Source organism: Eptesicus fuscus, chromosome 24 (genome assembly GCF_027574615.1).
Source record: "Eptesicus fuscus isolate TK198812 chromosome 24, DD_ASM_mEF_20220401, whole genome shotgun sequence".
Classification (NCBI taxonomy): Eukaryota; Metazoa; Chordata; class Mammalia; order Chiroptera; family Vespertilionidae; genus Eptesicus; species Eptesicus fuscus.
Window position 1 is genome coordinate 7,587,125 of NC_072496.1, and position 71,170 is coordinate 7,658,294.

The 71,170-nt window shown below is 49.0% G+C and overlaps 1 protein-coding gene and 1 long non-coding RNA gene across 2 annotated transcripts; one reads left to right on the top strand and one right to left on the bottom strand.

Moving 5' to 3' along the window:
* Window positions 1-10,330: 10,330 nt before the first annotated feature.
* Window positions 10,331-50,565, top strand: DUSP10 (dual specificity phosphatase 10). The gene is made up of 4 exons (XM_008149810.3): window positions 10,331-10,497; window positions 12,771-13,624; window positions 45,848-46,216; window positions 49,262-50,565. The coding sequence occupies exons 2-4, from the start codon at window positions 12,814-12,816 to the stop codon at window positions 49,525-49,527; spliced, it is 1,446 nt and encodes a 481-aa protein (XP_008148032.2). The 5' UTR covers window positions 10,331-10,497; window positions 12,771-12,813; the 3' UTR covers window positions 49,528-50,565.
* LOC129148285 (uncharacterized) lies at window positions 40,665-44,808 on the bottom strand. Its single transcript, XR_008555360.1, has 3 exons — window positions 44,725-44,808; window positions 44,436-44,555; window positions 40,665-41,220 (listed from the first exon to the last, which is right to left on the bottom strand). It is a non-coding gene; the product is annotated as an uncharacterized LOC129148285 (long non-coding RNA).
* Window positions 50,566-71,170: the final 20,605 nt, after the last annotated feature.

Sequence of the window (71,170 nt, forward strand, 5' to 3'; positions counted from 1 at the left end):
TATGTCGATGAACTTGGAGCAGCAAAAGTAGCCGGAAATAAATAACGGCCACGTGATGTCCACATTAATTCTGGGGCCTAAATACCTAAACGGCGTTCCTAGTTCACGATAGGAAATTGGAAATGCACATCTGTACTTACTGGAAGCTCCGGATGGGCTCAACATTCAGGATGTTGAGATAAAGATTAAATGTGCCTGGATGGAAAGCAAACATCTTCATCTCTTTCCTCCTGCAGGCTGAATGGACACAAATCAGAGGCTCGCAAACAGACTGGAGGTTTATTTTTGTCTTTCCAATCTCTAGATTGCTTTAGAATCTCCAAGCCAGAAGCCTCATTTGCAATTTTCTATTATTTTTTTTTTCTTGATAAATTGGGAGGGGTGGGGGGAGGATTTTTTCCCTTCTGTATCAATAATCCTATCTTAGATGTTTTAAATTAAATTTTTTTTCTAGCTTAGATTGACTATCACCTTTGCAGAGGAGTTTTAAACTCTTGGACATGAAGACACTCAAAGATGGAGACACTCATTCAGTATCTTTAGTACCACAGGACAGGAAGGAAGACACGTTGTCATTGGATACAATGCTCATCTCCCAGGCTTAGCTCTGCTCTGTCCGCAAATGGAAACAAAGATGTATTAGTCCGCGTTCCCCAGAGAAACAGAACCAATATGATGTATGCATAGATAGAAACTTGCTTGAGGAATTGGCTGATGGGATTATGGCGGCTGGCAAGTCCCCAATCTGCAGGATGGGCCAGCAGGCTAGAGGACGAGGAAGAGCCGGTGTTGCAATGGAAGACTGGAGGCCATGTGCCAGGAAGATTCTTTCTTGCTTGGGGGAGAGCAGTCTTTGTTCTATTAAGGCCTTCAGCTGATTGGACGAGGCCCACCCACATGAAGGAGGGCAATCTGCTCTACTCCAAGTCCATGACTTTAACCATCAGTCTCATCCAAAAACAACCCTCACAGGAACATCCAGAAGAGCATTTGACCAACTGTCCAGGCACCATGGCCAGCTAAGTGGACACATGAAATTAGTCATCACTGATGCAGATCCTAGTAGTTTAAAAGGGAAATCTCTGTATCTTCCCAGGAGGGAGGCACAATCTGCTCCTCTTGCTATGGGATCAGAGAATACAGCGACTCTGGTCATGCCCTAGGGCATCCCCAAATGTCCTTCCTCTCAGAGGAACAGCGACTGACTTCTTTCATCTTTGAGGCCCCCTGGGCTAGTGCAGGAGCGGCTGGTCACTGTCAGTCTTGGCGCAACTCTGCGAGGGGCAGTTGTGACTCAGACATCTCAGGAGTGGGGCCCAGTGGCCGCGGGGGACAGCCACACGGAGCTTCAGTGCCCTCACATTTTTTTGGTTACAAAGCATTCGACAACCCCTTTCTGTGGCCAGATGCTGCCCTGGTCCACTTAGCTTGTAAAACCAAAAAAATGTCTAGAATTGTCAGCATTTCCTCTCCTTGTCCACTCCTTGTCCTCTCTCTGCCCAACCATACACTTCCCAACCCTGTAGTCAAAAATACAAGCAAGAGGGGAAGGGGGTCAGGGGACGTGGAAGAGGGTCAAGGGGGGATAAATGGTGACAGGAATAGACTTGACTTTGGATGGTGAACGCACAATACAATCCATGGGTGATGTGTTATAAAATTGTACACGTGAAGCCTATATAATTTTATTAACCAACTAGAGGCCCAATGCACAAAGATATGTGCAAGAATGGGCCTTCCTTCCCCTGGCTGCCAGCACCACTTTCGCTCGGGCCCAGAGCCACCTTTCCACCTTTCCACGCTGCCCAGAAGCCCAGAGCAGCTGATGCCATAAGCTTCCAGCTCACAAAAAAAAAAAAAAAAAAAAATTAGAATTTAAAGAGGATAAACAGGTTGGATCAAAAAGTGGGGCGCCTGCACATGCAAATTAACCTGCCATATTTGTTGGGTTAATTTGCATACTCACTCCGGATTGGCTGGTGGGCATTGCAAAGGTACGGTCAATTTGCACCTTACTCTTTTATTAGTGTAGATGTCACCTCAATAAATTCAATAAAAATTAAAAAGAAAAATATATAAAAAAGAAGACATGCTTTGCAACAAATTCAACAAAGAGTTAATACCATTAAAACATAAAAAATACAAGCAAAAAATTATAAAGTAAAAAAAAAAAATTCATCCATCTCTGTCTCCCTTTTGCCTGCCTTCTTTCTTTTGATTCATCCTTCTTCCATCCACAAATAATTTTGATGATTGGAGGATGGAAAGTGGGAAAGAAATTTGACCTTTAGAAAAAGCAGTCACAGATGCTAAATGGAAGCCACCATTGAGAGAATATGCTAGAATCTTGTTAGAGAGTTCAAGGTCATCTGGCAGCTAGATGACCTTGAAGTCTCTAACTTTTCTAGTCTATATTCTGGAGAACCCTTGTATGACATGAGGATTAAAAAGGAAACCGGGATCAGTTGGCCTTTCTGTTCCGCAAAGAATATACTAGAAAAAAACACTTCCTTGAACTGGTGGTGGCCACTAATCCGATTTAAAGTTCAGAATAGCAGTGTATCAGGTACCATCAGTTTTCCTAGCACGAAAGTGGCTAAGCATTTCCTGTGAATTATCCATCTTTGTGTGTTAATGTAGAAAGGTGACACACTTCCTCAGTCACCCACACCTGCTATGTCGCAGGCCCTGGGCATCGACAGATGAACGAATCACGCTCCAGCACTTCGCTTGGACACTTTTTGATCCAACCTGTTTATCCTCTTTAAATTCTAATTATTTTTTTGTGTGTGAGCTGGAAGCTTATGGCATCAGCAACATCTCCTTCTCCAAGATTCCTACTTGAACTAAAAATGCAGTCAATTGCCATAGTTGAATGACTTTACTTGACCTGACCTGACTTGAATTCATTTGAACACCTACTGTGGACTCAGTGCTCAGCACACAGTGGACATTTAAATTCCCTTGGAAAGGGACCACAGTTGTACATTCGTGGCCCTTGCAGTCTAAGACTATACTTCTAAAGTGGTGGCTATATTCACCCCATAAATCAGGGCCAACACTGCACAGTCCCCCTGGGTGGCATGTCTAGGGGGACGTGGGTCACCTTCACAGAACCCTAGAAATAGGACTTCTCAGGTCGCTGCTCCCCACCCAGCCCAGAACTGGACCAGCATTTCCTCTCAGAGCACATCACCCAGCGCCCGGGAACGTGAACTTGACTTCCAGGCACAGGTCCTTAATGAAATGCCTCTTTCAGAAAAAAACACACACACAGAAAAACCTATTTATGGGCATCAATCACGTGCTGGATAATAAACATTGGCCCAGCCATCTGTCAGAGAGATGAGCTCAAAGAAATGGGTGCCCCGAGTGTCATAAAAGGGGGGATGCCTTTATACAACTGAAACTCAGTGAGCAAGAAGGGGGCACATTTCCTCAGCTCGGAAGATGATCCTCATTCAAAGGGGGATGCCAGATGCAAAGATACGAGCATGGTGTGGCTCATGATGAGGTGGGTTCCAGGGGGAGAGATGCTGATGTTTCCATGGGTGCCAGGGGCCAAGGGAATTGGAGTTAAACTATAAACAAGGGAATGCAGTAAAAACAAACAGCCTAAGTGATGGGTAAACAATGGGGTTCCCCAGAGACGGACCTTGACTAATATCTGCCTTTAGAATTCAGATGGGGATTGAATTTAGCAGCGTCAGAGGTCCCTAAACCTTTAGCTATTGCAGATGGCCCTAATCAATAGCGACAAAGGTATCAGATGAGCCAGGCTAGGCACCGAGGAGGAAACAATTCAAGGATGCATATGTAAAAGTGCTGTTTGTTTATTTATATTTATTCATGGATTCATGGATCATTCATTCATTCATTCATTCATTCAATAAACTGAGCTATGTGCAGGGTCCTATGCCAGGAGCTAGGGATGGGATGGCAAACGAGACAAGATCTGGGCAATAGAGGAGTCTTAGACTCTTCCTTGAATTGGCCAGTCCAGCCCGCAGCAGCCACGGAAACACTGACAAAGTGTAGAGCATTGACTGGGAGGATTCTGGAAATGAAGTGGAGGTTTGATCAAACCCCAAACAGGGAGGATGCAGTAGTGGGAGTGAGACCACGTGGGGGACGTGAGGACTCGGAGACACTGGGGAGAAAGCAGAGGAGAAAACTGCGAAGTCTTCCGAAGAGGCCATTGAAAATACCCCGGCAGTCCAGAGGCCGAGGGGGGTGGGAAGAAGTTTCTAAAACCCACACAGAGAATGAATTAAATAACACAAACTGGTTAAAGCAGACTCTCCGGCGCCGGACGGTCTGGGTTCGGATGTCCCCTCTGCTGCTTTCTAGCTGCGTGACCTTGGGCTGATGACCTGACCTGCCTGTATTCCTGTGTCCTCATCTTTAAGGCAAGGCTATTAAGAGTGCCTCCTTATTATAGCTTCAATGTGGACGTGAAGATTTCTATGAGTTAATGCATGTAGGTTACTTATAACAGCGCTTGGTACAGAGCAAAAGACTCAAGTCGTGTTACCTGTTAACATTTTCCCAAATGCTAGGTCTTTAGACTCTGTTCAGTGTTTGATTGTAAAGATAAAACAAGGCGCATTACGACACACTTGGTCATCGGAAGGATCTTATTTTATATCCAGAAGCAGTACAGTGTTAACCTGCTCCGCGATGCTGGCAAGGTTGGACTATTCCCTGTAGGACCTGTTGCGGGGGAGGTGGGGTGGGGAGAAATGCTATGCGTGCGTGTTTGTTTACCTTTTGTCTAGCACCCACGACATCCCTCCGCCACGCAGACACAGGGACCGTGGGTCTGACAGCATGTCCCGATGAGAAAATGATTGCTCGGCTTGGTGAAGCGGGAAACATTAAGTCTTTGATGTCACAGCGCATCATCGTAACAGGCCATCCGTCTCAGAGCAAGGCCTGCCGGAGACCTATGGCCCGCAGCTCGCTCTTTGTTATTTTCACGGAGGACATGAGTGTGTGTCAGTGATGGCACACGGTTGGGCCTCGCCGGGATTCTCTCTTGACGAAGAGCAGCAGGCCTTTGTGGGGTCTCAGGTGCGGGGTGAGTGGAGAGGGAGGAGAAGCTAAATGCTAGGAAAGGGAAGGTGCCAGCTTCAGCGGAGACAGGGACCTTGTCCATCCCCCAATCGGTCAGTCACCTCCTCTACTGTGACTTTGAAATGAGGTCTGAGGTCAAGCATGGCTTTGACCATGCTGCCTTCATTATCTCGGCCTCACATTGCCTTACAGGCAAAACGATGGGCTAGGATTAAAAAAACAAACAAAACCAAATAGCCCTGCTGGTGTGGCTCAGTGGTTGAGAGGCGACCTATGAACCAGGAGGTCAAGGGTTGCGGGCTCGATCCCAAGTAGGGGGGTGGGGTGCAGGAGGCAGCCAATGAATGATTCTCATCATTGATGTTTCCATCTCTCTCTCTCTCTCTCTCTCTCTCTCTCTCTCTCTCTCTCTCTCTCTCTCCTCCCTCTCTCCCTTCTTCTCTCTGAAATCAATAAAAATATATTTATAAAAGCACAATATAGAATAAGAAACCAACCAGAATCCTTTCCCCAAATGAGATCTTACTTTGGAGTCTCAAGAAATATATTATATATATATATCAGGTATGCAAGGGTGGGGGTGGGAGTGATGTCTCAACGCTCTCTCGCTGCTCCCACATCAGTCACGTGCACAGCGTCCTGCTCCCTCCGGCTCATCCCTAACACAATTTGGAAACCACTGGCCTAGATAAGCTCTCCAGTGCCCTCCAGGCCTAACAACTCTGTGGCTCTGTTGCCTTTGGCACCAGAGTGACCTCAAATCAAAGGAACACTTCTAGGTTCCAGAACAGCCCTGCCAGTAAAAACATGTAAAACTGCACAAGTCATTTTCAAGTCGCCGAATAGCCACCCTCTAAAGAGTGAAAAGAAACGGGCAAAATTCATTTTTATTAACGTGTTTTACTTGTGCCAGCACATCCGGACACTGCCACATGCGACCTACATACACGTGATGGCGATACTTCACGTTTTTATTTGTCGTCAAAATCCAGCCCGTACTTGAATCGTAGAGCGCATCTCAGCTCATCTCTGCCACATGCCCCGTGTTCAGTGGTTACCTGTGGCGGGGGCTGCCACCCTGGAAAAGGCAGATACGGAACCTGAAATGCTCAGAGCCTCTTCCTCAGTTACAACCACACCCTGCCCGTGAATTTAAAGGGAAAGACCCACGCCTCCTATGTCCAAACTCATGGGCAGTGAGAGAGCAGATGGGCCCACTTTGGTTTCCATCACCCCACCGAATGCCGCGGTGGCTGGCCACCTCGTTAGGGGGCCCGGGGTCCCTTGATCAGCCCTCTCCAGGCCTGGAAAGTGTCCCAGATGTTTCACCAGGTTGGCCTCAGTGACCTCAACTGCGTGCCACCCCACTTTCCCACTCCCCGCTTCTTGCTGACTGAATATCGCCTTTATCCTGAGATGTATTTTTTCTGAGTTTTCTCTAAGCCTTTCTCGGCCTGAATTCTAGTACCTCCAGGAGTCCACCTTGACCTTGAGGGATTATTTTGAAAACCTGATTCTCACCTAGTCCCCACCTTCTGCGGTTATCCCACACATATAATCATTTGAGTGCACATAAAGGGAGTTGGTTAATGAATACGTTTGTTCAACGTTATCCCTATTATGTCTTACTAGGGGCCCGTTGCAGGAAGATTCCTGCAAGAATAGGGCTTCCAGCGGGCTTCCCTCCGGCCACCACCACCTCTCCCGCCCCCCCTCCCCCGCACTTTCCCTGCCGCCTCTGCCCCCCACCCCCACCCCACGCTTTCCCTCCCTCTTCCTTCTATGCTGTCTTCAGTCTTCACTCCTCCCTCCCTCAGCATATGCAAATTAACTGCCATCTTTGTTGGGTTAATTTGCATACTTGCTCTGATGGGCTGTGGGTGTAGCGAAGGTACGGTCAATTAGCATTTTCCTCTTTTATTAGTGTAGATAGGTCGGCCCAAGTTACCTTCATCTTCTGGGTTTAACATGGTACTTTGCGCTGAAAGAAACAATATTTTCCTTATGATGTTTGTTTGTAGGAACAAGGATATGGCTGAATATAATGGTTAGAATACTAAAACACAATGAAGATGCTTTGCTGTTTCTGTGGGACTAAAATTGAACGTTATTAAGGCTTTGCTGGTTAGTTGTATACAGTTCAGGTTCATAGTCGTTGGCTGGCTTGGTATTACAAATTTAAATCTAAGGGCAGTACTTCAGATAGCATTTTCACATTTATTTTTTTTTAAATATCAACATTTTATTTTATTTATTTATTTTAGTATATTTCATTGATTTTTTACAGAGAGGAAGAGAGAGGGATAGAGAGTTAGAAACATCGATGAGAGAGAAACATCGATCAGCTGCCTCTTGCACACCCCCTACTGGGGTTGTGCCCGCAACCAAGGTACATGCCCTTGACCGGAATCGAACCCGGGACCCTTCAGTCTGCAGACCGACGCTCTATCCACTGAGCCAAACCAGTTTTCGGCCATTTTCATATTTATTATTTAAAAAAAAATAGGAACAGAATCACCTCTTGTTGTATAAAAGAAGCTTAAAAGAGTAGCGACGGGAAAAATATCCATCTGTATAATCTGATTCTTTTCTGCCACTCTATAATTGGGATATAAACTATATACTTCGAGATGCCTGATAATAAGTACATCTTTGTATATGTTAATCACATGCTTATTTCATGTTTCAGGTTTGATAAATGATGAGACATGTTGCCATCATTTCCAATTTTTTAGCCTGGAAGGCTTAGATTCTTAGTCAACTAGTCAATTATCATCACTAGTTTGAAACTATAATAAAACAATCATCTCATTAGATGAGTTACATTTCTTTTTGAAGTTCCTTTCCCCTCTGGGCCTCACAGGAAAAGCTTTTAAGAGCTCTTCTGCAATTCTGTAGGTCCCTACTTTGTTTGGGCCCAGATACTGGGGTGTTAGCAATGAATTTATAATTTACTAGAGGCCCGGTGCACAAAATTCGTGCAAGGGGCTCGGCCCTCACAGCCCTGGCTTCCTCCAGAAGGTTGTCTGGAAGGATGTCCAGAAGGTCGTTCGGCTGTCCGGTCTAATTAGCATATTACGATTTTATTATTATAGATGGATCCTAAGTACCCTTAATTAGATGCACCCCGTTTCCTGAAACAAGGACAATGCTTTTTTACTGATTGCCTTTTATCAGCAATCTATTTCCCCACCTGAGCACTTGCACTAGAATTTTTCCCCCATTTTTTGTTTGTTTGTTTGTTTGTTTTAGTTGGGATATTCCCATTTCACAGATCAATGAATGAACGGTGAGTCTGGATGGACAGACACAACTGATGAGAGGCAGAATCAGGACTTGCATCTGGAACTCTCCAACCCCGAGTTGGTGAACACTTCCCCCCAATAATGATCCGGGGTGAGGGATGCCTTAGCTATTTAAGCTCTAAAGAGACCCAGGGTAGACAGACCCTCTGGAAGGTTCTTTTCTGATTTCTATGGGAAGTACCCAGAGCACGACTTTCCTGGCCAGGACCTGTTGATCCCCAAAGATGTGAGAACCAAATGGTGTGCATGTGTGTTGGTGTGTGCGTGGAGGGGGGACTACAGAAACCCTTTCCTGTTTGGGGTGACTGGATGCATTTACTTCCATTGGAAACACTGGCCTGAAAGCTAGACTGTGTGTATATGCATAGCCCCAGAGCTCGCCAAGGGGATTTCTCTGACTAGTGCATTGAGCTCTGAGAGCTAGCAGATCTGCTCTTAAAGCATTTACATGCATGTGTCGCTCCCGCTTAGCTGACTTGTCAGGCCTGGAGCCTGAAGTTTGTCTCCAGCACCTTCAATCGGGTAAGAGGGGAAAACCAAAGCAAACTACTCTGTCTTGCTCACAAGGGCTCACCGGCTCAGGGCATGGAACGCATCCCACTCTCCCCCCTGCCAGGCTCTCTGAGCCAGGGAAAGGGGTAAAGGAGAGGGCCCTGCATCTCCAGGGCTCTGGGATGCAGGCTCTCTGCAGTCCCTCTCTGCATCTCCACGCCAGACAACTTTCTCTCCGTTTCCCTGAGATGTTCCAGAGGCGGGGCTGGGGCCCTACTGTGGCCCCGCTCCTCCTCCCCGCGCGCCTCGGCCAGCGGCCAGCGACCCCCGGGCGGCGCAGGTCTGGTGATGTACACCGATTTCAGGTTCATTTCCGCGGCCAAGGCTACTGCAGAATCTCGGGGCGGCTGTCCTGGGCTTGCCAGGGGCCCTGCGGGGTGGCCGGGCCGGGCCGGGCCGGGGGTCGTGGCGGGCCCGGCCTAGGCGGGTGGCGCCGGTGCCACGGCTCAGGGTGCGCGCCCTGTAGCTTCCTGCCTGAGCCCAGGCCGGTGCCTCCGAGCAGCCCTCCACCCGCCCGGTGGTGTGGGGACCGGAGCCCTGGCAAGTAGGCGGAGGAGGCGGGGGCGTGACCGGGGCGCAGGCGTCCGCGAGCCAGAGGGCGCCGCGCCCCCGCCGCGCGGGGCAGCAGTTGGGAAGCCGGAGGGGCAGCGACCTCTGCGGGCGGGCGGGCGGGCGGCCGGCCGGCCGACGCTTCCCGGCGGCGCGAGGCCGAGCGGGGCGGCTCCCAGGACGCGGCCTCGGCGAGCTGGGCGGGCCTCGCTCGCTTCCAGTGGCTTCCGAACCCAGGACGCGGGCGGAGAAGCGGCGATGCCCCAGGCTGTGCGCTCTCGAGGGTCCCGGCTCGGCGGCGTCCAGAATCTGGGGCGAGGGTCTTGTCCATCACCTCGAGCCGCTCCGAGAACCCGGTTTCCCCTTTTGGGGGACAGTGATTGCGCTCGTTGTCTCGCCTTTAGAAAGTTACTCCGGCACTTGCATCACCGTCCAGCGTAAGAAGGAATCAGAGAGAGACCGCGTCGTCTGTCCCCCGCGAGGGGCCCCAGGGGATCCCGGTCAAGTCGGGCAGAGCCCGGGGGAGCCCAGCGGCGAGCCCCGCCAGTTGACACTTGGGCCCCGGAAAGGGTTAAGCGCGCCCCGCGGGCTCGGTTTACATGTAAATACAGAGCAGCTGCTCCGCGCCGCCCGGCCGGCCCTCCTGAAGTTGTTGATTGGTTGCCAATGACATCACCGCCCGCGTCCTGACACCGCGGACCCGGAGCGGCGCGAGCGGCGGCCCCTGGCGAGCGAGGCGAGGCCCCGCCCCCGGCCCCGCCCCCTCCGGCCGCCCATTGGTCGCGGGCTGCTGTGAGGTAACGGTCAGCTCTCTCCGGGTTCTTATTGGCCCCGCGCGCCGTCGGTCGGCACCCGGCCCGCCCCCCTCCCCGGAGCCGTACATTTACAGTCCTAGCTAAAGAGAAAGTAACTATGTTGTGGCTGGAGATCAATGAAGCCGAGTGAATGGGGGGCTGAGTGCGCGAGTCCACACCGAGGCGGCGCCAGATGGTGGAGGGCTGCGCTCCTTGATGAAGTAAGTGGAAGTCCCCGCGGCTGCTCCGAGAGCCCGGGAGTGCAAGGCGGTGTGCGTGTGCGTGCGTGTGAGTGCGTGTGAGTGTGTGTGTGAGTGTGAGTGTGAGTGTGAGTGTGGCGATGCTCACGAGGAGCCACGGCAGGTGAGCTGAATCGGGTTCCGGCTGTTGGCTCGCGCCGCGCTGTGCGTTTCACTCTCTGCAGTCTGTTTGGATTTTGGACGAAGAGGGGGGGAAAATGAGGTTTGTTGGGACGCTTTGCGGCAGTTTTAAATGCCCGGGGCTCGTGAATGCGCTGTGTTGCGAAGCGGGGGGGTGGGGTGGGGGGGGGGGGTGCTAGGTGCCCCAGGAGCGGGGAAAAGAGCACGTTCTCCAACCACTTGGTTTTCTACCATTCCAGCCTGTGCCTAGAGGTGGAGGGTCGGCCAGCCAGGGGCCGAGGGGGCAAGGCAAGCTCAGGGTCTCGGGGAGGTTTGTTTCCTGGGCCGGTCTGGCCGGTTTCGCGGGCCCGTGTGTAGACGCCCGACCCTCTGCTGCAGGGATGCAGATCTCGCTAGACACCCCGTGCGCGTGTGAGCCGCGCACCCCGCCTGGAGGTGGGCGCCCAGCCTGGGTCCCCGCGGACGCGCCCCGGCGGCGTCCCTCTCCGAGGGAAGTGGGCTGTGCATCCCGGGACGCTCCCCGCCAGGTAACACAAAAGCAAAGACTTGCACCGCTGGGTCCGGCTGGGAAACAGTTCTAGCTTCCGGAATAGTACTTGCTCTTCCAAAAAAAAAAAAAAAATACTACGCAAGGGAGGGAAGAAAGCCGGGAGGGAGGGAGGGCGGGAGGGAAGGGGTTGGATCCCTCGCTCCCATCCAGAGCTGGGGGAGAGGAACCTGAGTCGGCGGGGACCTGCGGATGGGGTGCCTGCGTGCCCGTGTGTGCGTGTGCGTGCGTGTGTGTGTGTGTGTGTGTGTGTGTGTATGTGCGTGTTGTGTGTGTGTGTGTGTGAGGGGGGGGGTTCTGCTTGTGACATTTGGGCTCCGTGTCAGAAAACGGTGACGGTCGTGTGTAGACGGGCGATGGATGACATTTCCCCAGACATCCCTTAAAGTTGTTTTAAACGAGTGACTCTTGCACGGGGTTTGGTCTCTTCCCCTTAGTGTGCATGGCTAATAGCGGGGCCGGGTGTAGGGCGCCCCTGTGCCTTGAAGGAGGAAGGAACTGTCCCTCCGCAGGCGTCCTCTCCAATCAGCAGGCCTACCCGGTGGGCAACACTTCCCTGCCCCCCCTTTAGCAGGGACAGGCGAGCTGGGAAAGTCATCTTTAAGGAATTCATCGCCCCGAAGAGGGGGATTTCTGTGTGGGGGTTGAAATATTAATGCACAGCGCCCGCCTCCCGCCGAGAGAAGCTCTAGGATGCACAGTCCGTGCGCCTTTAGGGAAATGAAGTCAAAGCGGTCCTTTCCCTAAAAGCGAGGAGTGGGGGCGGGGGTGGTGCGGAGGGGGGGGGGGGGCGAGGGAGCCAAGGGGGATGGATCTGCCCGGGCTGGGGCTTCCAGACCCGGCTCCTGGGCTGGAGGCTTCCTCTTAGGACACCGGTTTGTAATGAAGGGGGAAATGCAGGCTGATGAAGAGGCTAAGAGGAAGCACCGGGGCTTAACAGGATTGTGTGTGCTTTGCAAAGGGCTCAGTGGAATGGCAGGCAAGACTAGCTCCCAGCTAAAGGGACTCACTGAGGGGGATACTTGCGTTCTGAGGTGCAGAAAGTTGACATCGGCCCCGATGTACATGTAGCCGCTGTATATTTCTGTGAGCCGTGCCCATGCGCGGGGCCATTCTCCGCCTTTGCAGCGGGCAGGGAATGACATGGAAGTATGCCCGGGTGGGCAAGGGAGTCTTCCTCAGATAGTTGCGCTGCCCAGGAGGCGAGGCCCAGGACAGGGACCTCTTCAGAGCCTTCCTCTCGGTCTCCCGAGTTTCGTCTCTTCGTGCTTTTGCCTTTTCTGAGGGTGAGCATCGATGCAGGTCCGAGAGAGGTGATTGATCAGCGTGTGCCTAGGCGATACATTTAGCCTCAGACTCAGGGACCAAAGCGATGGGCGTGCTCAGGTCGGCATCCTATTGGACCCTGTGCCCACGAGTCTCCCAGGTTCGGGAGCGGCGTGAGAAAAGGGATTCGGGACCACGCTGCTCAGAGGCACGCAGCGGCCTCTCCCAGGGATTGGATGCGCCTGCCTTTTGTGTCACGTGACTTGATTCTTTCTTTCCCCCCCCCTCCCCTTCTTTACAGACTGTCTTGAGTTCTTCTTGAATTGCCAGTTTTCAGCCTCCTCATGCCTCCGTCTCCTTTAGACGACAGGGTAGTAGTGGCACTGTCCAGGCCCGTCCGGCCTCAGGATCTCAACCTGTGTCTAGACGCTAGCTACCTTGGCTCTGCCGCGCCGGGCAGCCACAGCCACCCTCCTGTCATCGCCACCACCGTCGTGTCCCTCAAGGCTGCGAACCTGACGTATATGCCCTCATCCAGCGGCTCTGCCCGCTCCCTGAATTGTGGATGCAGCAGTGCCAGCTGCTGCACTGTGGCAGCCTACGACAAGGACACCCAGGCCCCCGCCCAAGCCATCGCCGCCGGCTCCGCCGCCCCCGCCATCGGCACCTCCAGCGCCTGCCCTGCCACCCAGATGGTCAACAACAATGAGAGCGCAGGCTCTCTGAGTCCGGCAGGTGGGGTGGGCAGCCCGGCGGCGGGGACCCCCAAGCAGCTGGCCAGCATCAAAATCATCTACCCCAACGACCTGGCGAAGAAGATGACCAAATGCAGCAAGAGTCACCTGGCGAGCCAGGGCCCGGTCATCATCGACTGCAGGCCCTTCATGGAGTACAACAAGAGCCACATCCAGGGAGCTGTCCACATTAACTGTGCCGACAAGATCAGCCGGCGGAGGCTCCAGCAGGGCAAGATCACTGTGCTAGACTTGATCTCCTGTAGGGAAGGCAAGGACTCGTTCAAGAGGATCTTTTCCAAAGAAATCATAGTTTATGATGAGAATACCAATGAGCCGAGCCGGGTGATGCCTTCCCAGCCACTCCACATAGTCCTCGAGTCCCTGAAGAGAGAAGGCAAAGAGCCTCTGGTGTTGAAAGGTAACGAATGCTCCCTTCCCCGGCGCACCCCTGATTAGCCTTGGGGTCACTCGGGGTTTTCCCTTAGAGGTACCAGCACTCTCCCGACCCTGCCTGCCCGCAAAGACCAGAATAGAAGTCCTTCTTGTCTGCCCTCCTGTGCCCTTTCTTAATTATTTTGGGGTGGTGAGAGGAATCCAGCAGCATTGGACTGGAAGCCAGAAGATTTGGGTTCTGGTCTTGCTTCCCCTTCTGATTTGCATCGTGCAAGTCATTTCACCTCTCTGAGACTTTCCCGCCCCCCCCTTGCCCCAAAGGGGCTTTTATAACGCCAGAGGGTGGCTCAAGTCACGCCTGGTCTGGTAGCTCTGGTCCAATCAATCACTCGCTGGAAAGTTATTATCTCTCACACTTAACCCAGGTTGGTGGAACTGAGATGGTGACCTGCAAGGAAACTCACAGGTACCCGTTCTTTCTGTGGGAAATTCTTCCTCCTTTCTCACCTCTCCCGTCAGCTTGGATTTTAGGTGGTTTGTAGAGTGACATAGAGAGGGGGCAGAGATCCTTATTACTGGGCCCCACAGGATACGTTCATCAAAAACATCTGTTCCTCTGCCGTAGCTCTAAGGGACAGAGTCATTCTTAGGAGGTACGCCCCACCCCACTGCTCCCTCTGGCTGCACCTCACAGTCGTCGGCATCATGGCTTCTCCCAAGACGGGGCGGTGGTCACTTGCCTCACTGCATTCAATGCAGAATAGCTCGGAGGTCACGGTGGCTGAGCCCTGGCAGGAGGAATTCACTACCCACTATTCTCTGAGCTCCTTCCACCCCGTGTTGCCTAACCTAGTGGGACCGCTCTCGTCCTTTGTCCATCTTGCCTCTTGGCCCCAAGATACCATCCTTTGGGGGCACTGCACCTCATGCTTCCTCTTCAGTGTCTTCTGTCCGGTGGTGGTGATTCTGAGAGATCATCATCTTCTTTCTTCTCTCATGTCTGAGCCAAGGTGCACAGTCTGGGCCATATCGCCAGCCAGCCTCCGGAACTGTGTTCACCGAAGGGTCCCTCTGAACATCTTACATATTTAAATTGCAACAGGCCATTGAGGTGAGCAAGTTAGTCGTCGTGTCTTTGTGAAGGCAGCTCGGCCCTTCTCCTTCCGGTCTTCCCAGCGAGGCAGTCTGCCTTTGGCTAAGTCCCATTCTTGGAAATATTACGGTTCTGAATTCCTCTGATATAACCCGCCTGCCCGCCCTCCAAGGCCCCCTCCCTGGACTCAACTACCACAAAGTCACAACGACCCTTAGAGCTGGTGGGCTCTGATGGGAAGGCTGCCATCGTGGAGGTTGTATCTAGAGAGTTCTGGCAGCAACCACTCATTTCTGTTGTTGTCGCTCTTGGGTTTTCTTGGGTTCACAGGGGTGTTCAGATTTCCTCTGTGTGGTATGGCTTGATATTCTTGTTTGGTTGGCTTTGAGTGATTCCCAGTAAGTTGACCAGCTAGCGTTTTCTTACCATGATCTTGGCTTGGCTTATCTTTTTTGGATGAGAAAATACAACCTACCCATTTCCCATTGGTGATAGTTTGTCTTGGGGAGCAGACAGAGTGGGTAGTCGATGGTCTTAATGGTCATCTCTCTGCTCATGCAGAGTGGAGGTTGAGAAAAAGCAGGCCTTGTGTGTCTGCAGACTCTGAGGATGGGCATCAAACAGTATACACTAAGCTGACCCCGGACTTGAACATGAGGTTGGCTAGAGGAGTTGTAGATCCTACCTTCTTTTTCGGCCGTGGGAATTATTGTGTCTGGGGGTGGCTTGTCAATCACTGAGAAATGAGTCTCCTGGGTGCTACCGATGAAAGTGGGGTTCCTCCCCCGCTCCCGTGGGTGCAGCTGAGACTCCAGCAGCCCGGGTTGTTCCTCAGTGTCAGGGAGTGAGAGTGCCCCACTGGGCGGGGCCGGACCTGCTGCTGACCTCACCACTGGGCGCCCGGGGTGGCCGCCGCGAGGGCTGTCATTTTCGGGTTGGTGACACACGGCGGCGGCGGACCTGGAAGGCGCGCTGGTGGTAGAGGTGGGAATATCTGGAGCTTTGGGGGGCTTTTTCTTCGATTATCTGGGAATTTGCTTGAAAAAACCTGTAGTTCAGGAGCAGAAGGGTCTATAATCTACTCTATTTATTATTATCGTCATTATCATTTTGGTCTCTCTGTGGGAAACGGCCTAAAATTTGGACCAAGGTGGGAAAGAAGGGAGAGCAATACCAGGATGCCCTCGCTACCCTTTCATCTGGGCAAACCAAAGGTTAATGCCAGCGCACCGTGGAGTGAGGAATGGGGTGGGCATCCCTCAGAGGGCATGGCCAGCACCTTCTCCCAGGCTCCTGTGTGGGTCCAGCAGACCATTCTGGCCTGGCCTCCCCGCTGAGGTTTCTCTTACTAACCCCAGCCCTGGGTGACGTGAGATGCTATTTTAGCAAGCGTGGTAGTGGTAGTGGTAGTGGTACCATTTTGGAATGAGTGAGTTTTGCAGGGACGCTCTGGTGATGGGTAGAGAGACTCTTCTAGGGTAGACATTGCTAAGGCCTCCTTAATGTATTTTCAGAGGTTTCAGTCCGGTCTCGGGTAATTTATGGCCGGCCCACCTGCTGCCCTGGTGTGTGTTTGTAAACACTGGTTGCTACCCTCCCTGTCCAAGTGTCATGTCCCCTGTTTCAGTGCCACGTTCTCCATGTTTGGTGCTGCCTGTCAAGGGGAGCGGCCGCCCGGGGCCCGTTTTAGTAATGCTGTGTCAGGCCGGGAAGGAGGTGATCAGCGCCGGAGCCCCTGAGATTAAGTTCCTGCTCTCACTTACAATCCCCTCCCCTGAATCCACGGTTTAGTCTCAGCTTCCGAAGCAAACACGGCTTCAGACCCGCGCTTCTGCCCAGCCCAGAGAAATGAAGAGATAGGGAGGGATTTGCAACATCTTGGGACGAGTTATCATTTGTTTTTACCCAAACGTGATGTTGAATGGGGTTTCTAACCACACGGAATCCGAAGGCTAGACAATCCTTGGGCCTCCCAGGGTGAGAGCTGCCATCATTGCTGTGATGTTGGTCAGGCGCCCAAGGTTGGGTTCAGGGAAATAATTTGTCATTTACCTAAAGAGGCGTCACCACCTCCTCCTTAAAAACAGTCTACGCCTTTAAAATTTTTACTACAAGAAATTTCAAATATAGAGAAAAGTAGGAAAGAGTGGAGGGAGCACCCACATGCCTGACACCAGATTTTAAACTATTAGTACTATCTTCCCTACTATTTGCCTTCTCTTCCTTTTTTATTTATTTTTTTTGATTGAAAACATTTATAGAACAGACAATATTTTAATGTATGTAAACATGCTTTATGTTTCAACCTAATGTTTTAAAATTAAGAAGGCTGGGGTATTTTATAGTAGAGTATGGACAACATTTTTACTCAATAGTGTCATGTGACCGTTTTGGAGAATTTTTCCAAACTCATAACTTCTGCTGTGACTGCCAGGCGGTCAGGGCTATGGAGAAACAGCCCTCCTTCTGGGGGGAGGGCTCCAGGTGGTAACTGGGGGGTCCAGAGCTCCCCGCTCAGCTCAGCTACGTCAGGGTCCATGCCTGCACTTGCTCTGCGCTGTCACAGAACAAAGACTGACTCAGAGGCATTTATTGGGGAGCAGGGGGAGGAGAGGGAGTTACTTCAGGAGACTGTTCCCTAGAGAAGATTTAGATAACGTAGGGGGTTAGACTCTCATACCGTAAAACGTTCCTCCCTAACTCCTAATGAGCAACATCGATTGCACGTTGGTCCACAGTCAAAAGGATTCCGAAGTAAACCTGTGGGTGACAGTGAGTGTGATGGCAAGATCCTGAGTGGCTGTGCTCAGAAATCAGAAATGCTGGGAGCATCGTCTTTCTCTCTCTGCTCTGTTTTGTGGGGGGTACACGATTTCCTCTTGTCTCTTGGGGATGTTACGAGGACATTTCTAGATTCACAAACGCAGTGTTGTCATTCGGAACCTCCGTTTAACACCCGGACGTGGCTAACTGAACCCTGTAGCAAAGGGGGGGGGAAATTCAGGCCGGACCTGGGATCTGGTCTGTCTGAGTTCTGGTCTTGATCTCCTCCCCTCGCCCCGCCTTTGCCCCCCGCTTCGCGCCCCCTTCCCCTTCCCTTTCCCCCTCCCCCCCAGCTCCCGCCCTTGCTGGGCCCAGTAGCTGTCTCATAGTGTTAGTTAGGAATACAAGGAACTAAAGTGTGCAGAGTGTTTTAAGTAGTTCCTCATGGTAACGACTCAAACATGCCGCTTAATGTCATTACCGTTGGTTGAACAGGAATGATGGTGCCAGTAAAAAAGGCAGTTTTGGCTCCTTTTCCAAAGGAGCACAGCTAACAAGCCAGGTACAGCAGCCTGTGTGTGTGTGTGTGTGTGTGTGTGGCTGTCGGCTAAAAATAACTTGGTGACTGGTCCCTAATTTAAGTAGCATACAGTTGGAGTGCCAAGTAATTACAAAAACATGTTGGGTCAAGAGGCCAGAGTAATTCGGGCCTATCCTAGAATCATTGGTTTGGAGGGGGATTTGTAAAAATGGGATGAGACATCTGTCCACGTAATGCCCCGTCACTCAGTAGCGAAAGCAGAAAAACTGTTAAGCTTTGCTTTTCCCGGCCCCTCCTCAGGCTGGTTTATTTTTGGAGTCGGGATTGTAGTCTGACTATAAAAGGGGAGGTGGGAGGAGGGGCAGCGCTCTCCCCGTGGAAACTTCTGGAAGCTTGGACATGGGAAGGAGATCGCGTGTGAAGTCATGGACAGGCCGGCTCCTCTCTGCGAGCGCGTCCTGAACCTGTTCCCTGAACTGGTCCGCAGTTGCCCGTGTCCTCTCCGAGCTCTTGGACATACTACGCTCCTTCTTAATTAAAATGTCAGTGAAAAGAGAGGTGAGCTCTCTCCCCGCCTCTCCCTCCCTCTCCCCATCTCCCCCTTCGCTGCCTCACTCCGGCTGCTCCTCAGTTCAGCTCCCTTACACCTGGCTCCACTTCCAGGCTTTTCCACCCTGGACTAGAGGTGTCCTCAGGCAACTCAGGTTGCCCCTCAGATCCCCAGTTTTGTTCCATTGTAAAATGGGGATCATTTCAACATCCCAGGACAAACTGAGATGACGTAGATGAAGTGCCTGGCACGTAGCTCTCCATAGCTCAGGCCCCTGGGCCCTGCTCCCAGCCCCCCATTTTCCAAACCTCTTACAGGACAGGAAGGGTGTGGCTTGGGGGCGGGTGTGGCCATTGTTCTCAGTGCAGCACTGTGGGAGCAAGTTAAGTATGAACCACGTGGCCGCACCAGTTCCCATCAGGCCTCCCGTGGCCGTGGCCGCTAATGATGGTAGATTCGCAAAAGCAGGGTCGGGAGCAGAAGAACCTTCGGCCACAGTCTGTGGCTCACACGCCCCCAGGAGCTGGGCGGGAGCTTTCCACCAGGAGCCCCTGCTTCCAAAGGCCCACGGTCATGAGCAGTTAACAGTCCCCCATCCCAGGGTTGCTGGGCCACGGTTTGGGCCTAAATATGCTCTGGTCTGCAGAGCACGGGCAATTTATCTCAAGAGGGCAGATAAGGATACACTACCCACGGAGGGTAGGCGTTCTAATCCCACGGGAGGTCATCTTTTCAAACTCAAGAAGCCCAGTTTGGGGAACCAGAAGGAAGCTCAGAGGCCCCCTAGCCCCGTGGTCGGCAAACCGCGGCTCGCGAGCCACATGCGGCTCTTTGGCCCCTTGAGTGTGGCTCTTCCACAAAATACCACGGCCTGGGAGAATCTATGTTGAAGAAGTGGCGTTAGAAGAAGTTTAAGTTTAAAAAATGTGGCTCTCCAAAGAAATTTCAGTCGTTGTGCTGTTGATGTTTGGCTCTGTGGACTAATGAGTTTGCCCACCACTGCCCTAGCCCAATAGTTTTCACAGCTGGCTGCTCATTGGGATCAACTGGGACGACTTAAACCTTCGATGCTCAGTCGCCACCTCCAGAGATTCTGATTAAATTGGTCTGGGGTCCACACCTGTGCATCAGGCGTGTCAACCCTTTGCACTCGCTTGCTTTTTTCTCGATTCCTTTATTCTAATGCTAACCGTGTCGAGTCACATTCGACATCCAAGTGCAAAAGGTTATTAAAGCTCCCAGGTGATTCTGAGCCCAGCACAGTCAGAGCCATTGGTCTCGTCCCTTCTTCTCGTTATGCTGCTACAGACATGGGGCCTAGGGAAGTTTATCCCTTGTTCAAGGTCACATGCATCATTAATTTTAGAGTCTTGGTCCTGAGTGCTAACATAGGTCTTGCCAAGTCGATAGATTGAAGTGTGTGTGTGTATTATTATCTATGGATAACAGCATCTAATGGGCAGCATGCAAATATAAAAGAAGGCACTATATTTAGTCAGTCATTTTTTAAATATGTTTTTATTGAGTTTTAGAGAGAGAAGAAGGGAAAGGGGAGAGAGAGATAGAAACATCAATGATGAGAAACATTGGCCAGCTGCCTCCTGCACGCCCCCCTGCTGGGGATCAAGCCTGCAACCCAGGCGCGTGTCCTGACTGGGAATTGAACCAGTGACCTCTTGGTTCATGGGTCAATGCTCAACCACCGAGCCACACTGGCCGGGCTATTTAGTCAACTATGTGAGCATTGATCTTTTTTGTTGAATTTCCAGATTTCATTCCAGAACTAGAAGGACCCAAGTCTAAGATCTCTCGAAGCCAGCAACTCATGATCCTGCTTTTGACCTGGGTTCTAGAAAAATGGGGCCGATAGCAATGTTGATTTAATCCCATCTTCTAGGGAATGTCATGCTTGTACCGAGTGTCTCAGGTTTCTAGAGACTTTTTGGTGGGTTGGTTCCCATATAGGTAGGGCCTTGTGGGTAAAAGAGATCCATTCATTTGTTCATCAAATAGTATTAAAGCCTTTTCGGGATGGGGAAGCTGCCATCGTAACCCTTATCATCTAAATCAGGGGTCCTCAAACTTTTTAAACAGGGGGCCAGTTCACTGTCCCTCAGACCGTTGGAGGGCCGGACTATAGTTTAAAAAAAAAACTATGAACAAATTCCTATGCACACTGCACATATCTTATTTTGAAGTAAAAAAACAAAACGGCAAAAACACCTGCGTGTGGCCCGCGGGCCGTAGTGTGAGGACGCCTGGTCTAAATGCTAGACTGAGAGCCATATACAAACCAGACCGGTATTCCACAGCCTCCCTCCTTGATGATCAATACCTGCTTGTGTTCTTCATCGTCTTCAGCCGCACGGCCTTGTTTAGGGGCCGGTTCATCTTGAGATGCCATTCTCCTGGGACCGTGGTCGGCAAACCGCGGCTCGCGAGCCACATGCGGCTCTTTGGTCCCCTGGAGTGTGGCTCTTCCACAAAATACCACGGCCTGGGCGAGTCTATGTTGAAGAAGTGGCGTTAGAAGAAGTTTAAGTTTAAGAAATGTGGCTCTCCAAAGAAATTTCAGTCGTTGCACTGTTGATATTCGGCTCTGTGGACTCATGAGTTTGCCGACCACTGACCTGGGAGGTGCATGTGTGTGTGGGTGGCATTTGGCTTTTGTCTTCCTCTTTCCCCTGGCAAGAGAGAGTCCAGCCTTTTCTAAGCACATCTTCGCAGGCCAGCAGAATTTCTTTCATGGCCTTGATCCGAAAAGAAATGTTTCTTAAAAGAATGTGTTGGTTTTTAAGAGACAAGGAAATAGATGTTCTCTCTCCCGCCGCAGCTCAGGGCTGAGAGGGCCCCTCCGTGCGTTGGAGGGGACCTTGGTCAGTTGGGCCTCCCTCGTGCTGGCCACGTTGCTGGTAGGAGCGGGGCCTGTGTGTGTTTTCCTGCGTGCCGCCTCCGGAAAGGGGGCGCGCTAAGCAAACAGGCACTGGACACGCTATTTCACAAACAAGGCTGGCCCGCTTAGGAAAGAAAGTTTGCAAGTTCGATTAGAAATCGCCGTCGGGGCCAGGGCCGGGATGGAGACACCGGCCTGCCGTTCCCAAGCTGCGTGTTCCCTAAACCTGTCCTCTTGGGCGTTTTTGAATGGGCTGTGTCTCCGTATACATATATGCTCCAGCCGTGTACAACCTCATCCCTTCAGAAAGATGTGAGGGCAGAGGAGAGGGGGAGGACAAGCCACGGCCTGAACTTGGTGGTAGAACATTAAAAACGGACGTTATGGGCAAGTCGATGTAGTGGCCTTTCTAACTGTGGATCTGACTCTTGAGCTGTTGCATCCATAAGCCAAGAGGAAGGTCTTAGCATCCTTCCCCCCCCCAACCCCCCCCCCCCAGCTTATGTCTGTATCGTCTATTATTACTTAAAAGTTGGGGAACACTCACACACACACACACACACACGCACACACACGCACACACACACACACACACACGTATATTCATCTCACTCCCTCCCCCCAGCAAGACCCATATTTTATGGAACTTCAAGGCAACAACTGAACGTGAGCGTGTCTCTGCGTTTGGATGAGGAAATGAGCATGTGTCTGGCCCATTCGTAGAAGATAAAGGCTGTTGCCCGATGCTGAGGGTCTGGCTGGGTGGACGATCACCCCCAGGAAGCGAAGCGTTTGCAGACTCATCCAGTTATCTGTGGCGCCCGGAGTGTGTTATTTGTGGTGAAGGCCTACTGGTCATTTGTTGGCCCTCAAAGACTCACATTTCGTGGAAAACAAAACAAAGCCAAACTCTTCCCTTGTCTTCCCACAGAGCCGGGGCCCCCGGCAGGCTATCTGTTGCCCATCTCTCCCTGAAGTGAGCAGCAGATGGACCGGTCCCATTGGGGGGGTGCTGTCGGCCTGACCTCCCCTCGAGGAGCGTACCCCTCTCAGTGTATAACGTCAGCTCCCAGCTAAGTGTCCCCAGGTGTGGAGGCAGTCAGCACTTTGGGCCGGAGCCTCCCTGTCTAGTTCGTTATTACGTTCGTGTTTATCCGGTGGAAGAAAGGATCCCACGTTGTTTGACTCCTAGCCCCAGAGTCTACTACTGCTGTGATGCTGGCGAGTGAGAAGGAAAAATAAATTGGGAGCGGAGGGCGGGCGGGCAGGGGAGCAGAGAGAACAGGACAGTGGAGGGCAGAGGGGTACGCTCGGGGTCTCAGGGACAGCGTCTTCCTGCTCCTGGCCTTGAGTCCCAGCTTCCGGTGTTCAAGACTGCGCGTTATTGTCATTCGTTATCACCGCGCCTGCTTCTCTCTTAAAACAATGAGACTAGACACAGCCCTGTAAGAGGACCTTCTCTGGAGCGATCAGGGACATTTCGTGGGTCTGGTATTTCTAGTCTTATTAAAATAGCACATTTTGATGATAAGACTTTGTAAGGATGGTCTTACGATTCTCATGCAGTGATATTTTAATCTGGCCGCAGAATACTACTTAATCACATATAACTGCTCTGGGTCTGACTTACCTATCATTCTTGATATTAGGAAATTATTTTCCAGGTAGATTCGGGGGGGAGGGGGGAGAAACATGAATAGCTATTGAATGTTATGGACGAGGCACGGGGCTGTCACATATGTGTCTTACTCAGTTCTCAGCTCAGCATGTTAAGCCAGGTTTCAGCTCCCCAGTCCCACAGATGAGGATCTGAGCATCAGAGTCAGTATCTTCCCCTGCTACCCACCAGGGAATGGAGATGAGAACTGAAACCCAGTCCTTCAGATCTCAAAGCCCAAGTTCTTTCCAGGCCGGCCCCATGCCTCTTCCCAAGTGAGTTACAGGTCTGATTCTTCTCAGTGATTTCAGAGAGGAAGGGAGAGGGGGAGAGAGAGAGAAACATCCATGATGAGAGACCATCATGGAAGGGCTGCCTCCTGTACACCCCACACTGGAGATCGAGCCCACAACCCGGGCATGTGCCCTGACCGGGAATTGAACCGTGATCACCTGGCTCAAGGGTCGACGCTCAACCACTGAGCTACACCAGCCAGGCACAGATCTCATTCTTTTTTATTTTTTTAGATAAAAAATTTTTTCTCTTTTTAAAAAAAAATATATATATATTTTATTGATTTTTTACAGAGAGGGAGATAGAGAGCTAGAAACATTGATGAGAGAGAAACATCAACCAGCTGCCTCCTGCACACCCCCTACTGGGGATGTGCCCACAACCAAGGTACATGCCCTTGACCTGAATCGAACCTGGGACCCTTCAGTCCGCAGACTGACGCTCTATCCACTGAGCCAAACCAGTTTCGGCTTTTTTCTCTTTTTGATGAAGGTATTACATATGTGTCCTTAGCCCCCCCATTTCCCCCCACTCCCCCACTCATGCCCTCACCCCCCTGGAGTCTGTGTCCATAGGTTAGGCTTATATGCATGCACACAAGTCCTGTGGTTGACCTCTCCCCCTTACCTCCACCCTCCCCTGCCTTCCCTCTGAGGTTTGACGGTCTGATCGATGCTTCTCTGTCTCCGGGTCTGTTTTTGTTCATCAGTTTATGTTGCTCATCAGATCTCATTCTTAATGCTTTCCCTCCTCCCTCAAGTGTGTGAAGGAAGAACCTCTAGTTAGGTTATCTTACCCTTGGGGAAAGGCAGTTCTCTGAGATAGTGAACGGGAGATCTTTTCAAACTCTTTACTCATTATTGTTGTTCTCTCCTGCGTCTCTCTCCTTCCTGATCTTTCTCCTTCCCTTCTACAGTCTAAGCCACGTGCAGCTCAGGTCATCTGGGAGTGTGGTGGGTCAGACCCTGGCCCAGGCACAGGCAACGCCCTCGAAAGAGAGCAGGATGGACCTGGGGATCCTGGGGGGAGCCTGGGTTCAAGCAGACTGTTCAGCGTGCGTCTCATCTGTCCCATTTTATAGACGTGGAAACTGATGCCTCGCCCGAGGGCGTAGAAGAAGCTGGTAGCACAGCTGGCGTAGGAGCCGTGTTTCCCAACTCTCAGTCCAGTCGTTTTTCTAAAACTCCCAGTGGGAGTACAGTCCTTCGGTTCCCGTCCAAGTTGTTACTGAACAAGCCATCCCTGTGGGGCCACGTGTTGGCCTGGTCACTCCGTGTTTTTTTTTTCCTTTTCCCTTTGCGAGGAGCTTATGAAGCGAGGGACTTCTCAGCGAAGCCGCTGCTGCTCGGCGTTTGCACGCAGCCTTCCCGTTAAGAATTTCAACCACAGGACTTGTGTGCATGCACATGAGCCTAACCAGTGGTCACGGACAACAGGGGGGTGGGGGCATGCGTGGGGAGGGGTTTGGGATGGCAATGGGGGGATGAGGACACATATGTGATACCTTAATCAGTAAAGAAATTAAAAAAAAAAGAATTTCCCTCTTTTCTAGCAGAGGGAGTACAGGACGGAGGTGAGCGGCACAGGTCCCCGAGCCAGACTGCCCAGTCGGAATTCTGACTCTGCCACTCTGGAGGCAGGAACTTGAGCAGATGAAACTTGCTGGGCCTCAGTTTTCTTATCCATGAAATGGGAGAGTAGTGGCGCTTTTCTCGTGGGATCGATTGCGGATTAAATTAGATAATCAGTGTACAAGTGCTGTGAACAATGCTTAGACCTTCAACAGCTGACCTTTACGAAAAATTTACCATAATTATAATATCAAATACCTACCATAGTAATGTACCGGTATCTACTATAGCCAAGAGATGGATGGGCGATGAATTGACATTGCCACTGGGGCAATATGGGTAGGAACTCTTTGATCCTTGGTGGGTTGTTTTGTTTAAAGGTTTGGAAAAACCCGGTGTTTCTCGAGGGGTGACTAGATCACTGCATCCGTACTTTTTCTGAATCAGGGCCATCCTGGGAAATTATGTACTGTTTCTACGTAAGGAAATCTTATCGAATGACGTCTTAGCAAAGACTCAATCGTCTACCCGTTGTTGGAATATTAAGAAAGTTTTAGAAAGAAAGAAAAACAAAAAAACCCAGATGCTCTACAAATCCCCCTGCCTGCCTTTAGTTTCATTTTTACACGTCCTCTTCATTCTTTACCCATATATGTGCATCGTCTGCAGATTTCTCATCTAGAAACTGAAACCCATTTTCACTCTTCATTGCCTGTGCTTTGGCTTCCTGTATTGTCATGTTTGAGTGTTACACCATGCCTACTTTTATGGCGGCGTCCCATTTTACTCCACTACATTGCCTGTGAATGAGGCTAAGATGACTTCTAAATTTTTGAGAGTGTAGGAGAAGCCTCTTAGAAGGAGTACCCTTGCTTAGAATCTACCGCCGCCCCCTACCCCCCCGCCAGCCCCTAATTTTCTTTACTGTTTATTCCTGCCTTTCCCTTCAGAACACAAGAGCCGACTGCCTATTGACGTGACTGGTTTTAAGAGAAGCCTTGATCCTTGATCACAGGTCGTTGCTCATGGACTCCCAGAGGAGCGTGTTGTCAGTCTGGGCTTCTCCTTTGCCGGGCGGAGTGGGGAGTGTGGAGGCCCCGCTCCGCACGTTAAAAGCAGAAGCTGCTGTGAGAGCGAGTGGTGCGCGGGGCCACCACCACCTCGTGTCGAAAATATGAGTCACTCCTGTTGACACTGTCGAGAAGACGCTTTGAAAGGGACATCACAGCAGAAGGAAGTGGCCTGGGAGGTGCTGTGTCATTTGTGTGTGCCTCCCACCCTCCCTGCTTTTCTGAGCCCTGGGTTTTAGGGTGATGCTGACATGGGAGTGCTGAAGCAAACACAGTCAGAAGTGTCTCAGGATGGAAAGACAATTCCCATTAGTTCCTTTTGCTAAATTGAGGTAAAATGCCCTTTAAATAGGTGCTAATTCTCCACCAGATAATTAGCTTGTCTTCCTTGATAAAGTGGACGAATTGGGTTGAATTCATTATAATTAATCTTACATATTATGTAAAAATGCATTCGTCTGCCCTTATTAGGTGAACCTCCTATTCTTTTAAAAAAAATCTTTATTGTTGAAAGTATTTCATAGGTTCTCCTCCCCCGCCCCATTAACCTCTTCAAGCCTGCTCCTGCTCCCCCCTCCCCGCCCTCACCACCCCATTGTCTGTGTCCACTGGTTATGACATATATGTACACTGAGTGGCCAGATTATTATGATCTCTGAACGCATAATAATCTGGCCACTCAGTGTATATATAATAATAATCCTATATAATAAAAGGCTAATATACAAATTGTCCCCTTGACCAGGAGTTCGACTAGCAGGCAGGCCGGCCAACCGCCCATGTCCCCTCCCCCTGGCCAGGCTGGCCGGACCCCACCCATGCACGAATTCATGCACCGGGCCTCTAACACACACACACACACACACACACACACACACACACACACACACACACTGAGTGGCCAGATTATTATGCGTTCAGAGATCATAATAATCTGGCCACTCAGTGTGTATGTATGTATGTGTGTGTGTGTGTGTGTGTGTGTGTGTGTGTGTATATATACAAGTTCATTTGTTCATCTCTTCTCACCCAACCTCCCCTGTCTTCCCTCTGAGGGTGGGCCTCTTCTTTCCTACCTTGAGGGGGACGAGGCAGCCCACCCCACTCCACTGAGAACGAATGACTTGAATGAATGACAGCGTGATGGGCCGCTCTTGCTTACACAAGTTGGGAGAAGCTGAGCATGGCCTTGCCCATAAAGGAGACAGAGCTTTCCTGTTAGTGTCTGCATCACTTGAGGGAACTCTGAGAATGCTTGGAGGACTGAGACTCAGACGCCGCAAAGCTGCCTAGATAATTACCTTGAAATCAATCTCCTGCTTGTGACTGGACGTTTTTCTGGATTTACAAGGCAAAGCTTTTCCCAGGGAGTGGAGAGGAGAGTCATTGGCTCCGTGTACTTAGCTGGTGGCTGGGCAGTCTGGATGGTGGCCCCAGAGGGCCAGTGAGGGGGATGCTCAGGGACTCAGTGAGCCAAGCTCCTTCCCACACGTTTTCTTCCTCCCCACGCCCCAGCCATTCAGAGCCCCCCGGGCTTCCCCATCTGGCTGCACGGTGCTTTAAGGAAAGACACTGCCAGCTCTTGTGCATGGTCCCTTGATTTTGCTAGTATTAAGGTGTGTATCAGGAAGATGTGGAGGGATGGGAGTAAGAGAGCCCGCTCTGGGTAATCCCTCAGAGGGCCTCTGCTCCCAGGTGAAGTGTCTTTTCCTGAGAGGAGAGGGGCTGTTGATGTTGGATGGGAGTTGCCCGCCATTTGGTAGCTTACTGCCCCTTAGATTGTTGTGGGCCTTGGTCACTGCTTCTACATGCACACACACACACACACACACACACACACACACACACACACATCTTAGTTCACACTTGTAACATGGGAATGAAATTGGCCCTGGGTATTAACTCATTTAATGGGGATAACAACCGTTGTTATCTCCATCCTCACTGTCCAGTATGGTAGCCGTGAGTCCCACATGGCTGCTGAGCACTGGGAATAGCTCTTCCACACCGGATGTGCTACAAGTGCACAATGCACACTGGGTCTCAAAGGCTTTGATAAAAAAAATAGTAGTACAATATTTCACTAATAATCCAGCCTGCAACTCTTGGGGTCCCCTCCCCTAGACAGCACCACATGAGTGGTGGCGACGTACATATGCACCGGCACCTCTTGGCTTCCAGATTCTTAAATATGGATGTTGAGATTGAATTCCTTAGAGGAAGCTGATGGAGGGTGATCATGTGATTAAGGAGTGTTCTGTGGTGTGTGCTTTAAATAGTGGTCTAGGATCTTAGCTTTGAAGTGTGTGCCCTGTCACGTCTCGTCGACACTGTGTTCAAATCCACTGTTGTCTCCTCTTGAGGGTCTTCCGTTTGGATTTTTAAAACCACGACCCATGTGTTTGCATTTTATTTTTGGTTTTTTTGCTCCCTCCCTGCTTCGAGCAGACAGTTGCCTTGCCTGTGGTCGTGCCAACCCTGACCCTTCTGCTCATGCTCAGTCCCGGGCCTTGTCCGGCAAAGGTCTCTCAGGTCAGCAGCTCCTAGAAAGTGGACTTCACAAGAGTACCTGGGTGCCACCCCGGAAGGCATTTCTAAGAAAAGACAAACTTGATCTTCGGGGTACTTGCAAGGGAAGATGTGTTTACCAATGAACTTCAGGAACGAAACAAAGAAGGTCCCGGAGTTGTAAAAGAGGCCTCCTGAGATGCCCACGATGACTTGATTTCTTTTTTCTTTTTTTAATATATATTTTATTGATTTTTTACAGAGAGGAAGGGAGAGGGATAGAGAGTTAGAAACATCGATGAGAGAGAAACATCGACCAGCTGCCTCCCGCACACCTCCTACTGGGGATGTGCCCGCAACCAAGGTACATGCCCTTGACCGGAATCGAACCTGGGACTCTTGAATCTGCAGGCCGATGCTCCATCCACTGAGCCAAACCGGTTAGGGCCATGATGACTTGATTTCTGTCTGACCAGGGCCAGCGCTAGGCACGTGCACACTTGTGCCAGGCTGCTCCGCGGTGTTACGGGGGAGGACAGTTGTCCTTCGGCAGCTCTGCCTGCCACCCTAGGATTCTTGTAACCGGAGAAGTGTCAGTCCCAGTTCCTAAGAGGGACGGAACAGGTTCATGAGAACCAACTAAAGGGGCACCGAAAATCCACTCTTCTCTCCCCATGCTGTGCCCCTGAGCACCTCGCCTTCCGGCCGACCAGAGGCTCTGAGGCTCCTTGTCTGTCTCTCCCCTGCCCCATGATGTCACCCCTGTGACAGAGCTAGGGCTGTGACAGCCTTCACTAGATGAGGGCACTCCTGTGGTTGAAGAAAATGCTCTCAGGATATGATCATGTTCTAAAATGGCCTTAAGGCTCGTTTGCCCAACAGTGCATGGCTCATGAGAGGGGCAGGAGAAACCTGGATTCCTGATGTTAGAGCCAGGGCTGTGTCCCTTGACCAGGAGGCAGAAGAGATGGCCTCCAGGGTGGGGAAGATGCTCTGCATCACCCACCTGTTACCATCTCTGTGTCTAAGTGGGTGGGCCGCTGGCTTGGACAGGGCCCCACGTGATCTTGTGGTGTCCTGTACATTCGGTACGGTGACCCCAGCGCATATTTAGGGCTTCATACAAGTGTTGGGCTGAACTGGGGGTCCCTCCTGCTGTTCCCTGACATCGCTCAGGCTGAATGCTCCCACTCAAACCTCTTTTACTCTCTCGTGGCTGCTTTCCATCCATGTCCGCCATCCATCACATACACACAGTGTCCGAGGGGAGACATGGACACGGCAGGAAGGGTTGAAGGCCACCAGGTGTGAGTTGCCATGGACCCACGCCCTCCCCGGGCATGGCGGTCCTACAGGGTGCCTCTTCTTCATGAGGCTTGTCAGCCCTCCTTCCCACCCCGGTGGGTGACAGGCGTTGGCCCTACACCTGCCTTGCCTGCGTCACAGCTGATGGCATCCTTTCTGGATGATCTTCAGTGTTTCCTTTCGCTAAGTTTTCCCTGATGTTTCTTCACCCCTCCTTCTTTTTCTCACTGGATTTATCTTCAAGAAATAGATACCTTTTTGTTTTTTAATCTCCCGAATCCCTAGCATTATGCCAAACAGCACACAGTAGGTGCTTTACAACTAACGGGCCTTTGTCGTTTCATTTAATCTAGAAATATTTAATGAGCAGCTGCTATACAAATCATGTACATAGGTTCTGGAATAACGTCGTCTTGTTCAACATCGTTTCGTTGTAACATTGGATGAGATGCCATAGGAACAGAATTCTTGTTCATATCCGTTAGCCTCTGGTGAAATTGGTTTTGTGACATGTTGTTTTGCTTAAAGTCACCGAACCTATCAACGGTGTTCAGTGAGGACTCACTGTATTGCTCTGGGTGCTAACCAGTGAATACTTTCTATTTCTATTAATAACTACCAGTGTTAGCTCATTAAGTTCACACAATAGCTCTATTGTTGCCTGTTTGTACTATGATTAGCCCCATTTTGCAAATGAGGAAACTAGGGTATAAAAAGGCTAAGCAACTTGCCAAGATCGTACTGCTGTGGTGTGGAGGCGGCCTGAACCCCACTGCAGGGAATTACACTCCATTTCCTCTAGGACCGGGCTGGGGAACGCCCGGCCCGCGGGCCGTGGAAGACCAGCGAAATCCTTTGGTCTGGCCCTGCCAAGGCATCAGGGGTGAGTTAATGAAATGTTGGACCAAATACAGGAGGCTCATTTTTTAAGTGGATCATTGTGGATGGCCCGCGAATGATGTTACAAATATCCAAATGGCCCTTGGCAGAACAAAGGTTCCCCATCCTGTTCTAGGACAAACCACAGCTCAGCATCCATGGGGTCCGCATTTTAATAAGAACAACAATAAACAAGTGAAGAAATAAACAGGTAGTTTCAGAGAGTAATGAGTGCTTTGAAGGTTATAAAACTTGGGAACTCCGTGATATAATGAAAGAGAGCTTAGGGAGGGAAGCTCTAAATTGGATGTTAGCGAAGACCTTTATGAGGAAATCACCCTTGATCTGAGGTCTGCATCACCCACGGGAGGAATAAGGGGAAGAGAGTTCCTGGAAGAGGGAACAGCACGTGCAGAGGCCCTGGGTGAGAAGCAGATCGCCCAGGCCTCACACACCCTCGAACAGTGGTCAGCAAACTCATTAGTCAACAGCCAAATATCAACAGTACAATGATTGAAATTTCTTTTGAGAGCCAAATTTTTTAAACTTAAACTATATAGGTAGGTACATTGTTATTAACTTAATTAGGGTCCTCCTAGGCTGGCCCTTGCTAAAAACTCAAGGGGCCAAAGAGCCGCATTGGCTCGCGAGCCGCAGTTTGCCGACCACGGCCCTAGAACATCCGGGCTCCTTCTCGCCGTTGTTTATCAATGTCAGGTTTATCAAAGCTGTGCTGACGTTGTAGAATGCAAGGATTGGGAGAAACTTACAGATTATGCCAACCCGGATGTTAGAGAAGTGGCAACAGAGGTCACAGAGGTAGAGCCCCGTATCACGTTAGCGTGGAAAGAGGGCTGCATTCGGAGTCCCTGAGGTCAGGACTTCTGTCACCCTGAGCAGCGTTAGGCATGGCCTCAAGGGGCTGTGGCTGAGAAGGCCAATGGTGTCAGGTGTGGGGTGCATCCCAGGTCATCTCTCCATTCTACATGTCCCAGCTGAACTGATCATTACTCGGCTGACCCTCCACTTAGCTCAAGTCCATGTTGACGCTGTAGAATCCCAGCCCACCTCCTCAGAGCTGTACTGGCCTTCTGGCTCTTGGCCCCTTCATCTCAGAAGGTGGTCCACTGGGTAGGGACACGCTACCTGCTGACATGATTCCACGTCATGTTATCTCCCAGCGCACGGAAGCCTCACCTGGCTTCAGGCTGACCTTTCCAAGCTCCATCTCATGGCATGGCATGAGTGTTGGACATGGCTGGCTGGGTGAATCCTTATTCCAGGAGAGCTCATGCCTGCTCGTTCTGGCAGTTGATCGGTAATACTTAGGCTTGCTTAGTATTCTTGCCGAATACAGAATTCAGCTCAGTGACTTGAGGAAGTTGTTCCTATGCGTTTTATGAACTGAAAACATTGGTTCAGTAAAAACACAGCCCAAATTTTGAGGTTGACACTGATCCCTTCCCCTACCACTTTCTCAGTTCCCCAAACCACAGCCCTTTGACCTCCAGGTCAGATGAAAACACATCACCCTGAAAGCTGTTATTTTGGACACACGGAGGTTTCATTCAAAGCAAGCTGAGATGCACAGGGCATTGTTCACGATATGCTTCTGTACACAGCTGAGCGATGGAACTGCTGGGCTTCCCTGTGTAACCTCCCTTTGCTTCCTGCCTTCCCTCCTCTCTTCTTGTCATGGATGTTTCTAGATGACCTCCTGTGAACGTCATTTCCACTGGGAATGTTTCGCAGTAGAAATATGCTCTCCCTCGAGGCTTGCTCTTGATATTTCCAGAGATTTATTTAATTGGACTCTACTTAGATCCCATTGGGAAACATACTTTTGCTGTGAAGCTGTGATGTGTTTAATTTGGGGTCTAAGATAAATGTCGGTCCTCAGGGGAGGTGGATGGTTAAGCAACAGTTTGCCTTTTGTACAGTGGCCTGTCTAAGGAATAGCTTTTCTGGGCTTTCCTCTGTTTGTTTGTTTAGCAGTGCCTCATTATTTAAACCTCTGCACCGAAAAGCAAAGAATGTTTCCCTCTCTTCAGAGAATTAAACGATGATGGAGAGTGGTTGAGCTCTTGGGAAAAATATAGCTTTGTGTTTTATAGCCCTCTCCTTCTGTGAACATTCTTCCCTCTGCAGCCTTCCGAGTATGAGCTCATGGATTTTTTTTTTCCCCTTCCCTGAATCCATCTTGATGGATTCACCAGCATTGAGGTGTTTAGTGAACAGAGAAGGTATAGAGTAGCCTCCCAAATACACAGAAAGCCTCCGGCTAAAATATCCTTTGGCCCAGAGAGAGGCATGGGCTGGCGCTGACTCCTAAGGAGGGTATACAGCTAGAGAGGAGGTGAGTGTCTTGGGGAAGGAGTGGGTTTCTCCGCTTGAAGCTGGCTAGTAGAACTAAGGATCCAGAAGGCTCCATGGTCTTGCCTCTTATGGGCTTGTGGGTCCTTTAGGCTGCATCCCATTCCCTGACCTTGGACCGTTCCTGGCTTGACTTTAAGATACGGTACCAACTTGGGTTGGCTTCCAGGGGCCAGGTTCTCAGGCAGTCCACAGGTTTCGGTGTTATTCCTTGAAAGTAAGAACTATAATTTCTATTTTTTTTTTTTTTAGAAAGTAAGCTATACTGAGAATCAAAATTAAAAGTGGGTATGGTATTAGTTGGCTTGGGCCGCCATAACAACATGACACAGATTGAGTGGCTTGAACAACCACAGAAACTTAGTTCTCATAGTTCTGAAGTTTGGAATTCCAGGGTTAAAGGTGTCAACATGATTAGATTCTGATGAGGTCTCTCTTCCTGACTTGCAAATGGCCACCTTCTCTCTGGGTCCTTAGGTAGTAGGGAGAGAGACACCAAGATTTCTGGGGTCTCTTATTATAAGGGCACTAATCTCATCATAAGGGCCCCACCCTCATGACCTCATCTCTCAAAGGCCCCATTTCCAAATACCATCACATTGGGAGTTAAGGGATTCAACACATGAAGGGGGGGGGGGGTAGTGTATAACTGAGTCCATAGCACATGTAAAAAAAAAAAAAAAAAGCATTCAGGGAAAGAAAGTGGACGAATTTGCCCAGGTTTTGGAGTGTAGGTATATTATACCATCTGGTCAGTCAACACCTTTTTTTCCTCCCCCTCTCTCCCTCTTCCTTTCAAACATGTATTGATCATCTTGTGTGGATTTCTAAACAATCAGGAGCTCCCACTGAATTTAAAGTCCCAACTGGGTAATGTGCCTAAGAGGCCTCCTGCAGACTTCCATGATCCCTGCTTTCCCCCGCCCCCCCCCCCCACCACACACACACACACACACACACACACACACACACACTGTGTCCCTGCCCACTTATCCTGCCTCACCGCATTAGGTCCTTTGCATCACCCAGGCCTCATGCATGGCCTGCCTTTGCCATAGTGTGGTTCTCTGGGCCTTAACTATTCCCCTGGACTCCCTCCCCTCTCCTCTTCCCCCCAAACCAGTCAGTCCCTTCTCAGCCCTTACGAGGCCTGCCCTGGACTTAGATCTAATTAGTTCGCTCCCACAGTACCCAGGAACTGGAGGGAACCCCGTGGCCCTTGTAATTAATTATTACCCTTTTATTTGTAGGTTTATGTGTTTATCATCCGTCTCCTCCCACTGGACCCTGACCAGTGGGGAGGGAGCGAGAAGGGGAGGGGGGAAGGGACATCTTCAGGATGTCACTCGGGCCCCCAACTGTCTGGAAGGCCTTGCTTTTAGATGAAAGAGATTCTGAAAGTGAAAATAATGTGAATGCAGCCAGTGTGTCTGTTACGAAAAAACCGGGAGGCTTGAGCTGAGTGTTTGTGGGGAGCCGTTCTCCCCGGGAGCTGCTGGTCTGTCTGTGCTCACGGAGGTCAAGCTTCCCCGTGGAGGCAGGAGGGACTCTGAATTGCACGTTTTCAGGAGCCTGGGCGTGAACTCGGCCGGCCGGCCGGCAGCCCACTTCCCTCCGCATGCCCAGCCTGTACGTCCGTAGGCCTGCTTCTTAGTGGAAAGCCATTCATTTGATGAGCCTCAAAGCCGGTCCTGAACATAAAGCACGTTGGCTTCCTTTCATTGGCATTTTTCTTAGTGAGTGGGAGAGGCAGATGTACCCCAGTGACAATCATGCCACAGGCCGGCCTTTCAACAGGGACAGTGTGTGTGTGTGTGTGTGTGTGTGTGTGTGTGTGTCCACCACCAAGTCTGCCGTGGCCAGTCCAGGCGAGGTCAGAGATGGAGAGCGTCGCCCTGGCCCTCGGGCACAGGGAGTGGCTGGGGGAGGCCCGTGATGCCCACCCCTGCCTTGTCGGTGGTTCTCGCTGAAACCTGTCGGAGCCTGAACAGGGAGGGTGGATGGAAAGACGGGGTTTTCTGCACTCGCAGGCCTCAGGAACCGTGTGTTGGGGGGCAAGGGAAGGGAGCTGGGCCTCTCTTCCCCAAACCACCCTCAACCCTTTAACAATGGGGTTAAAAGATACGCTGTGGATTCTATTGGAAGGCCAAGCATCAAATGCATTCGAGGTAGAACTCCCGAGTCTTGTTTCCTGCCTTATACTTCGGAAGGGTTTAGGATCGGAGAGCGGGAGGGAGGGACACGGGAGGGACACGCGGGCCCTGGTGAGGGGGGACAGAAGGGCTCTTCCTGGAAGGCACTGACTTCTGCACAACCTGGGGGAGTTCCTGGGGGGGGGGAGGGGGGAGGACTCTGAGATCTTCCCCTTTGAATCCTGCTCACATAATGTCATCTGTTCACGAAAACCACACAAAGCCGCTTGATTGTTGTCTTTGTGGAAAATTACACGACTGTCATCAGCTGTTGCTTCTGGCAGTGCTTTCTGTTCTAATGTAAATACATGAGGTAACAGATTTAAAGAAACAGGCTGGATTTACATACTTGCAGAGGAGCCTCCCAGACACTCTGCCTGTTAGTCAAATACACGCAAATTACACTCGCTGTGCCCTGAACACGTCACTCGTCACTCGTTACAGCTCTCAGGCAGGGAGGATGGGAAGGGGGGTTAGGAGTCACCTCCTTCAAGGGGTCACAGACGCTGCCTTGGGGAGCCGCTGAGCCACTTCCAGGCTGGGATCGAACCCCCAGTCTTTTCTGCACCAGTTCCGCCGTGGGCTCCAGGCAGCTTCTGAGCTGCGAGCGTGGGGTGGGCTGGGCAGAGGGAGAGTCTTCGAGATTGGACAAAAGCATGACGGGGTCAGCTCTTCCTGGAAGGCACACCATTAAAGCTTCATTTCTGTATGTCACCATTCCGAGATCATTGCTCAGTTCACCTTTTTGAGGTAAATATTTAGACAGGAATTTTTGAAAAATTACTTCTATTTGGGTGTGTGACAACGAATTTATCCATCAGAGAAGGGAGCAATGTATTTTAAAACGTAAGAAATAAGAGCCCCCTTGCCGAAACCGGTGTGGCTCAGTGGATAGAGCGTCGGCCTTCGGACTGAAAGGTCCCGGGTTCGATTCCGGTCAAGGGCATGTACCTTGGTTGCGGGCACATCCCCAGTAGGGGGTGTGTAAGAGGCAGCTAATCGATGTTTCTCTCTCATCGATGTTTCTAACTCTCTATCCCTTCTCTTCCTCTCTGTAAAAAATCAATAAAATATATTTAAAAAAAAAAAGAAAAAGAAATGAGCCCCCTGAACAAGTTAATGAATGAAAGCAGTTGTAGAAGTACACAAAACCAAAAATCTAGCTGAAACCATATTGTAAAGTATACAAAGACTAGAGGCCCGGTGCACGAATTCGTGCATGGGTGGGGTCCGGCCAGCCAGCCCACCCCCCCCAATTGGGGCAATCGGGGGTGGGGTTGGCCAGGGGGAGGGGCCACGGGCAGTTGGCGGGCTGGCCCCACCCCCTGGTCGAACTCCTGAACTTCCAGTTGAGGGGACAATTTGCATATTAGCCTTTTATTATATAGGATTAGTAAGGAGCAAAAGCTGCTGTTTTTTAGTTTGGGGCATATATATATGTGGGGGGGTTATTTTATTTGTTTTTAATACTCAATGAGAGAGTGGAAGGGAGGGGAAGAGACAGAGAGAGAAATCCAGCCATGACCTCCTGGTGCATAGGTTGATGCTCAACCACTGAGCCACACCAGCCGGGCTCCAGAGTCCATGTTCTTGACCGCTATCATCCAAGTGCCATTTTACTTTAAAAGACTAGTCACCCAGTAAGAAAAATGAGGCAGCAAACAGGGGTGATCAGTATGCTTGCAGCAAGCTTCTGGAAGTTTCCTTTCAGCGCCCCGCCACACGTCTCTGGGTGTTGATTCCACGTGCTGACCTTCAGGGAGCGTTGGCCTTCCATTGCTGGAAACCGCGTGCGAGCAGCAGGGCTGCCGGCTTTGGGAGATGGAAATCTCTCACGATTCTGCACGTGGAGGCGGTTCCTTCATCTGCTCCCCAGGGCACTGCTTCTGAGTCACCTCCCACGGGCCCTTCTGCCTCCAGGGGCGCAGCAGCCACAACAGCCACACGCGTCAAAACACATGGACAGACAGACAGACAGGCTTCCCTCCAGACCCAGGGCTCCACGGGCACTGCCACCCACTGACCTCCTGGTGGGGGACACGGGCAACTGTGGGCTCCATGTTTCTCTTTAGGGGCTGGGTGTGTGTTTCTCTTTAGGGGCTGGGTGTGTATTCTCTTTAGGGGCTGGGTGTGTGTTTCTCTTTAGGGGCTGGGTGTGTATTCTCTTTAGGGGCTGGGTGTGTGTTTCTCTTTAGGGGCTGGGTGTGTATATCTCTTTAGGGGCTGGGTGTGTATATCTCTTTAGGGGCTGGGTGTGTATATCTCTTTAGGGGCTGGGTATGTGTTTCTCTTTAGGGGCTGGGTGTGTATATCTCTTTAGGGGCTGGGTGTGTGTTTCTCTTTAGGGGCTGGGTGTGTATATCTCTTTAGGGGCTGGGTGTGTATATCTCTTTAGGGGCTGGGTGTGTATATCTCTTTAGGGGCTGGGTGTGTATATCTCTTTAGGGGCTGGGTGTGTATATCTTTAGGGGCTGGGTGTGTATATCTCTTTAGGGGCTGGGTGTGTATATCTCTTTAGGGGCTGGGTGTGTATATCTCTTTAGGGGCTGGGTGTGTATTTCTTTAGGGGCTGGGTGTGTGTTTCTCTTTAGGGGCTGGGTGTGTGTTCTCTTTAGGGGCTGGGTGTGTGTATTCTCTTTAGGGGCTGGGTGTGTGTTTCTCTTTAGGGGCTGGGTGTGTATATCTCTTTAGGGGCTGGGTGTGTATATCTCTTTAGGGGCTGGGTGTGTGTTTCTCTTTAGGGGCTGGGTATGTATTCTCTTTAGGGGCTGGGTGTGTATTTCTGTTTAGGGGCTGGGTGTGTATTCTCTTTAGGGGCTGGGTGTGTATATCTCTTTAGGGGCTGGGTGTGTATTCTCTTTAGGGGCTGGGTGTGTATATCTCTTTAGGGGCTGGGTGTGTATTCTCTTTAGGGGCTGGGTGTGTATTCTCTTTAGGGGCTGGGTGTGTATTCTGTTTAGGGGCTGGGTGTGTGTTTCTCTTTAGGGGCTGGGTGTGTGTTTCTCTTTAGGGGCTGGGTGTGTATATCTCTTTAGGGGCTGGGTGTGTATTCTCTTTAGGGGCTGGGTGTGTGTTTCTGTTTAGGGGCTGGGTGTGTATATCTATTTAGGGGCTGGGTGTGTGTTTCTCTTTAGGGGCTGGGTGTGTGTTTCTCTTTAGGGACTGGATGTGTGTTTCTCTTTAGGGGCTGGGTGTATATATCTCTTTAGGGGCTGGGTGTGTATTCTCTTTAGGGGCTGGGTGTGTATATCTCTTTAGGGGCTGGGTGTGTATATCTCTTTAGGGGCTGGGTGTGTATTTCTCTTTAGGGGCTGGGTGTGTATTTCTCTTTAGGGGCTGGGTGTGTGTTTCTCTTTAGGGGCTGGGTGTATATCTCTTTAGGGGCTGGGTGTGTATTTCTGTTTAGGGGCTGGGTGTGTGTTTCTCTTTAGGGGCTGGGTGTGTATATCTCTTTAGGGGCTGGGTGTATATCTCTTTAGGGGCTGGGTGTGTATTTCTGTTTAGGGGCTGGGTGTGTGTTTCTCTTTAGGGGCTGGGTGTGTATTCTCTTTAGGGGCTGGGTGTGTATATCTCTTTAGGGGCTGGGTGTGTATTCTCTTTAGGGGCTGGGTGTGTGTTTCTCTTTAGGGGCTGGGTGTTTGTTTCTCTTTAGGGGCTGGGTGTGTATATCTCTTTAGGGGCTGGGTGTGTATATCTCTTTAGGGGCTGGGTGTGTATTTCTCTTTAGGGGCTGGGTGTGTATTCTCTTTAGGGGCTGGGTGTGTATATCTCTTTAGGGGCTGGGTGTGTGTTTCTGTTTAGGGGCTGGGTGTGTGTTTCTCTTTAGGGGCTGGGTGTGCAATCTCTTTAGGGGCTGGGTGTGTGTTTCTCTTTAGGGGCTGGGTGTGTGTATTCTCTTTAGGGGCTGGGTGTGTGTTTCTCTTTAGGGGCTGGGTGTGTATTCTCTTTAGGGGCTGGGTGTGTATTCTCTTTAGGGGCTGGGTGTGTATATCTCTTTAGGGGCTGGGTGTGTGTTTCTCTTTAGGGGCTGGGTGTATATCTCTTTAGGGGCTGGGTGTGCAATCTCTTTAGGGGCTGGGTGTGTGTATTCTCTTTAGGGGCTGGGTGTGTGTATTCTCTTTAGGGGCTGGGTGTGTATTCTCTTTAGGGGCTGGGTGTGTATTCTCTTTAGGGGCTGGGTGTGTATATCTCTTTAGGGGCTGGGTGTGCATTTCTCTTTAGGGGCTGGGTGTGCATTTCTCTTTAGGGGCTGGGTGTGCATTTCTTTAGGGGCTGGGTGTGTATTTCTTTAGGGGCTGGGTGTGTATTTCTCTTTAGGGGCTGGGTATGTATTCCTGTTTAGGGGCTGGGTGTATATATCTCTTTAGGGGCTGGGTGTGTATTCTCTTTAGGGGCTGGGTGTGTATTTCTCTTTAGGGGCTGGGTGTGTATATCTCTTTAGGGGCTGGGTGTATGTTTCTCTTTAGGGGCTGGGTGTGTGTTTCTCTTTAGGGGCTGGTGTTCTTCCTTGCCACTGGGTGCCCACGTGCTGCCCAGACTGGTTTGGGCAGAGAAGGTCGTTCTGAGATAAGGGTTGGAAATGCGTCGCCCAGTGTTGCTGTCGGGCCTGGAAACTATTCGCTCCGATAACTACAAGCAGTTGGTGCCTAACGTGGTCGGCCTGGCGAGGACTCTGAGGACAGACAGGGAGGGGAGGGGAGCAGTGTCATTTTAGACATTCAGTCTGCCCGGCCCGCGTGGCTCAGGGGTTGAGCATCGACCTGTGAACCAGGATTTCACGGTTCGATTCCCGGTCAGGGCACATGCCAGGGTTGCGGGCTGGATCCCCAGTAGGGGGCGTGCAGGAGGCAGCTGATCAGTGATTCTCTGTCATCATGGATGTTTCCATCTCTCTCCCTCTCCCTCTCTGAAATCAGTATATTTTTTAGAAAGCCCTATATGTTTGTCTAACCACTATGCTGTAACCTGAAACTCATACGAAAGAGCCATGAATGCGAACGGTAATTGGGAAATTTAAAAAAGCTTAAAAAAATGAGATAAAACCCTCAGCCCTCCCTCCACCGGGAAAGCCGGGATCCAGGCATGCACAGCCTCGCGGGGTTTCCTGACTGGCGGAGTGCGGGGTGCCCCGAGGAAGGGGGCGCTGCTGCTTTCTCTCGGAGCGTCTTGAAGCTCTCACGCCGCTCGGTGCTCAGTTCCTGCGTCCTTCTGAATACAACTCTCAGAGGAGAGTCTCTAGACGGTGGCTTACTTCTCACTTACGGTCTTTATATGAAGCAGTCCTTGTTAGGTCTTTAAAAGGGTCGTTTCCCCGAGTATTGCAAAAACACGTGCCTTAAATATGTGCTAGAGACGGTTTCGAAGGACTTGCTCTTTATTAACCAGTTTAATCCCCAAAGCAGTGGTGGGAGGCAGGTGCTGCTGTCGTCCCTGTTCCCTATGTGGGGAAGCGGAGGCACCGGGAGGTGAGAAACCGGTGCAGGGGATGGCGTGGCTGGTGTTCGGGATGCAGACCCGGGCAGCCTGGCCTCGGCATCGCTGCCCGCATGTAGGCCCTCGGGACTGCGGGGCGCAGGGGTGAGCGGGGAGGTGGGGCGCCTGGTGACAGAGCAACAGATGCCCCTGGGCTTCCGGCACCGGGCTCTGTGGGTAGATGATATTCCACCCACTCTGCAGATCAGTAAACTGAGGCCTAATGGGGGAAGGTGATTGCACCAGGCCTCACGGCTCCTCGGAGGCAGACTCACAATCGCAGCCTGGTCTGTCTGCCTCTAACCGCCGCACCTAACCACCTGCCACACCGCCGCTGCTTCAGTGCTGCTTCTCCTGTTGTCATGTTCTCATTTAGCAAGAACAAGTCTGAAAGGACCCAGCTCCTCGCCGAGTATGAAATCATCACAGCTCCGCAGAACGGGGGCGGTCAGCTGGGCGTCTAGGGGATAGGAATGGGGTCTGGTAGGGGACAGGGTTTGGAAGAGAAAATCTCGTTAGCATCACTCCTTTCCTGCCCCCCCACCCCAGCTTCTAATCCCACCTCCCAAGAGAAGACTTTGTGCCTCCAGACATCGCTCTACAAACCACCACTGCGATCTCCCTGGTTCCTTTTGCTCTAAGCACCATCCCGCACTGTCTGCTGGGCACTCCCCTTCCTGGGAGCTCTTGCCCGAGTAGCACTCGGACGGGAGACAATTTCTTCCCTCCCTCCAGTGAGAATTTTCTTCTGCAGCGAATACGTTTGAACTCCACTCTTCCCTCTTCTGTCCACTCCGTCTCCACATGTTCTCCGAGCCGGTTCCCACATGGCTTATACAACATGCCCAGAATTTTGCACGTGAGACCCCCCCTCCCCCCGCCCTGCCGTGATCCGGATCTTTCTGTGTCTGTCTGTCTCGAATTCTCTCCCCCTCCCCCCTCGTTTCCCCCCCATTAAGCACATGGAAGGCCCATGCCACCTGTTAGCATATTACATCACTGCCTCCCCAGACCACAGTTGCACCAAAGGCCTTAAACAAAGTCCTTCTTCTTGTATTGTTTGCACTCAAAGAGTTGATATCATGCCAACTGATGTCATTGTATGTCTTTGTGTAACTGCTATGGCAACTGGGCAGGTGGGGAGCCCCCGGCTGATGTCACTGGGAAAGGAGGTGTAGAGACAGAATTTTAAAAAGCTCCGTGCTGCTTTCTTCTGCGTGGGGGGTTTTCTGGCATGCTTTTTTTTTTTTTTTTAAACTAGCCGCTTTTGAGACAAATTACAGCTCGAGTACCCTACGTAAGACGAGAGAGAGTTCTTGTTTTCTCCCCCTACCCCCTTAGAAACTTCTTTTGAATTCATGTTAGTTGTTCTTTCCTCTCATTGTTTATGGAAAAGTGTAACGACTGCCTTTTTCTTTGGGGAAAAAAATAAGTGAATGAGGTTCCCATCCCGGAATCAGTGTGGAACTGTCTGCTTGGACTTGGTAGGGGCCACAGCTGAGCAGGTTTTAAATAACCTTTCCGTCCCTTTTGTGGAGCTGGTGATGGGGGCAGTGGGTCATTTCAGTGTCTTTAAATGTTTTCACTCGTGAAGCTTTTCGGGCTTTCCATTTCTTCCGTCTACTTTAAAAATGATCTCTTTGAGCCCAGATAAACTTTACCCCCCCCCCCCATGATTTCCTAGCACAGTGGTCGGCAAACTCATTAGTCAACAGAGCCAAATATCAACAGTACAACGACTGAAATTTCTTTGGAGAGCCACATTTTTTAAACTTCTTCTAACGACACTTCTTCAACATAGACTCACCCAGGCCGTGGTATTTTGTGGAAGAGCCACACTCAAGGGGCCAAAGAGCCACATGTGGCTCGCGAGCCGCGGTTTGCCGAGCACTGTCCTAGCAAAATACACTAATGATATGTAAGGGCAGCGTTTAATTCTAACAATCAATTAAAATGAAGGGATAGCTCTTGCTTTTCTTTGCGAAAAGAAGAGCTAGGTTTGACCCTTAGAGGAGTGAAGTGATCCGAATAGTACGCCTTGGCATATGCTTGGGGCCGTTGCCAGACCTTAACATATGACCTCCCTGGTGTACATGGCCAAGTCCACGTGCGCTGGCTGTCAGCAGCCCCGACACTGGATCTCGGTTACAGTCTGGAGCTTCCTGCTGTGGTTGCTAAAGATGAGACTTGAAGGACACAGGCGAGGTTCGGAGACCTGTGGACAGACTTCCTGTCCCTGTTTCACCGCAGCCGTATCCTGTTCGTGCTCTCGCTTCCGGTCTTACCTCCTGAGACCATGGAGGCTGCTGTAAAGCCCCTACCGAGGGGGGACAGGCTGTGTTTTGGTCGCTTTCAGCTTATGGGAGATCTCCAGCTTCTTCCTGTTTAATTTGAATCAGAGCTGATTGGGTGCTAAGAATGTCTGGTTGCGTAGCCCTTACTTGTATAATCTTTCGGGCTTATCCATGTGTGTGATGCAACTAACAAATATGAAAGGAAACTGTAAGCAAACTAGGATCCATAAATTTCCTAACTTAAGTGTTCTTTTTTTTGCATAGTCTTTCAACTTTTGATCACCATGTACGGTGGATGTTTTTGAATTGCCTTTTTTTCATTTAATATCAAACATTATCTTTGTTTTCCTATTTTTTCACAACCTTGAGTGGCTACATAGCCTTTCATTGGGTGATTATATTAACTCTCCCCTTAAAATTGTGTTAAACTCGGCCTTTTCTATAAAATAGACAATGCAGTAGTGAACAGCTTACACATCCAGCTGATTTCCTTCAGTTCTATTCTCATGGGTAATGCTCCTTCGGTGGAGGGACAGGCCTGCATTCTAAAAATGGAAAAACTGGTACCATTTTCAGCTTTTTACTCGAGACCCATAGCATTTAGGAGGCAGAACAGAGCCTTAAGCTAGCTCAGTGGTCGGCAAACTCATTAGTCAACAGAGCCAAATATCAACAGTACAACGATTGAAATTTCTTTTGAGAGCCACATTTTTTCAACTTAAACTTCTTCTAATGCCACTTCTTCAAAATAGACTCGCCCAGGCCAGTGGTATTTTGTGGAAGAGCCACACTCCAGGGGCCAAAGAGCCGCATGTGGCTCGAGAGCCGCAGTTTGCCGACCACTGAGCTAGCTCAAAGGTGTGCCTCAAGCATGTGAAATTCAAAGGCTAACACAGGCCAAATAAACAAGGTTTAAGAGGGCCGCAAGAAAACAAAAGCTTCAATTTTCATAGAAATGTAGGTTTATTTCAATAGAGACATGCTGAATACAAAGGGCTGAAATAAATGAGTCGTGGTGAACATAAAATAGAACATTTTAATAAAAACTAATATTTTTTCTTGGACACTAAATAACTGCACAAATTAATAAGTAACGCAAATAAACCCATTTTTCCTGTTCTCCAAAAGTGAAATATTTCCCATTGCGCACACCAAACAAGTCAGTCCAAGACAAATACCATGGCCATCGGCTGCTAAAATATTCGCTGCTGGTATTAGCGGAGAGAAATGGTGCGCCTGTGTGTAAGGCGCGTAAGGGAAATGACCGCAACACGATGATAGTGACCAGTCATTAGCGAACATTGTAGTTTGTTATTAATAATTCATTACATGTAAGGATATTGTAAAAACTACATTACGAAATTATTAAAATGTTTCTTACCGTTACATTGGCGGGGCCGCAGAAATATTCGTTGTGAGCCGTGCGTTTGACATGCGTGTTAGAGGTTTCCTGATGGAGACGTGGGTGCCAGGATCTGGGCTGCTCCCACACTGCCTCCTCCTGGAAATCGGGATTGAAACCGGTCAGTGAAATACATGGAAAATACCAAAAAAGGGATAAGGAAAACTCCCCTCACACCTCCCTGTATTTTTGTCTTTTCCAAGCATTTCTCTGGGGGCGATCAGAGAAATAACTCTAATAAACGTAGCAACCCCCTGCCGAGCGATACCGTGTGCCAGGCGGCGTGCTAAGTACTTGGCATGTATCCATTCATTCCAGGCTCCCAATCACACCACGGGGTAGACGCCAAGACCCTCACTGTACAGGTAGGGGAACTGAGGCTCGGAGAAAGGAGCTTCAGCAAGTGGCAGAACCAGGAAGGGGTGGGGCTGGGATGAGACCCAAGGTAAACGGGCTCTCCCAGGTCCCCACTCGTGACCACGGTGCTGGGCCGGGAGGGAAGTGGCCGTTGTGGGTGAGGTGAGCTTGCCAAGGGTGCCAGTCACACGCCTGCGGTGCCAGGATGCTGGCAGAGGTCCCTCGCCCTGGGTCATCGCGCTGTGCCTTCCTCAGCTCCCCAGGTGCAAGGTTCTATGTAGGCCACGGAGCACATGCTCGGGGAGGCAGATCCAATTAGCCGCCGCTGGCATTGCCTGGTGCTGCGTGGGGCCTTTTCCAGGGAGCATGCCCCAGTTTGTATAAAAAGCACATTTCCCAAGCACCGTGCGCAGTGCTGGCCTCCACAGCTGGTCCTGAGCCTCCAAATGGACTTTTTTAAAAATTTTGTTTTATTTTTCTAATATATTTATTTTTCTTGATTTCAGAGAGGAAGGCAGAGAGAGAGAGATAGAAACATCAATGATGAGAGGGAATCATTGATTGGCTGTCTCTTGCACGCCCCCCATTGGGGATCAAGCCTGCAACCCAAGCATGTGTCCTTGACCGGAATCGAACCTGGGACCCTTCAGTCTGCAGGCCGACACTCTATCCACTGAGCCAAACCGGCTAGGGCTTAAATTTTATAAAATACATATACATCTGCAAAAAACGCAGGCTCCTGCCTGGGCGGTGTGGCTCAGTGGTTGAGCATCGACCCATGAACCAGGAGGTCACTGGTTTGATTCCCAGTCAGGGCACAGGCCCAAGTTGTGGGCTTGTTCCCTATTGGTGGGGGGTGTGCAGCAGGCAGCCGATCAATGTTGATCTTTCCCTCTCATCGATGTTTCCATGTCTCTCTTCCTCTCTCTGTAAAATTAATAAGAACATATTACAAAAACAAAACAACAAAATAACCACACACGCCTTCCTACCGGGAAGGTGGCCTCATTCTTCTCGCTGTGTTTGCCTTCTAGGCGGCCTCAGCAGTTTTAAGCAGAACCATGAAAACCTCTGTGACAACTCCCTCCAGCTCCAAGAGTGCCGGGAGGTGGGGGGCGGCGCATCCGCGGCCTCCGTGCTACCTCAGTGCCTCCCCACCACCCCCGACATCGAGAACGCGGAGCTGACGCCCATCCTGCCCTTCCTGTTCCTTGGCAACGAGCAGGACGCTCAAGACCTGGACGCCATGCAGCGGCTGAACATCGGCTACGTCATCAACGTCACCACGCACCTGCCCCTCTACCACTACGAGAAAGGCCTGTTCAACTACAAGCGGCTGCCGGCCACCGACAGCAACAAGCAGAACCTGCGGCAGTACTTCGAAGAGGCTTTCGAGTTCATTGGTAACTACCTCCCCCGGCTTTTGCTTTGATGTCAAGTTCAAGATGAATGTCGGGGTGTTAAAGGAAAGCTGCTCGGAGTGGTTTTGGGGCTCTGCTGCTGAGTTTTCTCTTAAGTCATAACCCACCGAGTGGACTGTCCATCAGGATGAGTATGAAAGGGCAGGAATTCCACTTGGTTGGGAGGTGTTCAGCTGGAAACCCTCATCCCTCCAGTTCTCAGTGAGAAAGGGGCAGGGGTGAGCCGTGATGCGTGCCAGAATGTAATTTCTATAGAAGAATTGGTAGAAGGCAAGACAGTGGATAGCAGAGCTGGTGCTGTGGCTGTCTGGGCTACCTTGGCACCTGGCAGGAAATAAAATAGAGTGACTAAACTTGCCCGCATCCCCTTACCTTGAGTTCAATGGACTTGCAGTTGGTAGAGCCACTTTACGTGAGGTGAGGCGATGCCATGGTGAACATCTTTCCCCATCACATCAGCGCAGAGAAGAGAGAGGACCGGAGGCGGGCGAGTGTTTGTCCCTCTCCCGGCTTTGTCTGAAACATCGGGCAGCAGAGGGCAGGAATGTGAGCATTGGTGAGATGGTACTCGATTTCCTTAGACCAGTGGTCGGCAAACCGCGGCTCGCGAGCCACATGCGGCTCTTTGGCGCCTTGAGTGTGGCTCTTCCACAGAATACCACGGCCTGGGTGAGTCTATTTTGAAGAAGTGGCGTTAGAAGAAGTTTAAGTTTAAAAACTTTGGCTCTCAAAAGAAATTTCAATTGTTGTACTGTTGATATTTGGCTCTGTTGACTAATGATTAGTTTGCCGACCACTGTCCTAGGTCATCGGAGTTTTAGTGTCAGTGGAGGGACCAGAACTCGGGGCCCTTGGCTCCAAGGCCAGGGCCCTTTCTACAATACGCTGGGGCAGTGTTTACCATGCTCTGTGCATTCCCGCCTGGTAACACGTGGTGCCAAGGGACCTTGCATTCTTTATTACCAATATCTGAACCAGGCGTTGAGCCCGGAGGAAGAAATAGTTGTTGTCATCAAGCAGAAGAGGAACTTTCTGGTTGGTACATGATGTTACGGCTGCAATTTTTCTGACTTAATTCCAGTAGAGGGAAGTTAGGAAATTGTTTTCCTTTAGTGAGTAGCATGCAATGTGCTTCCTCTAAGACAGTGGTTCTCAACCTTTCTAATGCCGCGACCCTTTAATACAGTTCCTCATGTTGTGGTGACTCTCAACCATAAAATTATTTTCGTTGCTACTTCATAACTGTAATTTTGCTACTATTAATGAATCGTAATGCAAATATCAGTGTTTTCCGATGGTCTTAGGCTCTACAGCAGCAGTTCTCAACCACACGGATGACCACAGGTTGAGAACCGCTAGCAGGGTTGCCTAAGACCATCGGAAAACACAGATATTTGCATTACGATTCATAACAGTAGCAGAATTACAGTTATGAAGTAGCAATGGTTGCGGGTCACCACAATATGAGGAACTGTATTAAAGGGTCGCGGTGTTAGAAAGGTTGAGAACCACTGCTCTAAGAGGAGTGCAATCAAAGCACCCTACACGTTCCTTGTAGGGTGTTCACTTACCTGCTTTTGTAGAAGGAAAACAAACAGCCAACAGCATTTCACCTGGAATCAGTTCCGAATCCCAGCCTGCATAGCACGGTTGTGTTTTCACTGTTACATCATTGGGTGAACTGGAGTCGTGTAGTCTTGATCTAGGAGAAACACAGCAAGTTTTATAAACACAGCAACACTCACTGTGGGTCCAATAGAAACTAAAGAGAGTCTAGGTTTAGGGTTTATGCCAGTTGATTGCTGAGTTGGGTGATGGTATCCCCATGTTCCCCGAGTCTGGTTAGTAGGCATTATTCCCAGGGTTCAGACACAGGGACTGAGCCTCAAGGTCACGCACCTAATGTTTAGGGGAACCAGTGGTCAGAGCAGCGCTTTGTAGCTCATCTTCTTACCACCATGCAGCCCAGTCGTGGTGTGGCGGTTGACACCTAGTATGTGCTAAAAAGAAGACATTGAAAGGGGAGATACTTTCTTGAAATACTTCTTCTAGGAGCAGTAAGCCTGATAGGATGTTTCTTTTCTTGGTAGCTGTAAGTTAAATCACGGCTCTCCTTACTCTGTTGTCCTTTCCTGCTCTTCGTCTAACTGGTATCCCTTCAGGACACGTCCGTGGGGATGCCTTTTAGTCTAGACGTGTCATGAGGAGTCCGTTAGGCAGTGCCCACAAGCTGCTGTCCTGAGCCTTCAATGTCTCTGAAACATAAAGTATGGCCTTTCCCAGTTGCTCCGGGTTCCGAGCCATTGCTGAAACTCCTCCATGTGTCCAGTCACTGCCATGTGGGTGCAGAGGGCTCCCCAGTGCAGATGTAGGTGACACGCATGCCTGGACCCACAAGTCTTTTCCTAACGTTGCAACAGGGTTTTCCCATAAGAAGCCAAACATGGTACCTTCCTAGTTGACTTTTGTCCCTTTGACCTCGGCCTGAGTTTAGTACGACTGAAATTCTTACTTATCAATACCAGTTCCTGTCCAGAGCAATTCTGTAGTATAAAGAACTGTTTGTTTTTTTTTCTCTCTCCCAGACAGGAGAGACTTTAATAACTCTAGTTTTGACAAGTCACACAGTCTGGCAATTGGAATTAAAGTCCGTGATGAGGAGGGTCTATTTGGTAGCTTGCTTAACATGGAAATGAACTGTGTTGTGGCCCTCGCGTCAGTCAATGCCACCACCTGTGACGGACCCTGTTACTATGAATAATTCCTTCACCTGCTCTTCTCTTTAAATGCAGGAATGTAGCTTATTTATGCAACGATTGCTTTTCGCCCATTTTGGAGGTTGTCACATATACATATGCAGTGAGCTAATAAATTATACAGTGAGCTAGTAAATTATACTTGGGTTTAAAACCATTTTAAGTTATTCTTCCTCGACAAACTATGGCCTGGTCAAGTCCAGAGGAAAGTTAACTCACTTGCCGTCTCTCTGTGTCCTTGCCTCACCTCTCGCCATTCTCCCTTTTCCAGAGGAAGCTCACCAGTGTGGGAAGGGGCTCCTGATCCACTGCCAGGCCGGGGTGTCCCGCTCGGCCACCATCGTCATCGCCTACCTGATGAAGCACACACGGATGACCATGACTGATGCTTATAAGTTCGTCAAAGGCAAACGACCAATTATCTCCCCAAACCTCAACTTCATGGGGCAGCTGCTGGAGTTTGAGGAAGACCTGAACAACGGGGTGACACCGCGAATCCTTACACCAAAGCTGATGGGCGTGGAGACGGTGGTGTGACAGCAGTCAGGACGGTCAGGGTCACTGTGTCACTGTTCTCTGTTAGGAGACAAAGAGAAAGGAGAACGGATTATTTCTTTGCTTTTTCTTTCCTTTTTTTTTTTTTTTTTTAGGTGGGGGTAAGGTTTGTGAATGGAAACAAACTCGTTTAAAAATCTTTTTATTTTTAACAAGTGTGAGAAGAATTTAACTTTTGACGCCCGTTGAGGTTTACTTCCCAGGAACTGATAAAGCAAGGAGGCTAAGGAAGGTTTTTTGTTGTGGTTTTTTTTTTTTTCAAGCCAACAATAAACACATAATAAAACTTATTTCTTCCCCTTTTCCTTTGAAGCCATTTGTAGAGTTTTATGATTATATAGTCTGTGCAGGTTCATAGACCGAATATACTCCACTTTGTACCAATTTAAAAAAGAACCAAAAAAGAAAAGTAGAGAAGACATTGGATTATGAAGACCTGGATCTGCCAGGCCATTCATGTAGAAAACAGACCCCGCCCCCCACCAAGCCCTGACCTGCTCATTGGTGCCGAGCGCAATCAGGGCAGCGTGCGTGGTGTAAGGACCCTTCACGTTCTTGAGAGAGACAAAGATACTGTTGATTTTGTGTGTTTCATACTCTGAATTATATTTTCCCCCTTTCTGGGTTTAAGAGATTTTTTTTTTTGAACTAGCAAGGAACTGACCATTCTACCATATGCCTTCACTGTGCAATACTAGGGCGTTTGGAGTGTGTAAGCAAGTTAGAGCGGGCAGCCAAATGCTAGGCAAATAGTGCAAATTTGCCAGCGTGGAGATTAAAGAGAATTAAATGAAATCGATTACTTTTCCTTCCCACCTTTTTCCTTTAATTTTTTTTTTTTTTTGGATTTGATTCTGGTTACAGTGCCATAAACCTTGTTACATATGTATATCAGAATGTTAAAAAAAAAAAAAGACAAAAATTTATTTAAAAATATTTTTCGCAAAAAAAAAAACTGGGTGTGTTTCTGTTGATTTGTGTAAAGGTTTATTTTCATTATATAAATGAAACTCATCTTGGGACGTGTCTCGTTTCCTCCTCTTTTCCTCAACTCCAGATCAAGCATCTCTTACCTCTGGTAACTGGTCCACGTCACATAAGTGGAAATAAACACACCTTTTCATAGGGAAGAGGGATGAGGAGGTGAAATGTTCTCTGTGCTCAATGGGATGCAGCGGGAATGAGCAAGGAAGCAGAATAGCTCCAGGATGGGCCTGCTCAGGGGACCACCCCCATCCTCAGCTCCGCCATCTCCTCCTGCACATGCAATTCCTCTCAGGTAGGGGGAGCTCCACGTAGAGTCACGTTAAGGAATGGGGGTTTCTACACACCAGCCTGTGAGCTTTGGTGACCCATTAGGTCACGGACAGATTGGTTGGTTAGAATCCCAGGATCTCCCCAGAGGCTATTTGAGAAATACTTGTGAGAGTCAGCCATTTAGGGTTTCTGATGGTCATCCCCACCCCTCCATCGCCACTTGCTCACTTGACATTTTTAGTGACATTGACCGTGGAGTGTGCACCACAGCCAATTTCTATTTCCCGCTCTTTCACCAGCAAACTGAAGTCGCTTCATCAGACACAGCTTCCTGCTCGCCCTGGGCTGAGACATGGCTTATAGTCCGTGGATTCCCAACCCATAGACGAGTGCGGGTGGGCACAGGGGAGGAACGAAATCAAATGTTTTCTACGTTTTATGAAAACAGATATGTAGAGGGACTTGGCCTTAGGGAACACTCACAGCCAACTGACACTTGCCTAACTAGTTACCTAGTTGAAGGATTCTGGCGTGTCCGATTCCACATGACTGCTTTTGATATACTTTTGTGAGTGTTTGCTTACAAATGTTACGATAGTGCAGTATTTTTGACATTTTTTAAAAATAGCTTTTCTACTAGAAGTTACTTTACCTCTTATGAGAACAGTAGAGATGGACATTAACAGACACTAACGGAGAGCTGTTTTGAATTATTTGCATTGGGTACAAAGTGTTAAGTGAAAAGTCAATCTCTCACACGCTGTTTCCTGGTCTTCAGACTGAGGATTGGTGACCGAGTCTATGTAAGGAGTGGGGTTGACCTATAATTAGTGATTTAAAATATGGGATGATTTACGAGGCATTTTTTTTTTTATTGTTGATTCTAAGTCCAAATGTGAAATTTCTGACAGAAGGTAAGACTTATTCCCTGTCTCCTTTTTCTTTTAAAAATCAAAACAAAGAGAGAAAAATCAATACAGGTTTTCTTCTTTACTTATATGAACATGATTTCTGTTTTTGGAACTTCCTGATTTTGAGAGAAAGACAGGCACCCTGCCAGGCAGCATACCAAGAATTCTGAGGGAGGCTCAGAATTCAGGTCTCTTTTTTGCTAATCTGCTCAGAGTCACTTAGCCTCCATTTCTTCATGAGGAATGTTAACCAATTCATGAAAATAACATAGATTAGCCAAGACAACGCTCTAGAAACCTGACTCCCCAGCCTTGGGCCTCCCTCGGTGCCTGGGGGCCTCAGGGCTGAGCTGGGAAATCATGGAGTATTATCTCCCCGAGCAAGCGAACCTCTGACCAATGCATGCATCATGCTCAGAGCCCAGCAGGGCTCGTCTCCTGCTGAATGAATAGAATGACTTAATCGAATGAATGTATAATACATCTCACGAGGAAAAAGAAACACAGATACAGAAAGCATTGCTGTCTGAAGTTCCACACAACAGCAGCTCTAGGTTCTCTGTCTAAATTGATTTCAACAGTTAATACCTTTGCAGCGAATGCACGCTAACCAGGATGTAGAGTTCGCATTTCACAGAAGAGCTTGGGCTAGCTACTTCGAGATGAGGACAGGGAGGGCACAGCGGGGAAGGTGACACGCTCAAGGTAACGGAAGGTGCCCAGCCCAGCAATCACATCTTCTGTGGACGGAAAAATGAGGAGACACGACCTTCCGAAAGGGCAATCAAACACGGGAAGTGGGGAAATGAGAGCTTATAGTGAAACAGAAGGCCGTATCAGAGTGAAGAACCAGGACGTGGCTCACCCTTCAGAAGCTGACAAAGATCCGACGCTAGTCAATTGCTCTCGAGAGCCCTTCTGGGAGGGAAGAAGTCTGGCGAGCCGGTGTGAATAGCTATCAAGAACATGGCTGTCACCCTGTTTGTGAACAGACTCTTGTAAATAAGCCACAACACACAGCATTTGTGTTTTTCTCCCCAAACATGGAACTGCTGACCTCAGGAAAGAGGCGTGGATACTTGCTTTCAAGCGCTAATTGGAGACAGTTGCTATGTATGGATGTGGGTGGGAGAGGGGGGGGGAAAGAGAGTACTAAGGATGGGTGATTATAATACAGTGATCAGAAAAAGGTTCCACAATAGATCTGTCGGCAGAAGACTTCCTGCCCTTAGGGAGGGGCTAGACTGAATTCCAGGCTTTCCGGGGCTCCTGATTGGTCAGAAGCAGGAGCACCGAGAGAGGTGGGATGGGGTTTATTCCGGGGATTAGACAACTGGAGTCCGGGGGAGGAGTCAGCGGGAAGCGTGTCGCCTCCGTGTCTGATGGCTGAAGTCTCGGAGGGTCAGCAGGGCTAATGGAGAAGAGCGGGGCGTGACGGGGAGGAGAGCAAGGCTGATGGAATCAGGAGGAAACGCTAGAATTCGGGTTTGCCTTCCACCAGCCTCCCCGACGTGGGTGACTTTGGAGAAGGACCCCGTGCCCTTTGCCTGAACACGGACCAGGCACAAAGCGTGCGAAATTGAGGGAGGAGCTCTAAGAGCTGCACCCACAGCCGCCGACGCCCCAAGTCACGGCGAGCCTCCAGGTCAGTGAACAGGTGCGCCAGCTGCCCGAGTGCCTGGCGCCCCGGTCTGAGCACAGTGGTCACTGCTTCACGCAGGCCTCCCATACCTCGTGCACATCTCTCGGGGGCCGACCTCAACCCAGTGAGAGGCAGGAGGGGCCGTCTGCACAATGCGGTTTCTGATTTAGCCAAGTCCGTGCTGGACCACAGCTCCGCCGTCCATCCTCGCCAACTTGGCATCCAGCTACCCTCCTGCGGGCCACGCGCAACTTCCAGACAGACATTAGAGAATGAGGTTTTCACCTAATAAGATGCAACTATCACTTCGGTGGCTGCAAACGCTCCCAACACTCTCTCCCAGAGAAGGGATGTAGCGCCACGTGTTACTCTTACCCACTCTTGGATGGTATTCATTTCCCTTGGGGTTGAGATCCACTCTCTCCCTTTAACATCCTGCAATTGAAGGTCAGGAAACACAAGGGTATTCTAGGTTGGATTGTGCTTGCCCGAAGGGGTGCTTTTGAAATTGTGCACCCCAGACCCGGGCAATGTGATCTTACTTGGAAACGGGATTTTTGCAGATGGAGTGGAGTTTTAAAGAAGTTCATATTTGGAGTAGGATGAGCCCTTATCCAGGTACTGGTGTCCTTAAAGGGAAAAAATTAGACCCCACACCAAGGAATGAAGGCCATCTGATGAGGGGGGCAGGGACAGCACAGGGTGCTGGGTACCACCAGGCACAGGACAGCTTCTCCCTCAGAGCCTCCAGAAGCAAGGCTAACACTGGGTCTTGGATGTCCAGCTTCCGGGTGGTAAGAGAATCAAGTTCTGTTGTTTTAACCCGCCCAGCGTGCGGGACAGGAGATTATCAGTCTGTCCTCTGCTCAGACATACTTCTTTCTCCTCTAGTGCGTAGTGATTGAATTTCACCTCCAGAGTCACCGTCATGCCAGCCAGCCCATCACCCCATTCTTGGCCTGTTGGTTCTGCAGCCTGAGGAACACAAAGTAGCCAGCAGGCAGTTTCAACCTCCAGTTTAATGGAGCCCTTAGGTCTCCTAGCACCGTGGTCGGCAAACTGCGGCTCGCGAGCCACACTCGGCTCTTTGGCCCCTTGAGTGTGGCTCTTCCATAAAATACCACGGCCTGGGCGAGTCTATTTTGAAGAAGTGGCATTAGAAGAAGTTTAAATTTAAAAAATTTGGCTCTCAAATTTCAATCGTTGTGCTGTTGATATTTGGCTCTGTTGGCTAATGAGTTTGCCGACCACTGGGCTAGCAGAAGCATTTTTTCCCCCCCTTGGGAACTAAGACTTCTAGACAGTACCCCAAAGATTTGTTTTTTTCTGTCGTTAGCTAGCTTAAATCTGTCTTTCCTTGTTTGGGAGGGAAGGGGAAAATACCACTGATTGGAAGTGGCACAAGGGCCAATGTCAGGATCAGTGATAGAACGGCAGCAAAAATAATAATTATTATAATGACAACACTCTGCATTGAAATGGCACTTTCTTTCCCAAGGTCTTCTAACCGTTTTCTGAATATCTCTTTGGAATTCAAAAGCATTTACTAAGGAAGACGGAGCAAAATTTAATTACATTACATTTCTACTCTGCCATCCAACTCAATTCATACAAAGTAGACTTATTGGAAATTGAATTAGTGACCTACACACGAACATTTTTGTGGCGTATTTTTTTCCTTCACCATTTATCCCCTCCATCTCCTCTTCCACCTCCCCCGCCCCCTCAGTCACCACATCATTGTCCATGTCCATGAGTTCTCTTTTTTCCCCCTTTTTTGCCCAATGTTATGGTGTATCTTTGACAAAGAAAATACCATTTTTTTCCCTCAGCCGCTCAGCAATAGCGTGAGAAAAAAGCATAAGGATTTTTTCTTAAAGCTGTTCTTGTCTAATGTGAGGTGTAGATGCACCGCACCGCCTCAGTGCTGAGCCGAGCCTCCTTCCCAGCGGCCGTGCCATCCCGGCTGTGAATGCCAGGATGCTTCCCTGGGGCTGCTGTGCTTCTCAGCGGTACCCAGCACCCTGTGCTCTCCCTGGCTTGTCCTGCGCCACCCCGATCTCTGCCCCCCTCATCAGATGGCCTTCATCCCTTGGTGTGTGGTCCAATTTTTTCCCTTTCTTTTTTTTTTTTAATATATTTTATTGATTTTTTTTTACAGAGAGGAAGGGAGAGGGATAGAGAGTTAGAAACATCGATGAGAGAGAAACATCGATCAGCTGCCTCCTGCACACCTCCCACTGGGGATGTGCCTGCAACCAAGGTACATGCCCTTGACCAGAATCGAACCCAGGACCCTTCGGTCCGCATGCCGATGCTCTATCCACTGAGCCACACTGGTTAGGGCAATTTTTCCCCTTTAAGGACACTGGTCACTGTATAAGGGCTCATCCTACTCCAATATGAACTCCTTTAAAGTGGATCTGACAGCCCACGTGGGGCTAAATGGCCAGGGCACTGATATAGCGTTCGTTAAGCATCCCCCAACTCCTGCAGGTTGAAGCCAAATCCCCCTTTTCCGGCATCTGATCTGCCAGCGGAGGGCACAGCGCATCCTGCGCCCGGCACCGAGGGGGCCTGGGCTGCTGCTCCTGCATGTACCACGGCCCCCATCGCCGCAGGTCCCTGAGCGGACAGCTGATGAGCAGCCCAAGTTCCCCGCGTCGCTGCTAATTGCCATGATGAGCAGACGGTCTCATTCATCCTCCCCCATCAGCCTGCACGCTGGCGGCCCCAGAATAGCCCCGAGCTCCGCCAGCCCACAGCCAGCTTTGGGCGGCTGGATTTGTACGTATTTGGCCATCTCTTCCCCGGGGATGGGGGCGGGGGGTGTTTTGGGGGTGAGGGGCAGTCTATGGGTTCTGGAACCTCAGGTTAAGGTGGAAACAGGATGTGGCAGAGTAACGAAGTGTTAGAGGAGCGTCACGTCTTAATTAAGGTGGGGACGATGCCATGGGGAGGGGAGACTCTGGCAGAGAGACGACGCATTGGGTCTGGGCAACATGGGTTGCGAAAAGCTATGACATAGCTGACATATGTCCCTCAGCCGTCCCCAGGATGTTCCTGTGCCCTTTTACCTCTCTGTGCGAATGTTTTCCTGTGTCCATTTCTCCTTGCTCTGCCCTTTCTTTCTCTACGCACTGTAGGATCTGATATCAGTCATGTACACCTTAGTATAAAAGCGTCACTCATAGGTTTTCACGTGTGTAAAGCTTTCCAATAGACAAAGGTCATTTTCCTTTACAATCCATCCTATGAGACCCTCACAGCAATCCTGTGGGGTTAGCAATGGCCGGCGTTATTCTCCAGAGGAAACGGAGGCTCAGCAAGTACAGTTTGTGGGCCCCCCAGGATCACACGGTTAGCGAATGACAGATCTGGGACAAAAAACAAAACAAAACAAACAAAACACCTGGATCTTTCCTCTGATAGTTCCGGGGAATACTGTTTCCTTGTTAGACAAGTGTCACATCTTAATTATGGGGGGCTGATGCCATGGAGAAAGAAGACTCTGGAATCGGACAAATCGGGATTTCTATCTCTGTGACGTTAGGCATGTCTCGAGGGTTAAATCAGATCATGCACTTAAAAAACCCCTGGTCAGCAGAGTGCAAGTAGGAAGGAAAAAAACAACCCTCATTTCACAATGCTAAGCTGATTTGTGCTTTCCCTTGGGGAGAAGGAGATAGTCCTTCTGAGCTCGGGGTCATAAAGTAATACCTGGGCCAGACTTCCTGCCTTCTTCTCTCCCCTGCCGCCCCCTCCTTCCACTCCTTCTTCCTCCTTTCCCTCCCAGCCATTCAGGAAGCCTGTCCTATGTGCTGGTCCAGTGGTCGGCAAACTCATTAGTCCACAGAGCCAAATATCAACAGTACAACGATTGAAATTCCTTTTGAGAGTCAAATTTTTTAAACTTAAACTTCTTCTAACGCCACTTCTTCAAAATAGACTCGCCCAGGCCGTGGTATTTTGTGGAAGAGCCACACTCAAGGGGCCAAAGAGCCTCATGTGGCTCGCGAGCCGCATTTTGCCGACCACGGTGCTAGTCATTTAGAAGTCAGGTTGCCCTCAAGTTCCAGACCAATAAATACAATCAACTACCTTTTAAACCCAATATCTTGACAGTACAGAGGCAAAGGAGGAGGAGCTAAATAGAAGAGAGGAGGATTGTAAGACTTGTTGAGCAACTATTAGGCTCCAGGCACTGTTCGATGTTTATATAAAATATATAATATTAAAATCCTATGTAATAAAAGGCTAATATGTTAAGTGTCTAGTCATCCAGTCGTCCATTCAACCAATCAAAGCGTAATATGCTAATGATATGCTAAGGCTGCTCAACTGCTCACTATGATGTGCACTGACCACTAGGGGGAAGACGCTCAATGAAGGAGCTGCCCCCTGCCCGCAGGCCCCAGGCCAGCCAAGGCAGATGCTAGCAGCCTCCCCGACCCCCCAATCACCCTTCTGGCAGCTCCACAGATCGGCCCTGATCACCAGCCAGGCCTAGGGACCCTACCTGTGCACAAATTTCATGTACTGAGCCTCTAGTATATTAATAGTATATCACCTATTAATATTATATATATGATATATAGCTGTAGGTGTAAACTTTTATTAATTTTCACAGAACACCCATGAAGAATTTCTTCCACTACAGAGGAAAAGTTCAGAAATAATTTTACTAAAAGATGACAGGTTATTTTCTCAACTTGCTATCAAGGAGGACTTTAGGATGAACATGTTAAAGACATTTACATATACTAGTAAGAGAAAGCAAATGATCCAGAGGATAATAATAGGAAATTATGAAGGAGAACAGACAACATTTGAGAAGGAACAAAATAGAAATTCTCAACGATGGTAACAAGTCATTAAATATAATACAATGCACTGGTTAAACAGTAGGCTAGATTTACCAGGAGAGATATTAATAGGTTGGAAGAGTAGATCTATTTGGAGTCAATCACTTAAAATGCACTACATGAAGATAAATAAGTAGAAAACTTGGAGGAGAAATTGAAAAGATATCAAGAACAGGAGAGGTTCCAACAAATGTCTAATAGAAATTCCAGAAAAAGAGACTGAAGACAATGGGGCCAGGTAATATTCAAAAAGATGGTAGGAGAGAGCCCAGGAACTGAGAGGAGACATTGGATGCAGATTGAAAACAATGAGTTCCAAGAAGGATACATTTTTAAAAATATACTTTACTGATTTCAGAGAGGAAGGGAGAAGGGAAGAGAGAGAGAAACATCAATGATGAGAGAGAATCATGGATCAGCTGCCTCCTGCACGCTCCACACTGGGGATGGAGCCCACATCCCGGGCATGTGCCTTGACTGGGAATTGAACCATGACCTCTTGGTTCATAGGCTGATGCTCAACCACTGAGCCATGCTGGTTGGGCAAGAGGGATAAATTTAAAAAATTTTAATACTTAGATACACCACAGAGAAACTACAGAATATCAAGGAAAATTAGAAAACCTTAGAAGCTTCCAGAGAAGGTCTGGCTTTTAGAAGAACTAGTGATTGGCCAATTCCTAGACTGGAAATTATTAGTACATCTAGAGAAAGCATAAACAAGTGTTTGAAAACACCAGAGAACTGAGGTCATGCTGAATCATGGAAACAAACTCTGGGAGAAGAAGGAAATCCAGAGAGGGGAGCTTCACCTCGGGGATGCCTCAACCTGAACCCATCTTCCAGAGGCTGGAAAGTTGAGCAAAGCTTTGGGCAGGCTGAGGAGACCAAGGGAAACATTGGAGTTCAGAGACCCTGGAGGAGGGAAGGACACTGGTAATCCTCCCATGTTTGGGATGGAAACAAGGGAGATTAAGAAAGGGAAGCCAAACCCTGGCTGGTGTGGCTCAATGGATAGAGCACCGGCCTGCAGACTGAAGGGTCCCAGATTCGATTCTAGTCAAGGGCACTTGCCCGGGTTGCGGGCTTGATCCCCAGTGTGGGGCGTGCAGGAGGCAGCTGATCAATGGTTCTCTGTCATTGCTGATGTTTCTATCTCTCTCTCCCTCTCCCTTCCTCTCTGAAATCAATAAAAATATATTGAAAAACAAAAAGGAAAGGGAAGGGACAGACGATCCATTATCCTTCCTTCTGGCCAATAACTATCCAAAGGACTATAATTGATGGGCAGTCGCCTATTACTTGATCGCCAATGGGTTCTTCCAGCTTAATGAGGAAAAAGAATGTGCAGTAGAAAATGTGAGTCCTGGTCACACATGAATGGGCATGAAGAATTACAGGATAACCTACCAGGCTGCTCTGGTCCGAAGGGCGTGTGTAACAGCTATAAGGCATTGCCAGGCACTCATGGTTCTGCACAATGCGAGGATTTCACGAATCTGAGAATTTCTCTTCTCATTATAGGGGGCATAATAAAATATAGCTACTTAGACATTAGAGTTTCAAAAGGTGATTAAGGCAACCAGCTAGAAATAATAGCATATTCCCAGTGAAGAGAGAGAGAGAGAGAGAGAGAGAGAGAGAGAGAGAGAGAGCTACAGTGTTATTCAAATGGGAGAGAAAAGGCATTCTCAGATAAGAAAGAGTTGGTAGCCCTGGTTAGTGTGGCTCAGTTGGTTGAGTTTTGTCCTGTACACTGAAAGGTTGCTGGTTCGATTCCCGGTCAGGGTGCGAACCGGCTGGAGGCAGCCAATCGATGTTTAACTCTCACATTGATGTCTCTCTGTCTCTCTCTCTCTCTCTCCCTATTCCTTCTTCTCGCTCTAAAAACCAATTAAAAATCTGAAGAAAAGAGAAAATCAGATCCAGAGACAGAAAAGCATCAATCAGACCTTCAAACTTCAGAGGGAAGGCAGAGGAGGGTGGGGGTAAGGGGGAGAGATCAACCAAAGGACTTGTATGCATGCATATCAGCCTAATCAATGGACACAGATACCAGGGGGGGTGTAAGGGCATAAGTGGGGGCAGGGGAGAAGCAATGGGGGGATAAGGACACATATGTAATACCTTAATCAATAAAGAAAAAACAAAAAGAGCTTGGAACCCATGGTTTACCAAGTTTGTTGACAGAGAGAATCATTGATTGCTGCCTCCTGCACACCCCACACTGGGGATCAAGCCTCAACCCAGGCATGTGCCTTGACTGGGGAATCGAACTGTGACCTCCTGGTTTCTAGGTTGATGCTCAACCACTGAGCTAGTGGTCGGCAAACTCATTAGTCAACAGAGCCAAATACCAACAGTACAAAGATTGAAATTTCTTTTGAGAGCCAAATTTTTTAAACTTAAACTTCTTCTAATGCCACTTCTTCAAACTAGACTCGCCCAGGCCGTGGTATTTTGTGGAAGAGCCACACTCAAGGGGCCAAAGAGCCGCAGGTGGCTCGCGAGCCGCAGTTTGCTCACCACGGCACTAAGCCATCCCAGCTGGGCCTCATATTTTATTTTTTAAATTTGTTTGTGAGAGACAGGTAGATAGATTGATTTATTGTTCCACTTTATGTAGGGATGGAATCCGCAACCCTGGCATATGGGGATGACACTCTAGCCAACAGAGCTACCTGGTCAGGGCAGTGAACTCATATCTTAAAGGTCTATTACTGGGTTGCTTGGTTTGGCCAGCTCTCTGCCTTGCAACAAGCACACTTTTTGGGGGGGCTGCCTCTCCCCCCAAATCACATGACGACAGCGCTGTGAGCCAGGAGCTGTCTGGAACTTGTAACGGTACTTTGGGTCGCTGGTCCCTGGATGGGGAATGGGGAATTGAGCAAGCTGGGCTATTTGGGGTCACATCTCCAAGAACTTAGAATGAGGCAAGAGATGAGAAGCCAGTTTCCCTCTGGGCAGCCGGACGTGCACTCTGTCAACGTGGGAGAAGATGGTGTCTCCGACACGTGGGAGGGGGAAAACGAAAACAGATCTTCGGGGAGAACAGAGCCGAGAGGGGTAGAGCCGACGGCCTGGATGTCTTACAACGTGCCGACTCTCGTGTCTTTCCTCGGGGCAGCCTTCTTTTTCCTTGGCTTCTCTGAGCTGTTCTGGAACCCGCACAGGACTGTTTTTCTCTCGTGTCGCTTCAACTTGTCCCAGGTGGTTCGTGTTATTTGCACCTTCAAATGCTCTCGCTTGGAAACTGGCTCAAAAATGTTCGTAATCCCAAGACACTAGAACCTCTGACGTCTGCGGAGTAGATTCTCTGTCCTATGTCCGAATGTCCACTCGCTTCCCTACCGGGGGGTGCCCATCGCTCTTTGTTCGAGGCTCCATGGACGTAGTCATCATCATTCATAGTGAAATCCTCATTTTCGAGCACAGAGGTTGAAGGCGAATTAAGTACACTGTACTCCTTGTTACTCATGAGTAACTGTGCACCGTGAGGATGTGTATATTCCACGTCCTTGTGCATCCCCAGCGAGCAGGGGCGACGTGTCATTGGACATGTATTATGAAGCTCTCAGCGAGGCCTCAATCTTTAGAGGAAACAAGAGACTCCATCACGTCCCTCTCCTCACCCCAGGTCTCTCTGACAGCCATCTAGCGAAGTGGTTAGCAAGTCCCTCAAGTGGAGAGAAGGAGGCCTAGAGGGGTATGTGCTGGAAACCTATTAAGAGTAGAATGTCCAGCCTTAACTGGTTTGGCTCAGTGGATAGAGCATCGGCCTGCGGACTGAAAGGTCCCAGGTTCGATTCCGGTCAAGGGCATGTACCTTGGTTGCATGCACATCCCCAGTAGGAGGTGTGCAGGAGGCAGCTGATCGATGTTTCTCTCTCATCGATGTTTCTAACTCTCTATCCCTCTCCCTTCCTCTCTGCAAAAAATCAATAAAATATATATATTTTAAAAAGAGTAGAATGTCTGAGTAGTGACCCATTGTCTTGAGAAGCCTGTGCTAATCCGCAGTTTTAATTAGAAATGTAATATATGCTCATTAAACATGATTTTGAAAATAAATAAATAAAAAGACCTTTCTTTCCAGTAGAAACATTCTTGTTTCTTTCCTAACACATGTTTTCTGGGCATTTTTTTTATATATAGTTGTCCTCATTCTGTAGGTACAGTTATGTACTTACTCTTGTTGCACAGCATGATGTAAAAGTATATCTCGACTTATTCGTTTTACTGAGAGACAACCATGTGTCAAGTGTGTTTTTTAACTGCATCTCCCTTAATGTCCCATCCTTTCTAGGAAGCAAGTATTGATCCCACGTCTGGGAAATCAAGGCTCAGAGAAGGTCCGTTTCTTGCTCCAGGTCTCACAGCTGGTCATCAGCAGAGCTGCGATTCATGTTTGCGTGTCTCCCTCTAAGGTTCCTGCTTACGCTAATCTGTCTCCTTTGTGATATAATAATTCACCTTTAAAGAGAAAAATATCCATCAATAACTAGGACATAACCAACTCCTGAGCCATAAAGAGTATTTTATTTAAGAACAATGCCAAGCAAATTAATGATTGTTGCTCTTTGATGACAAGATGAATGCCTGGGGAGGCAGTGGCTGTAATAAATCCTTATATGAAAATGGTGCTCTCTTTCCTTTGACATGTAATGCAATTATTTCAATTGATCTAGATTGACTCTTTAGATTCTCCAGGAAGCTCTTATGATTGACAGGGTGCAAGTCCAATTGCCTTGAGGGTCTTCTGCAAGAGGCTGACTCCAGCCCATGCGAGCTGTTCTCTAGGCAGGTCTGGGTTTCTTTAGCGCTGTGGTGTGGGGAGAGGATTCCTGAGCCAGGAGAGGGGACCCTGCATAGTCTCTGCTCTGGTCCAGCCTGTGCCCTCCTCACCCGCCCCCTCCTAAGGACTGGCATCTCCACCTTCCTCTTCTGTCTACTCCCACCGGGCTGGGTTCAAGCTTCTCTCCATAACGCCTTGCTCAAAAATAATCCGCCCCAAATATTCAACACTGAGCTTCTCTTGTCCAAAATTCCCAAGCGTGCATTGCTGGAGTCATTCCGGTTGGCACTTAGTCATTTGCTATCTTCTACTATTGTCCTTGATGTCATCAATATCGACTCTACGATAAGACTTAAAGGGCCTTTAGGGTGAGCAGCCTTCAAGACCACACTGAGCTTGAAGAAGGGTGTTCATGAACACTAGTCCAATAACACAAGTTACTGACTTGAATTCCTGCCTATTTAGAAATAAATCAGGAGCTGGTCTGGGAGAGGCTCTGGCAGTTTTGAGAAAATCTATGCCTCCTCTCTGAGCTACAACATGGTGCCAGGTTGGAGCCAAAGCACCCTGGGTAATAATACTCTTAGCCCTTCCCGGACCTTCGTTAGCATCCAAGTAGGCATGGAGTTTCAAGCCAGGCAAGTTCCATCCTGAGCTGCAGCGTGGCCTATTCCTTTCAAAGGACCCACAGCTCAGCGCCCAGCAGCTCTCCACTCCTCAACCTCCAGGGTAAGAGTGGCCAGAACATTTCGGGAGCCCTCGTGGTAAAAGGATATGTCCTCTGGGAGAAACAGAGCAGCCCAATCTCCATCACGCTGTGGTGAGGGAGGAGATGTGAGCGGAGTGGGGCCGTTACCCACCTGTGACTGGGTGAGATCAAGCGAACCTGGGGCACGCCTGGCAGAGGCTGTTGTGTAGCAGGGGTTCTGGAAGCCTCCCTTTCTCCTCTGTTCTCAGCACTGGATTCAGGGCAACCCTGGGCACAATGTAGGCCGTCTCCAATTCCGGGGAGCAGCTGGCAGGGGCTTGGGGTCACACGTGCTATTTCAGAGAAAACTGTGCAAATCATAGCATGCCATTTGGGGGCACTGGCGTTGCAATGTCTTGGGAGGCTATGAGTGAGAAACATTCTGTGGGCTCATAGACTTAGCTTGTTTCGAGTCCAACCTGTGTCGCAAAATGGTTGTGTGACCTTGGTCCACGCCGGCTCCTTGTCTGAGCAGCAGTCCTGCCCGTCTCGGTGTGAACAGGGACGCGGGAGCCAGTTCCTCTGAACCAGAGTGTCCGCTGGGCTCATGATTTGGCTTCTCAATGTGCCAGATGCATAGTAGCTGCTCAACTAAACGTGGGTATTTGCTTTGCTGATGGGTCTGTGTGGCTTTAAAACTGACGACTGGAATCGCACAAGTAGCAGGCGCTCCCCTCCTCAAGAATAAGTCTGAAAAGCACTTGCCCAGGGAGACAGCATCTCGTGTCCCGCAGCGAATAACGAGTCGGTGTGGCTGGAGCGAGAACGGGACTTGAGCGTCCTGGGTTCGTGGGGACCCGCCCCACTGGAGGTGCAGCCGCTGGGCCTCTGGGGTGGACCAGGGTGGAGGCTGCTGAGAGTCCTCCTCCTCCCTCCCGTTCAGGTTGCTGGTTTGGAATCCATGTCCCAACCCGCTCCCATCACAGAAACAGGCTGGACAGAACCAAGTGGAACGAGAGAAGCAAATCCATCCCCCAGCCACCAAAGAGGCCATCCACAATGCAAGAACAATTAAAATAAAACCCCGTGGCAGAGCTGAGAGAAGAAGGGCTGCAATTCAAAGGGACTGAAATTACTTTATATATATATATATCTTTATTGATCTCAGAGAAGAAGAGAGAGGAAGAGAGAGATAGAAACATCAGTGATGAAAGAGAATCACTGATCGGCTGTCTCCTGCACGCCCCCTACTGGGGATCGAGCCCGCAACCCAGACATGTGCCCTGACCGGGAATTGAACCCGGGACCCCTCAGTCCACAGGCCAATGCTCTACCCACGGAGCCAAACCAGCTAGGGCTGAAAGTACTTTGAATAGATCTTGGTAACACCGCTGAGAGGCCTCAAGCTCTCAGCCTTCCCTATTACTTATTGATTAGAGGTCCAGTGCACAAATTCGTGCACCAGTGGGGGTCTCTCTGCCTGGCCTGTGCAATCGGGCCGAAACCGGCTCTCCAACATCCCAAGGGGTCCCGGATTGCAAGAGAGCACAGGCCAGGCTGAGGGACCCCACTGGTGCACGATTGGGCTGGGGAGGGACTCGGGAGGTTGGCCAGCTGGGGAGGGACCGTGGGAGGGCTCCAGGGCATGTTGGCCCATCTCGCTCAGTCCCGATTGGCCGGACCCCAGCAGCAAGCTAACCTACTGGTCAGAGCATCTGCTCCCTGGTGGCCAGTGCACATCATAGTAACTGGTAGACCAGTAGACTGTCTGCTCCCTGGTGGTCAGTGCACATCATAGTGAGCAGTTGAGAGACCTTAGCATATCATTAGCATATTACACTTTGATTGGTTGAACAGCCTACCAGTCGACCAGACACTTAGCATATTAGGCTTTTATTATATAAGACTGGGCCAGCTTCCTCGCGGAATCGTGAGAGCTTTACGGAATTACACAAGCTGCGGGCTGCTGAGCGCAGCCAGGGAAAGGGAAGCCTGGGTCTGCAGCTGTGTCTCCCTCAGCTCTGTGGGAGCTGCTGTGGCTCATGCCTCAATGTCCTTCTCTGGGGAACGAGTGGATGCACGCAGGCCTTTGTCAGCTCGCTCTTCCTCGGCACTATGGGCTAGGCAGCCACCGTGCAGGGATAAGCTTATGCATCTCTCCGATTTAATTCTGAGTTCCTCCAAGCAAGGCCCACCCCAATGTTTCTGATTTGTCGTTCCCGAGTCAATGAACCTGGAGAAAGAGACCCCTAAGTGTTCTGCCCCTCGATTGCAAGCCAGTCTGCGGCTGCAGGGGCCACTCGGATGTCCCCCGATGTGCCGAGCGCAGGAGCTGCAGAACGTCAGAACGTGGGTTCCCTTCTGGCTGTGTCACCGGCTTGTTGTCAAGTCGAGGACAAGTTCCTTGTTTATTTTTTTCTCATCTGTAAAATGAGGGGCTTGGACGAGGTGCCTTTTAATGTTCCTGCCAGCTCTGACAGCTATATTATAGTAATGCAATGTGTGACATTGCTTCTCTTTCAAGAAGAAGAAAAAAAATTGGCTTAGAAGACACCGAAGAATAATTGTGTCTTTTTTTCACTCCATTAAGGACAACCCTTGTTGCCAAATTGGTGGCACGGCAGATTGGGGTTACGGGATTCAGTGTCTCGCCTTGGACGGCACACGCTGGGAATCAATCCTGGCTCAGCGAGATCAGGCATTCTCTTAAAGGACCGCGGATTATCGCGAGAATAATGCAAATGCAGAAGAGATGGCAGTGTTTATTTTGCCTACATTTGCTGTTCAATAAGTATGATTTCAGTTGGAAGTGAAAGCAGGAATATGTGTTAGGTAGTAGCCATTGTCTGCCTGTCTGCTCACCTGTCTGTCTGTGTTTCGTCTGTTTCTTTTCATTTATTTGGTGGTAATTCGCTTTTGCCAATAGTAAGAAAACCTAAAATAAGAACCCAAAATTCAAGAGGAAGGCACACTTCCAAGCTCTTTCTATGGAGCCAGCATTACCCTAATCCCAAAACCAGATAAAGACACTACAAAGAAAGAGAATTGCAGGCCAATATCCCAGATGAACATAGATGCTAAAATCCTCAACAAAATTCTAGTAAATCGGATCCAGAGTTGTATTAGAAAGATCAACGCCATGACTTACATCCCTGGAATAAAGCTGCCAAGAGGCCTGTCTATCAGCCTTTCTTTCCCTGGGATTTATCCCAGGGGTGCAAGGCTGGTACAATATTTGCAAATCAACAAACGTGATACATCACATAAACAAACTGAGAGACAAAAATCACATAATCATATCAATTGATGCAGAAAAGGTATTTAACAAAATCCAACACCCTTTCCTGATAATAACTTTCAGCAAAGTGGGAATAGAGGCACTTCATAAAAGCCCTATATGATAAACCTACAGCAACCTACACCTCAACTTAATAAAAGCCCTATATGATAAACCTACAGCAACCTACACCTCAACTTAATAAAAGCCCTATATGATAAACCTACAGCAACATTATACTCAATGGGCAAAAACTAAAATTATTTCCCCTAAGAACAGAAACAAGACAGGGATGCCCACTTTCACCACTTCGGTTAGACATAACACTGGAAGTGCTAGCCATAGTTATCAGACAAGAAGAAAAAAAAAGGCATCCAAATTGGAAAAGAAGTGAAATTGTCATTTTTGAAAGATGACATGATATTGTACATAGAAGACTCCATTAAAGACTCCATTAAAACTACTAGACTTAATAAATGAATTCGGCAATATAGCAAGATACAAAATTAACACCCAGAAATCTATGGCTTTTTTTATATACCAATAATGAACTCGCAGAAAGGGAAACTAAAAACAAAAAAAACAAAAAAATAATCCCATTTACCACTACAAAAAAAAAAAAAAAATCAAGATACCTAGGAATAAACTTAACCAAGGAGGTAAAGGACCTGTAATCAGAAAATTACAGGACGCTGAAAGAAGAGATAGGGGAAGACATAAACAAATGGAAGAATATACTGTGTTCATGGATTGGTAGAATCAACATCATTAAAATGTCCATGCTACCCAAAGCAATCTATAAATTCAATGCAACCCCCATTAAGATACCACCAGCATATTTCAAAGACCTAGAATAAACTCTCCAAAAATTCATCTGGAATAATAATAATAATGATAAAGACCCCAAATAGCTGCAGCAATCTTGAGAAAGAAGAACAAAGTTGGAGGGATCACAATACCAGATATCAAGCTATATTACAAAGCAACTGTTCTCAAAACTGCCTGGTACTGGCACAAGAACAGATATATAGATCAATGGAACAGAACAAAGAACCCAGAAATCAACCCAAGGCATTATGCTCAATTAATATTTCACAAAGGAGGCAAGAGCATACAATGGAGTCAAGACAGTCTCTTCAATAAATGGTGTTGGGAAAATTGGTCAGGTACATGCAAAAAAATTAAACTAGACCACTAACTTACACCATACACAAAAATAAACTCAAAATGGTTAAAGGACTTAAATGTAAAGACGGAAAACCACAAAAATCTTAGAAGAAGCCCTAGGCAGCAAAATATCAGACATATGTCATAGCAATATCTTTTCTGATACAGCTCCTAGGACAATGGAAACTTAGGAGAAAATAAACAAATGGGCCTACATCAAAATAAAAAGCTTCTGCACAGCAAAAGAAACCAGCAACAAAACAACAAGCAAGCCCACTGCATAAGAAAACATTTATTTGCCAATGTTATCTCTGATCAGGGTTTAATCTGCAAAATTTACATGGAACTCATACAATTTAACATAAAGGAAGATAAACAATCCAATCAAAAATAGGCAAAGGACCTAAATAGACACTTTTCAAAAGGGGACATAAGGACGGCCAAGAGACATATGAAAACATGCTCAACGTCACTGATAATCTGAGAGATGCAAATCAAACCGACAAGGAGGTACCATCTCACACCTGACAGAATGACTATCATCAACTAATCAACAAACTACAAGTGCTGGTGAGAATGCGAAGAAAAAGGAACCCTGGTGCACTGCTGGTGGGAACGCAGACTGGTACAGCCACTGTGGAGAACAGTATGGAGTTTCCTCAAAAAGTTAAAAATGGAACTCCCATTTGACCCAGTAATCCCACTTCCAGGACTATATCCCAAGAAATCAGAAACACCACTCAGAAAGGACATATGCACCCCTATGTTTATAGCAGCACAACTGACCATAGCTAAGATTTGGAAACAGACTTAGTGGCCATCAGCTGCAGAGTGGATTAAAATACTGTGGTACATCTACACAATGGAATACTACGCTGCTATAAAAAAGAAGGAACTTTTACCATTAGCAACAGCATGGATGGAAGTGGAGAGCATTACGCTAAGCATAAAATGATCTCACTCATTTGTGGAATATGATGAACAGCATAGACTGATGAACAAAATGGATCCAGAGACAGAAGCAGGGAACGAACTGTCAAACCTCAGAGGGAAGGCAGGGGAGGGTGGGGGGTGGGGGGGATATCAGAGATCAACCAAAGGACTTGTATGCATGCATATTGGCATAACCAAAGGACAGGGACACTTGGTTAATGGGGGCTTGTCCTAGAGTTTGGGAGTGGCCAGGGAGGGGTCAATGGGGGCCGTGGGGGGGGGGGATGGAGACACATGTTAATACTTTAAACAATAAGAAATAAAAAGAAAATTACTAGACATAATAAATGAATTTGGCAATGTAGCAGGATACAAAATTAACACCCAGAAATCTATGGCTTTTTTATACACCCATAATGAACTCACAGAAAGAGAACCTAAAAAAAAAAAAAAAATCCCATTTACTCCTGCAACAAAAAAATTAAGATACCTAGGAAAAAACTTAACCAAGAAGGTAAAGGACCTGTAATCAGAAAATTACAGGACGCTGAAAAAAGAGATAGAGGAAGACATAAAAAAATGGAAGAATATACTGTGTTCATGGTTTGGTAGAAATCAACAGCATTAAAATGTCCATGCTACCCAAAGCAATCTATAGATTCAATGCAATCCCCATTAAGATACCAACAGCATATTTCAAAGACCTAGAACAAACTCTCCAAAAATTCATCTGGAATAATAATAATAATAATAATAATAATAATAATAATAAAGACCCCAAATAGCTGCAGCAATCTTGAGAAAGAAGAACAAAGTTGGAGGGATCACAATACCAGATATCAAGCTATATTACAAAGCCACTGTTCTCAAAACTGCCTGGTACTGGCACAAGAACAGATACATATACCAATGGAATAGAATAGAGAACCCAGAAATCAACCCAAACCACTATGCTCAATTAATATTTGACAAAGGAGGCAAGAGCATACAATGGAGTCAAGACAGTCTCTTCAATAAATGGTATTGGGAAAATTGGACAGATACATGCAAAAAAATTAAACTAGACCACTAACTTATACCATACACAAAAATAAACTCAAAATGGTTAAAGGACTTAAATGTAAAGACGGAAAACCATAAAAATCTTAGAAGAAGCCCTAGGCAGCAAAATATCAGACACATGTCATAGCAATATCTTTTCTGATATAGCTCCTAGGACAATGGAAACTTAGGAGAAAATAAACAAATGGGCCTACATCAAAATAAAAAGCTTCTGCACAGCAAAGGAAACCATCAGCAAAACAACAAGAAAGCCCACTGCAGGGGAAAACATATTTATTTGCTAATGTTATCACTGATCAGGGTTTATATTCCAAAATTTACAGGGAACTCATACAATTTAACAAAAAGGAAGATAAACAACCCAATCAAAAAATAGGCAAAGGACCTAAATAGACACTTTTCAGAAGAGGTCATTCAGAAAGCCAAGAGACATATGAAAACATGCTCAAAGTCACTGATCATCTGAGAGATGCAAATCAAAACGACAATGAGGTACCTTCTCACACCTGTCAAAATGGCTATCATCAACAAATCATCAAATGACAAATGCTGGCGAGGATATGGAGAAAAAGGAACCCTTGTGCACTGCTGGTGGGAATGCAGACTGGTGCAGCCACTGTGGAGAACAGTATGGAGTTTCCTCAAAAGTTAAAAATGGAACTCCCATTAGACCCAGTAATCCACTTCTAGGACTATATCCCAAGAAATCAGAAACACCAATCAGAAGGGACATATGCACCCCTATGTTCTATCAGCACAATATACCATAGCTAAGATTTGGAAACAGTCTAAGTGCCCATCAGCAATGAGTGGATTAAAAAACTGTGGTACATCTACACAATGGAATACTATGCTGCCATAAAAAAGAGGGAACTCTTACCATTTTCAACAGCATGGATGGACCAGGAGAGCATTATGCTAAGCGAGATAAGCCAGTCGGAGAAAGATAAGTATCACATGATCTCACTCATTTGTGGAATATGATGAACAGCATAGACTGATGAACAAAATGGATCCAAAGACAGAAG

Bases quoted from the DNA above. Each gene is read 5' to 3' on its own strand.
- DUSP10 (XM_008149810.3), top strand. From the start codon at position 12,814: ATGCCTCCGTCTCCTTTAGACGACAGGGTAGTAGTGGCACTGTCCAGG. The intron at 13,625-45,847 runs GTAACGAATGCT...TTTGCCTTCTAG, and splicing joins AGAGCCTCTGGTGTTGAAAG to GCGGCCTCAGCAGTTTTAAG. The intron at 46,217-49,261 runs GTAACTACCTCC...TCCCTTTTCCAG, and splicing joins AGAGGCTTTCGAGTTCATTG to AGGAAGCTCACCAGTGTGGG.